The 68,732-nt window shown below is 44.4% G+C and overlaps 1 protein-coding gene and 1 long non-coding RNA gene across 14 annotated transcripts; both read left to right on the plus strand.

Annotated features, from left to right (window-relative positions):
- The first annotated feature begins 1,450 nt into the window (after nucleotides 1–1,450).
- On the plus strand, nucleotides 1,451–14,614 carry LOC115176070 (uncharacterized). The gene is made up of 3 exons (XR_003872150.1): nucleotides 1,451–1,879; nucleotides 11,026–11,190; nucleotides 13,903–14,614. It is a non-coding gene; the product is annotated as an uncharacterized LOC115176070 (long non-coding RNA).
- Nucleotides 14,615–14,768: 154 nt separating this feature from the next.
- On the plus strand, nucleotides 14,769–37,331 carry LOC115176071 (tripartite motif-containing protein 46). Of its 13 annotated transcripts, none has more exons than XM_029735850.1 (14): nucleotides 14,771–14,937; nucleotides 15,215–15,274; nucleotides 16,584–16,655; nucleotides 21,203–21,467; nucleotides 21,666–21,819; nucleotides 23,020–23,218; nucleotides 23,309–23,455; nucleotides 23,847–23,942; nucleotides 24,468–24,721; nucleotides 30,462–30,583; nucleotides 32,004–32,342; nucleotides 33,444–33,673; nucleotides 35,120–35,187; nucleotides 35,501–37,331. In XM_029735850.1, exons 4-14 carry the CDS (start codon nucleotides 21,209–21,211, stop codon nucleotides 35,964–35,966), a joined length of 2,334 nt encoding a protein of 777 aa, XP_029591710.1. In that variant the 5' UTR covers nucleotides 14,771–14,937; nucleotides 15,215–15,274; nucleotides 16,584–16,655; nucleotides 21,203–21,208; the 3' UTR covers nucleotides 35,967–37,331. The 13 variants fall into 13 exon arrangements, 11 of the variants coding, with proteins under 11 accessions (XP_029591713.1, XP_029591704.1, XP_029591703.1 ...); XM_029735851.1 differs by having other exon boundaries at nucleotides 15,215–15,262; XM_029735844.1 differs by lacking the exon at nucleotides 16,584–16,655 and having other exon boundaries at nucleotides 14,770–14,937.
- The last annotated feature ends 31,401 nt before the right edge of the window (nucleotides 37,332–68,732 follow it).

Here is a 68,732-nt window from a genome sequence, read left to right on the forward strand (position 1 = left end):
ACATCAACGAGGCTGTAGTGGAGCGGGTCGAGAGTTTCAAGTTCCTTGGAGTCCACATCACCAACGAACTATCATGGTCCAAACACACCAAGACAGTTGTGCCCTCTTTTCACAAAAGATTTGGCATGGGTCCCCAGATCCTCAAAAAATTCTACAGCTGCACCATCGAGAGCATCCTGACCGGTTGCATCACCACCTGGTATGGCAACTGCTCGGCATCTGACCGTAAGGCGCTACAGAGGGTAGTGCGTACGGCCCAGTACATCACTGGGCCAAGCTTGCTGCAATCCAGGACCTATATAATAGGTGGTGTCAGAGGAAAGCCCATAAAATTGTCAGAGACTCTGTCCCCCAAGTCATAGACTGTTTTCTCTGCTACCGCATGGCAAGTGGTACCGGAGCGCCAAGTCTAGGACCAAAAGGCTCCTTAACAGCTTCTACCCCCAAGCCGTAAGACTGCTGTACAATTAATCAAATGGCCACCGGACTATTACATTGACCCCCCCTCCATTTTTTTTTTGTACACTGCTGCTACTCGCAGTTTATTATCTATGCATAATCAGTTCACCCATACCTACATGTACAAATTACCTCAACTAACCTGTACTCCCGCACACTGACTCGGTACCGGTACCCCCTGTATATAGCCTCGCTATTGTTATGTTATTGTGTTACTTTTTATTATTTTGAATTTTTTACTTTAGTTTATTTGGTAAATATTTTCTTAACTCTTCTTTAACTGCACTGTTGGTTAAGGGCTTGTAAGTAGGCATTTCATGGTAAGGTCTACACTTGTATTTGCACGTGTGACAAATACAATTTGATTTGATGCCAAAACGGATTTTTGGGCACTAGAGTCCTCTATACATCTCTATGGGTTAACCCACTTGATGGGAATTGTGAAGTCGCTCATATAGCAAGAATCGCTACACTGCCCCCTCTGAACGCACCTTCCAGTTTTGGGACTTCTCCGCCTCTTCACACGTCCCGGCCGTGCGTTTCTGTGGTCTAAAGGCCTCCCACTTCTGACATTAATGTACCGAACGGTGGGGCAGGGAAGAGAACCTGGATTGAAAGGCAAACACCATCGCGCTAATAGGGTTAACTCACTTGGTGGGAATTGTAAAAATGACTCATATAGTGATGATCACTACAAAATATGTTATAAATGGTCAAAAAAGACCCAAGTACGTTTTGTAAAGCATTTACAAACATTTGCAATCCCACTTGATAGTGGTAAACAGGCATGTCCGCCACTGTTATTTTTTTTTTACAGCAGTCATTTCCTATGTAAAATATAAATTTAACTGAGGCCACTTTAACATGGTTTATTAGGCTACACATGCTCTGACTATTGTAGTCCTTTTTACCCCCGCCCCATTATATTGCAGTGTACCAGCAGAGACCGAAATCCCTGAATCGTGGCACGGTGTCCAAGGTTGATGCGATTCGGTAAAGGAGGGTGGGAGAAATCTGGGCGGGGAGTAGCCTATCAAGCGCATAATCTGGCAAACACTCTGAACGGTGTGTGCATTTTCATGATCGGATTATCGTTTAGACCTAAATTTAATTTCGTTACAAATTTAATTTCTCTCTTCCATTTGGATTATTACGTTGTACATTACGTTGTATAATGTAGGCTATAGCCTTACGTGCGTGCGTCCACTTCCAATTTTATTGCTCAAAACATATGCCATATTAGAGCAAGGCCTTCTCCATCTAAATAAGGTGATCATCCAGGAGTTATGAATATCTATTTTGCAATATTTGCCTTCATGGCACCTGTAGTTATTGTTATGATAACGGTAGGGGTATCATGTGTAATTCATCGAAGGAGGCACAGTCGGATTGAACGCTCACTTCAATGATGGACGCTCTGGTTCGTGAGTAGCCTGTGTCTGTGATCGTGTCAGTGTGTGATTTGTCTGTGTTTAAACGTGTTGTTGTTTTCCCGTTGTAGTTATAGCCTATGACATTTTATAGGCTAATGATGATGCATGCAGACAAATGTTCCCTTCACCCCTCCTTGTGGCGGGCAGAAATACCCCCCCGCAGAAATACCCCCCTTCAGTGTCTATCCTCTCCGGGAGCATCGCTCCGATTACCATGGAAGAAACCTTCCTATCATGGCGGCTAGATTCCAGGTGAAGGTAAGAAATGCGCTGTTCTGGAAAACCAAGCCGGTAACTGACAGACATCGCATTGCACAGCAATTTGCGCTGTAATAGGCTATTTGGACAAATTGCTTGTGAGTACCAGTGGATTGTGGAGTATCCTGCCTGCACTCTAAAAAAAAAATACATGTTTTTATGGTGATTAACTGTCTGCCAGTAAATTAGGGGAGACCAGGGTTGTTTGTAACAGGATAGTTGTAACGCTCTCAATATCTCCAATCAGGATCAAGCTAGAATTATGTGACTGGCTGTGCACATGCTCAGTTTAGTCCTCAACCCTCATGTGAAGAAGCAAGGACCTGTGATAGACAGCAGATTTCATTGACAAGAATATGATTTTGAGGTAAGAAATACTTTTTTTAACCAAAATTGTTTTTGTGATGGCATTACCTGCTTTGTAGTTAGATTCACCAAACTTGTATCAGGTTTATAACCAGTGTGTGTAGATTTATTTCATGTAAGATAACAATGCAAGGGTCAGGGTTAGTTGTAACAAGCCTTCGGAGGTATGGGTTCAGTGCTGGGAATGCAAATTATGGGCCTGTCAGGCCAAATAGTGTCCGCCCCCCGCGTCGCAATAGGATTTGTTGTGATTGTCTAACAAGTTGGAAGACAAGGGTTGCTGAAATACTAGTCTAAGTAAATTTGCTCTGTTTTCTTTCTCTCTGTTTCTCCCTCCCTCTCTCTCTCTCTCTCTCTCTCTCTCTGTCTCACTCTCTTCCCACCTCTCTCTCCCTCTCTCTCTCTCTCTCTCTCTGTCTCACTCTCTTCCCACCTCTCTCTCTCCCTCTCTCACTTTCATCCTTTCTCACTTTCTTCTTCTCTCTCTTTGTATGTGTCTGTCTGTCTGTCTCTCTCTCTGTCTAGCGAAGAAACCTAGTTAAGGGCAGTTGAAGCTACTATAATTGCTCACACCTATCCATTTGATTGATCAAGGTTAACTTATAGCTAGATACCTCAATATGACAGACATACAACTAAATGTATACAGTGAGGGGCAAAAAAGTATTTGATCCCCTGCTGATTTTGTCCGTTTGCCCACTGACAAAGAAATGATCAGTCTATAATTTTAATGGTATGTTTATCTGAACAGTGAGAGACAGAATAACAAAAAACAATCCAGAAAAACGCATGTCAAAAATGTTATAAATTGATTTGCATTTTAATGAGGGAAATAAGTATTTGACCCCTCTGCAAAACATGACTTAGTACTTGGTGGCAAAACCCTTGTTGGCAATCACAGAGGTCAGACGTTTCTTGTAGTTGGCCACCAGGTTTGCACACATCTCAGGAGGGATTTTGTCCCACTCCTCTTTGCAGATCTTCTCCAAGTCATTAAGGTTTCGAGGCTGACGTTTGGCAACTCGAACCTTCAGCTCCCTCCACAGATTTTCTATGGGATTAAGATCTGGAGACTGGCTAGGCCACTCCAGGACCGGGACAGACGTTCCGCTAGCGGAACGCCTCACCAATATCCAATGGTAGAGCGTGGCGCAAAATACAAATACCTCAAAAATGCTATAACTTCAATTTCTCAAACATATGACTATTTTACACCATTTTAAAGACAAGACTCTCGTTAATCGAACCACATTGTCCGATTTCAAAAAGGCTTTACAGCGAAAGCAAAACATTCGATTATGTCAGGAGAGTACCCTGCCAAAAATAATCACACAGCCATTTTCAAAGCAAGCATATATGTCACAAAAACCAAAACCACAGCTAAATGCAGCACTAACCTTTGATGATCTTCATCAGATGACACTCCTAGGACATTATGTTATACAATACATGCATGTTTTGTTCAATCAAGTTCATATTTATATCAAAAACCAGCTTATTACATTAGCATGTGATGTTCAGAACTAGCATACCCACTGCAATCTTCCGGTGAATTTACTAAATTACTCACAATAAACGTTGACAAAAAACAACAATTATTTTAAGAATTATAGATACAGAACTCCTTTATGCAATCGCAGTGTCAGATTTTAAAATAGCTTTTCGGCGAAAGCACATTTTGCAATATTCTGAGTACATAGCCCGGCCATCATGGCTAGCTAATTTGACACCCTCCAAGTTTGGCCCTCACCAAACTCAGATTTACTATAAGAAAAATTGGATTACCTTTGCTGTTCTTCGTCAGAATGCACTCCCAGGACTTCTACTTCAACAACAAATGTTGTTTTGGTTCCAAATAATCCATAGTTATATTCAAATACCTCCGTTTTGTTCGTGCGTTCAAGTCACTATCCGAAGGGTGACGCGCGAGCGCATTTCGTGACAAAAAAATTCAAAATATTCCATTACCGTACTTAGAAGCATGTCAAACGCTGTTTAAAACCTCTTACATCTACACGTTCCGCTAGCGGAACGTCTGCTCCAATATCCAATGATGGGCGGGGCGCGAAATTCAAACTCCTCTAAATCCGAAAACTTACACTTTTCAAACATATGACTATGTTACAGCTATTTAAAGACAAGACTCTCCTTTATCTAACCAAACTGTCCGATTTCAAAAAGGCTTTACAGCGAAAGCAAAACATTAGATTATGTCAGCAGAGTACCCAGCCAGGAATAATCACACAGCCATTTTTCAAGCTAGCATATCATGTCACATAAACCCAAACCATATCTAAATGCAGCACTAACCTTTGATGATCTTCATCAGATGACACACCTAGGACATTGTGTTATACAATACATGCATGTCTGTTCAATCAAGTTCATATTTATATCAAAAACCAGCTTTTTACATTAGCATGTGACGTTCAGAACTAGCATTCCCACCGAACACTTCCGGTGATTTTACTAAATTACTCACGATAAACGTTCACAAAAAGCATAACAATTATTTTAAGAATTATAGATACAGAACTCCTCTATGCACTCGATATGTCCGATTTTAAAATAGCTTTTCGGATGAAGCACATTTTGCAATAATGTAAGTACATAGCCCGGCGTTACAGGGCTAGCTATTTAGACACCCTGCAAGTTTAGCCTTCACCAAAATCACATTTCCTATAAGAAAAATGTTCTTACCTTGCTTGTTCTTCATCAGAATACACTGCCAGGACTTCTACTTCAATAACAAATGTAGGTTTGGTCCCAAATAATCCATCGTTATATCCAAACAGCGACGTTTTGTTCGTGCGTTCTAGACACTATCCCAACGCTAAATCTCGGCCACGAGCATGACGCACAATATGACAAAAAATTTCTAAATATTCCATTACCGTACTTCGAAGCATGTCAACCGCTGTTTAAAACCAATATTTATGCAATTTATCTCGTAGAGAAGCGATAATATTCCGACCGGGAATCTGCCTGTCTGTAAACTGAGGAAAAAACCGAAAGCCGGGGGCGGGGCGTGTCACGCGCCTAAGGCTTAGTCCATTGACTGACCACTCAGCTTTTGCTCTCGTGTGCTTCAGCCAGGGCTTTGAATTACATCATTCCTGTTTTTCCCGGGCTGTGAGACTCCATTGTTGACGTGAGAAGTGTCACGTAAGAGCAGAGATCCTTTGTAAACGATAGAGAGAATCAAGAAGGGCAAGAAATGTTCAGACAGGGTACTTCCTGAACAGAAGCATCTCAGGTTTTTGCCTGCCATAGGAGTTCTGTTATACTCACAGACACCATTCAAACAGTTTCAGAAACTTTGGAGTGTTTTCTCTCCAAAGCTAATAATTATATGCATATTCCAGTTTCTGGGCAGGACTAATAATCAGATTAAATCGGGTACGTTTTTTATCCAGCCGTGAAATTACTGCCCCCTAGATGTAAGAGGTTAAAATCAATTTTTATGCTATTTTTCTCGTAAAATAGCGATAATATTCCAACTGGGCGACGTTGTATTCATTCAAAGGCTGAAAGAAAAAATTGAGTCGTCTCGTGGACGCGCATCTCCAGTGTCACTGTTCCCTGCCTGACCACTCACAAAAACTCCTGCTGTTTTTCGCCCAGAGACTGCAGACACCCCATTACACTTTCTGGCGCCTTCTGAGAGCCAATGGAAGCCTTAGAAAATGTCACGTTACAGCACAGATGCTGTATTTTCGATAGAGATGCCACAGAAGGAGAACAAATTGTCAGACAGGGCACTTCCTGTATGGAATCTTCTCAGGTTTTGGCATGCCATATGAGTTCTGTTATACTCACAGACACCATTCAAACAGTTTTAGAAACGTTAGTGTTTTCTATCCAAATCTACTAATTATATGCATATTCTAGTTTCTGGGCAGGAGTAGTAACCAGATTAAATCGGGTACGTTTTTTATCCGGCCGTGAAAATACAGCCCCCTATCCCAAACAGGTGAATGTGCTTCTTCTTGAGCCACTCCCTTGTTGCCTTGGCCATGTGTTTTGGGTCATTGTCATGCTGGAATACCCATCCACAACCCATTTTCAATGCCCTGGCTGAGGGAAGGAGGTTCTCACCCAAGATTTGACGGTACATGGCCCCGTCCATCGTCCCTTTGATGCGGTGAAGTTGTCCTGTCCTCTTAGCAGAAAAACACCCCCAAAGCATGTTTCCACCTCCATGTTTGACGGTGGGGATGGTGTTATTGGAGTCATAGGCAGCATTCCTCCTCCTCCAAACACGGCGAGTTGAGTTGATGCCAAAGAGCTCCATTTTGGTCTCATCTGACCACAACACTTTCACCCAGTTGTCCTCTGAATCATTCAGATGTTCATTGGCAAACTTCAGACAGGCATGTATATGTGCTTTCTTGAGCAGGGGGATCTTGTGGGCGCTGCAGGATTTCAGTCCTTCACGGCGTAGTGTGTTACCAATTGTTTTCTTGGTGACTATGGTCCCAGCTGCCTTGAGATCATTGACAAGATCCTCCCGTGTAGTTCTGGGCTGATTCCTCACCGTTCTCATGATCATTGCAACTCCACGAGGTGAGATCTTGCATGGAGCCCCAGGCCGAGGGAGATTGACAGTTCTTTTGTGTTTCTTCCATTTGCCAATAATCGCACCAACTGTTGTCACCTTCTCACCAAGCTGCTTGGTGATGGTCTTGTAGCCCATTCCAGCCTTGTGTAGGTCTACAATCTTGTCCCTGACATCCTTGGAGAGCTCTTTGGTCTTGGCCATGGTGGAGAGTTTGGAATCTGATTGATTGCTTCTGTGGACAGGTGTCTTTTATACAGGTAACAAGCTGAGATTAGGAGCACTCCCTTTAACAGTGTGCTCCTAATCTCATCTCGTTACCTGTATAAAAGACACCTGGGAGCCAGAAATCTTTCTGATTGAGAGGGGGTCAAATACTTATTTCCCTCATTAAAATGCAAATCAATTTATAAAATTTTTGACATGTGTTTTTCTGGATTTTTTTGTTGTTATTCTGTCTCTCACTGTTCAAATAAACCTACCATTAAAATTATAGACTGATCATTTCTTTGTCAGTGGGCAGATGTACAAAATCAGCAGGGGATTAAATACTTTTTCCCCTCACTGTAGCTAGCAACATGTAGATGACCAACTAGATGGCTAAGTGTTGAAAAACGGTTGTCCAGTAAATCCTTCCAGTGATCTAATTGAAGTTAACTATTAAACTTTACCCTGTGAATTTCTCTGCCCTACGAATGTTGCGACTCTTGTCAAGATCAGCGATGCCTTCATAGTATTTCACCTGATTGGAAAGATGAAACAAAATCTCCTCAAGGGATGCCATTAAAGTGCAAGCTACATACAAACAGAAAGCTACAATAACAGTTAGCTAGCTATCGTTAGCTAAATAAAACTGTCTGGCTAGCTAGCTGACTAGGCAGGCTGAAGTACAGTGCATTCGTAAAGTATTCAGACCCCTTCCCTTTTTCCACATTTTGTTACGTTACAGCCTTATTCTAAAATGGATTAAATAAAAAATGTCCCACATCACTTTACACACAATACCCCACGATGACAAAGTGGAAACAGGTTTTTAGACATTTTTGCAAATTTATTGCAAATAAAAAACAGAAATACCTTATTTACATAAGTATTCAGACCCTTTTCTATGAGACTCTAATTGAACTCAATGCATCCTGTTTCCATTGATCATCCTTGAGATGTTTCTACAACTTGATTGGAGTCCACCTGTGGTAAATTCAATTGATTGGACATGATTTGGAAAGGCACACATGTCTATATAAGGTCCCCAGTTGAAAGTGCATGTCAGAGCAAAAACCAAGCCATGAGGTCGAAGGAATTGTCCGTAGAGCTCAGAGACAGGATTGTGTCGAAGGCACAGATCTGGGGAAGGGTCATTTCTGCATCATTCAAGGTCCCCAAGAACACAGTGGCCTCCATCATTCTTAAATGGAAAAAGTTTGGAACCATCAAGATTCTTCCTAGAGCTGGTTTCCCAGCCAATCTGGGTAATCGGGGGAGAAGGGCCTTGGTCAGGGAGGTGACCAAAAATCTGATGGTCACTCGCAGAGCTCCAGAGTTCCTCTGTGGAGATGAGAGAACCTTCCAGAAGGACAACCATCTCTGCAGTACTCCACCAATCAGGCCTTTATGGTAGAGTGGCCAGACGGAAGCCACTTCTCAGTAAAAGGCACATGGCAGCCTGCTTGGTGTTTGCCAAAAGGCACCTAATGGACTCTTAGACCATGAGAAAGAATATTCCAAGATTGAACTCTTTGGCCTGAATTCCAAGAGTCACTTCTGGAGGAATCCTTGCACCATCCCTATGGTGAAGCATGGGGGTTGCAGCATCATCTTGTGGGGATGTTTTCAGCGGCAGGGACTGGGAGACTAGTCATGATTGAGGGAAAGATGAACAGAGCAAAGTACAGAGAAGTCCTTGATGAAAACCTGCTCCAGAGTGCACAGAACCTAAGACTGGGGCGAAGGTTCATCTTCCAACTGGACAATGCAGGAGTGGCTTCGGGACAAGTCTCTGAATGTCCTTAAGTGGCCCAGCCAGAGCTCGGACTTGAACCCGATCAAACATCTCTGGAGAGACCTGAAAATAGCTGTGCAGTGACGCTCCCCATCCAACTTGACAGAGCTTGAGAGGATCTGAAGAGAAGAATGGGAGAAACTCCCCAAATACAGGTGTGCCAAGCTTGTAGCATCATCATACCCAAATACTCAGTAAAGGGTCTGGATACTTAAATGTAATATTTCATTTTAAAAAAAAAAGAATTTTGCAAAAATTTCTAAAAACAAATTTCGGATTTGTGATTAAGGGGTATTGTGTGTAGATTGATGATTTCAAAAAATGTTTAAAACCATTTCAGAATAAGGCTGTAACGTAACAAAATGTGGAAAAAGCCAAGCGGTCTGAATACTTTCCGAATGCACTGTAAATACGTAGCTAGCAAAGTCAATCTTAGAACAGCTTCAATTATTTCTTCCTATTTGACAATATTATCTTATATAAAGACAAATATCAAAGAAAGAGTTTTAACCCTTTTCAGTATTTTCGGTCTTCTGAAGCAGTAGGTAGTCAGCAGGTATTCACCGTAAAAACAACGTCCTTGTAGAGCGATTCTGAGGTGATATATTTGTGCTGACCGAGCGAGCACTTATGAGGTGAAATAGATCTAGAACGTCGTCCCTCTTCCGCGACGCTACAAGGTAAAATAGAGCCAAGCAACCAGCATAGCAAAGGACATTTTGTTTCATTACGTAGGCCAGTCAGAATTTTGCAAGTTCAAGCAACAGCCCTATCAATGGAACCTAGAGGTCATTGAATCCCATAGTGACGCAGGGGGTAGGGACACTTTTTGGCATGACAGGTCCCACCAAGCCTGTACCCCAGGAATACCATACCACTGTCACAACTGTGACTCTGATTCAGTGAACATGTCCAAGATTCAGATATACACACACCACTCTCTCTCACACACACTCACACACCACCCCTCTGTCTCTCTCAAACTCACTCACTCACACACACAAACACACGCGCGCACTCACACCACAAACATTCAGCTGTTTTGTTCAGTTGTTGTTTAGTTGTCAGATGTTTTTGTTTAGTTGAGAAGGGACAGTTAATGGAGTGTACATTTTTGTATTATTTTATTATTTCTGCCACACAAAAATATATGTTAAACATGGCAATGTTGTTCTCATGTTCTGAATAAAGGCTTTCAATATTTTGTTTCATGTCATGATTTATGCAATTTTTCAAACTGTTACTTTTCACCCCCAAGCCCTAATTTCACTCCTTGTATTTGAGGAAAAAGTCACACCTTGTCAGTTTGATTTAGAGAAATAACACCTATACCAATTTGTAGCAGACAGATGTAAGTTCTTTGTATCAAATTTTGAATTTAGTACCTCAAACAATCTCTGAGAAATTGACAAAAATGCAAAAAGTGTTACAGCCATCCCTGGTCTTCCCTACATACCATTTTTGTTAATTTTATTTTTTACAATGTGGCTATTCCTTTTTTAATCTGCTGATTAGACTGAAGAACAAAATAGTACATTGATCAATAGGGTAGAATGCAGAAAATAAATACTTTTAAAACACTTTTGAGAAATGCACATTATTCTTCTGTTAATGTTTTTTTCTTAACGTGTACTATTCATATCTGTTTAGTTCTATACCTACACACGCTACTTTGTCATAAAAATACTTAGAATGTCTCAAACATGAACATTCATTTACTGTTCATGCATTCACAAGAGTTCAAATGTCAGTTACTTGTGTGATATCATCGGTCTGAGTAAACGTATCAATTTAACATGCATATTCTGCATGTGGTAAACGCCTACTTACATTACTGTATGTAGTTTCACTTACTTACTGACTTAGTCCTCTTTATTTCGATGCAAAACATAAGGCATTCCACATGTAAGCTGCTCGCCTAGTAGCCTACTTATAATAGTTTCCACCCCCAGGATCACCATCAGTCTCAGACACCATGGCACAGCCCACACCCCTGGAAGCCTCCCTGGGAGCCCTCATTATGGCCTTCCACAAGCATGCTGGCAGTGGAGATGCCAAGACCCTCAGCAAGAAAGCTAACCAACCTTATCTAGGCAGAGCTGTCCAACATCGCTGTGGTGAGTCATTGCAACACCTCGGACCAGTTTCCCGGACAAAGATTAAGCCTATAGTCCTGGACTAAAAATTACTTTCAATGAAGATTATCAATTGAGCATGCTTTTTTTTAAAGATGGAATCCGCAGTGAGGACACGGTCGGCCCAACCGCTGTTATTTTTTTTGCTTTGTTGACAAAGCATTGGTGAGGAGCGTCGTGCAATGTGGTAAAAAGGAAATGCAGTACGTATTGTGCTGTTCTATAGCGCGTGCAAGGATATCCGATTGAAAAGTATAAATTGTTTGCAGTAACGTTTTTGTTCTAATATCGCAAACGGTCGTGCCAGTTTTAAAGTCCAGTACTAGGCGTAATCTGTGTCTGGGAAACTAGTCCTTCATAAACCAGCAAATGCTATTCTAATGCTATTTTTTATTTAACCAGGTAGGCTAGTTGAGAACAAGTTCTAATTTGCAACTGCGACCTGGCCAAGATAAATCATAGCAATTCGAAACATACAACAACACAGAGTTACACATGGAATAAACAAAACATACAGTCAATAATACAGTAGAACAAAAGAACCAAATGTCTATATACAGTGAGTGCAAATGAGGTAAATTAAGGCAATAAATAGGCCACGGTGGCGAAGTAATTACAATATAGCAAGTAACTGGAATGGTAGATGTGCAGAAGATGAATGTGCAAGTAGAGATACTGTGGTGCAAAGGAGCAAGATAAATAAATACAGTATGGGGATAAGGTAGGTAGATAGATGGGCTGTTTACAGATGGGCTATGTACAGATGCAGTGATCTGTGAGCTAGTGAGGGAGATATGAGTCTCCAGCTTCAGAGATTTTTGTAGTTCGTTCCAGTCATTGGCAGCAGAGAACTGGAAGGAAAGACGACCAAAGGAGGAATTGGCTTTGGGGGTGACCAGTGAGATATACCTGCTGGAGCGCGTGCTACGAGTGGGTGCTGCTATGGTGACCAGTGAGCTGAGATAAGGCGGGGATTTACCTAGCAGGGTCTTGTAGATGACCTGGAGCCAGTGGGTTTGGCGACGAGTATGAAGCGAGGGCCAACGAACGAGTGCGTACAGGTTGCAATGGTGGGTAGTGTATGTGGCTTTGGTGCCAAAACGGATGACACTGTGATAGACTGCATCCAGTTTGTTGAGTAGAGTGTTGGAGGCTATTTTATAGATGACATCACCGAAGTCGAGGATCGGTAGGATGGTCAGTTTTACGAGGGTATGTTTGGCAGCATGAGTGAAGGATGCTTTGTTGCGATATAGGAAGCCGATTGTAGATTTAATTTTGGATAGGAGATGCTTAATGTGAGTCTGGAAGGAGAGTTTACAGTCTAACCAGACACCCAGGTATTTGTAGTTGTCCACGTATTCTAAGTCAGAGCCGTCCAGAGTAGTGAGGCTGGACGGGCGAGCAGGTGCGGGCAGTGATCGATTGAATAGCATGCATTTAGTTCTACTTGCGTTTAAGAGCCGTTGGAGGCCACAGAAGGAGAGTTGTATGGCATTGAAGCTCGTTTGGAGGTTAGTTAACACAGTGTCCAAAGAGGGGCCAGAAGTATACAGAATGGTGTCGTCTGCGTAAAGGTGGATCAGAGAATCACCAGCAGCAAGAGCAACATCATTGATGTATACAGAGAAGAGAGTCGGCCTGAGAATTGAACCTTGTGGCACACCCATAGAGACTGCCAGAGGTCCGGACAACAGGCCCTCCGATTTGATACACTGAACTCTATCAGAGAAGTAGTTGGTAAACCAGGCGAGGCAATCATTTGAGAAACCAAGGCTGTCGAGTCTGCCAATAAGAATGTGGTGATTGACAGAGTCGAAAGCCTTGGCCAGGTCGATGAATACGGCTGCACAGTAATGTCTCTTATCGATGGCGGTTATGATGTCGTTTAGGACCTTGAGCGTGGCTGAGGTGCACCCATGACCAGCTCTGAAACCAGATTGCACAGCGGAGAAGGTACGGTGGGATTCGATATGGTCGGTAATCTGTTTGTTAACTTGGCTTTCGAAGACCTTAGAAAGACAGGGTAGGATAGATATCGGTCTGTAGCAGTTTGGGTCTAGAGTGTCACCCCCTTTGAAGAGGAGGATGACCGTGGCAGCTTTTACAATCTAGTAATAGGCTAGTAATAGGGGTTGCAACAATTTCGGCAGATCATTTCGGCAGATCATTTAGAAAGAGAGGGTCCAGATTGTCTAGCCCAGCTGATTTGTATGGGTTCAGATTTTGCAGCTCTTTCAGAACATCAGTTATCTGGATTTGGGTGAAGGAGAAATGGTGGGGGCTTTGGCGGGTTGCTGTGGAGGGTGCCGGTCAGTTGACCGGGGTAGGGGTAGCCAGGTGGAAAGCATGGCCAGCCGTAGAGAAATGTTTATTGAAATTCTCAATTATAGTGGATTTATCGGTGATTTATCGGTTATTGTTTGGTGTTGGGATTTTAATAAAACATTAACATGAAATATAGTTTAATTGAGATTGACTGATTAAAATGCCTGGAGTCTCATTCATTTAGTAGCCTACTTAATGACAGCAAAGTATAGATATCCTAATGTATTGTCTTCCTTGTGATCCCTTCCCTTCACGTTCTCTTGACATGTGTGAAGTGTCAGCCATTCAGTGCGATTGACAACAAAATAATGATTTCCTAATGTGTTGTGTCTTCCTTGTGATCTTATATTACGTTGTCATGAGCAGAAGGGTGGTCCTGAAGGGGATGACCTGATGACGATGCTGGACCAGGACGGCGCTCTGAACTTCATGGAGTACCTTACCCTGATTGTATCCCTCGCCTGCATGTGCAACTGCGTCCTGGAAGGGAAAATGTGTTTGCATTTCATGAAAAGACCTGCCTGCTTCCATCTGCTTTCTACAGTGTATTGCATTAGGCCTACATGTCACACTAATGTCTCATATCTCATTGAGTAAATTGGGTAAATGCCTTCCTCCCTGTGTCCACACGCATGCACGCACGCCCGCACGCACACATAGACATGGATAAGAGCGTCTGCTAAATGACTTAAATGTAAATGTAGACACAAAGGTTTGCATAGCTCTGCAATAATTATGAGACTGATCCTCAAATACATGCACCCACATGGATTCTTTGTCAGAAAGTTGCTCAGTTGGTAGTGCATGGCGCTTGCAACGACAGGGTAGTGGGTTTGATTCCTGGGAACACCCGTAGTAAAATTTAGGCGCTCATGACTAAATCGCTTTGGATAAAAGCCTCTGCTAAATGGCATATATTGTTAGATTATATTATTATATTAAGATCTCAAGAAGGCTGCTAAACAGAGCATAGCATGTGAGATAGTAAACAGGGTGTGTAGGCTATGTGTAGGCCTAAGTATTTACCGTGATATGTTTTATCTTTGCTGCTAATAAATGGGCAAAATACCCAACCAAAGATCCACGTTTGGAAAGCGGTTTGTTTTGCACACGTTTATGAACATTTGCAATCCCGCCTGTGCTATAGACTCTAGTGTACTTTTTATAAAGCTGTAGCAATTTTTTAAGTAAAATAAAAATACGAAAATGAGGTCACTCCTTTTAGTAACAGGCCGGGTTTATTACGCATGCTCCGACTACTGTAGTCCTCACCCCGACAGAGACAAAAAAACTGAATCGTGACAGAATTTCCGAGGCTGATGTGATTCGGTAAAGGAAGGTTGAGAGACGACTAGGTGGGGAGTAGCCTGCCAAGCGCATAATCTGGCAGCATTTGGAATGGTGTGTGTATTTTCATGATCGCTTTCATTTCATTTCGTTACAAATTCCATTTCTCTCTTCCATTTGGCTTCATTTTTTATTTTAAGGTTTTTTTGAGGGTTGTAGGCTCATGCGCATGCGTCCATTTCCAATACTGCGCAAAACCGATGTCTATTATGGCTAAATACGCTATATTGATCCAGGAGTTATGAATATCTATTTTTGCAGTTTTTGCCTTCATGGCACCTGTAGTTATTGTTATGATAACGGTAGGGGTATCATGTCTAATTCATCGAAGGAGGCACAATCGGATTGAACGCTCACTTCTTCAATGATGGACGCTCTGGTTCGTATTAGTGTGAGTAACATGTATCTGGTCATGTCAGTGTTTTTTATATGTTTACATGGTCTGTTGTTTCCCCGTTGTTGTCTACTAATAGCCTATTACATTGTACAGGCTAATGATGCAGGCAGTAGCCTAAAGCCTAGGCTACCAGAAACAGATCACCATTTATTTTCAGGTGTCTGATTCGCCCCCATATGCATCTGTCGGACCCCTCTAATTAGTCGACGTAATAATTTCCAACATTTAACACGGCTCAATGTAACACATTGATATCTTTTAAAAAAATGTGATATAGGCCTGTCTATACACTGTTTTCTAGAAAAGCTATTCCCCTTCCACCCCATTCCTCTATCTTGAATGTGGTCATGAATTCGTTATGATGGCCTAAATAGTCTTCAACCCAAAAGGAAACATATATTTATGTTTTAAATAACACTATCCTTTACCATACTATTCCCATTAGGTAATATTCCAATTTCCATTGAATTCACCTGCAAATATGTGGATGCCTACCAAATGTATTGAACCATTTATAGTCCTTTTACAGGCGTTACCCTTTTTGGGGAACATTTCTGAGAACTAGGCTTTAAGGTGCTCTATCATGTATATATATATTTTTTGGGTGGACAACAAAAATGCTAAAGAAATGTAGACCATATGCCTATTCAAATGCAACATTAGACACACTGGAAACAAATAAAGAAGCCGTGCAAGTAAAATGCTACGCGTTTTGTGCTTGCTCCGGGGATGCGCAGGGACCAGGGATGCTCGTTACCATGGAGACGGGATGCAGGAAAGCGGCCCGGTTTTGCGCTGCAGACGGGGAGATAAACAAAAAAAAACTAGGGTACCGAATATTGCACAGCGCAATAAGCTAACCTAGTTTAAAAAAAATAGAACAATGAGAGACTGAAAATAACTCCTTTTACGCACTATATTAAGGAATGAAAAGGGAGTCCTTAAATATTTGCATCTCACAAATCTCCCATGCCACACCTTGTGGCGGGGCAGAAATAGGCCTAGGCCTCGCTTTCAGTTTCTACTATCCCATCTGGGTGCGTCGCTCAGATTACCATGGAATAAAACCTTCATATCATGGTGCCTAGATTCCAGTTGAAGGTAAGAAATACGCTGTAGCACAACGCGTGTTCTGGAAACCAAACCGGTGACAGACAGACATCGCATTGCAAATTACATTTCGCTGTAATATGGAATATAGGTCCTATTTGGAAAAATATTTTGTGGGCGTCAATAGATTGTAGCCAGTGTAGCATAGCCTGTCTAGCCTATTGCTAATTTAGCCGCCGGCTGTTTTGAACAGAACAAGAAAGGACAGGACGGAGTTGACATTGGTGAATGACAGCGAGACAGGATCTCTAACCATGTCCTGCTGGTAAATTATACATGATCTTTTTCTTTAACCTCCAGGTCTGCATGTTTTTTTAATGATGTGATGTGTGTGTGGATTGTTTAGTATTGCTTCATATAATACAAAAAAATAAATATTTCACTTTGGTGCAATTTTAACAAGTAGGCTATGTGGTACATTTTCACAACTCTAAGCACAAAAATCCAAACGAAAATGGCTCATGTTTCAAAACTCTAAGCACATTTTAAATGAACTGAGTACAACAAATTAATTCACAGTCACTTGTTAACTGCATCAAATCACTCTTTCAAGTTGGATACATATTCAATCGAAGTATCTGCTTTTGTCATTTGTTAACAATACAATTAACTATCACTTAATCAAACTGCTCAAAACTGTTAACTGCTGAACCAAAATGATGTAGTGTCTAGTTAACGTATATACTGTACACTGAACAAAAAAATAAACACAACATGCAACAATTTAAAATATTTTACTTACATACAAGGAAATCAGTCAATTGAAATAAATTCATTAGGCGCTAATCTATGGATTTCACATGACTGAGAATACAGATATGCATATGTTGGTCACACCTTAAAAGAAAGGTAAGGGTGTAGATCAGAAAACCAGACAGTATCTGGTGTGACCACCATTTGCCTCATGCAGCGCGACACTTCTCCTTCGCATAGAGTTGATCAGGCTGTTTATTGTGACCTGTGGAATTTTGTCCCACTACTCTTCAATGGCTGTGTGAAGTTGCTGGGTATTGGCAGGAACTGAAACACGCTGTCGTACACATCGATCCAGAGCATCCCAAACATGCTCATTGGGTGACATGTCTGGTGAATATGAAGGCCATGAAAGAACTGGGACATTTTCAGTTTCCAGAAATTGTGTACAGATCCTTGAGACACTGGGCCGTGCATTATCATGCTGAAACATGAGGTGATGAATGACAAGACAATGGGCCTCAGGATTTCTTCAAGGTATCCCTGTGCATTAAAATTGCTAGTCGATAAAATGCAACTGTGTTCGTTGTCCGTAGCTTATGCCTGCCCATAACATAACCCCACTACCACCATGGGGCACTCTGTTCACAACGTTGAAACCACTCGCCCACACAGCGCCATACTGCCCGGCAATCTGCCCGGCATAGTTTAAACCGGGATTCATCTGTGAAGTGCACACTTCTCCAGCTTGCCAGTGGTCATTGAAGGTGAGCATCTGTCCTCAAGTCGGTTATGACACCGAACTGCAGTCAGGTCAAGACTCTGGTGAGGACGATGAGCACGCAGATGAGCTTCCCTGGGACGGTTTCTGACAGTTTGTGCAGAAATTCTTCGGTTGTGCAAACCGAAGAACCAAAAGGGGTTCTTCAAAGGGTTATCCTATGGGGACAGCCGAAGAACCCTTTAAGGTTCTAGATGGCAACTTTTTTCTCTAAGAGTGTAGTGTACAATGTACTGCTGAAAGATCTGGGTTGTATATAGCAATATATTCCACTCACTATCTGAATTACATTTTGTCAAGCAGATAGATAGGTGGTACTGCGTCAGTTGACAAGTCACATAGAAAATGTGATCTTGTACAATGTTGCATGGGGCAGAAAACACTATGCAACGTTTTTAGAAAACTTCACAATACCCTTATTTCTGATGATTTGTCCTACGTATGTACTGTATAAGGATAATAAAACTGTAAGACTGACATATTTCTCAACATCCTCACAACCTGCCATTGGATACCAAAAAAAAAATGGTGCATGTCAATTTATAGTCAAATACTGTATGGAAAATGCGATTGGATTAAATGGTAGTTAAAATTAGTAAATGGTAAGCCTATCATTATCTGATGTATTGGTGACTTGAACCAAATGTGCACACGGTATTTCACGGAAACCTTCGATTTTTCATGAATGGCTCAGGGGTGAAAGATGTGTGAAACCCCAGTGAATGCACAGTCGAAGGTTCTGAACATAAGATAGGGGGCATTACAAGTGTTATCAGTTAAGAGTTTTTTACTTCAAATTTTGAAAATGTACCACTTACATCTGAACATTTTACCAAAGTGATTGAAAAAAGCTGTAATGTGGGAAATGTATCAGTTGATTTAGTCTGTGCTATATTTAAGCAATAAGGCACAAGGAGGTGTCGTATATGACCAATATACCACAGCTAAGTGCCGTTCTTAAGCACGACACAACGCAGAGTGCCTGGATACAGCCCTTAGCCGTGGTATATTGCCCATATACCACAAAACCCTGAGGTGCCTTATTACTATTATAAACTGGTTATCAATGTAATTAGAGCAGTAAAAATAAATGTTTTGTCATACCAGTGGTATATGGTCTGATATACCACGGCTGTCAGCCAATCAGCATTCAGGGCTTGAACCACTCAGTTTATATTGTTTGCTTAAATCATATAATGAAATATAAATAATGTAATTTAAGTGGATGTGATCAGTTTAGAAAATTCTAAGGGAGGTTGTTATCCTCTTCCTCTCCCCTCTGCATGAGAGCAATCAATATAATGGATATCTGTTAGGTTAAGTGGTTTTCAATGTAATCCGTCTGATTAAATTGTGTCAGTGTGTGTGTGTGTGTGTGTGTGTGTGTGTGTGTGAGTGTGTGTGTGTGTGTGTGTGTGTGTGTGTGTGTGCGTGTGTGTGTGTGTGTGAGGGAGTGAGTGAGTGTCAGTGTGAGTGTACCACTGTGAGTGTCTGTGTGTGTGTGTGCGCTATCAGCATCGATGCATTCCTGCAGCAGTTGCACTCTCATAAAAAAAGGGTTCCAAAAGGGTTCTTTGGCTGTCCTCATAGGAGAACCCTTTTTGGGTTTTATGTTGAACCCCTCTGTAGAAAAGGTTCTACCTGCAACCAAAATGGGTTCTTCAAAGGGTTCTCCTATGGGGACAGCCAAAGTACCCTTTAAGGCTCTAGATAGCACCTTTTTTTCTAAGAGTAAAGGCTCCTGATGCTGCTACAGTTTACTGGGGGTGTTCCTTCCTTCATTCATTCACTCACTCACTCATTCACTCATTAATTCATTAATGTCCTTCACTCAGAGTAGGAATGCTGATCTAGGATCAGGTCCCCTCTGTCCATGTAATCTTACTCATTATGATCTAAAAAGTTAAACAGCTAGAATCTAGCCGCTAGTTGTTTTAGCCAGAGCTTTATGTCCTAGACCTCTGTCAAGGGAAACCACAGAAGCAACACACCTAGTCTTGGACCTATCAGTGTCCACTGTCTAGCTCTAAGGGACACGCTATCTTCAGCATTACAAATGCATTTCCTCCATTCATCCTTCCGATCTAGGTCTGTATTCATAAAACGTCTCAGAGTAGGAGTGCTGGTCTTGGATCAGGTCCCACTGTCCATATAGATCTTATTCACTGTGCTCTAAAAGGCAAAACTGATCCTAGATCAGCACTTCTGCAGGAAACTTTATGAATACACCCAGGTATGGTGTGTGTGTGACAGCAGGGAGCACCAGTCTATACAGCAGAGGTGTGTGGAATGAACTCATCGGGACCAGGGGTCTCACACACACACACACACACACACACACTCTGGATCAGGCGTGTGCAGGAATTACAAAACGTCTGGTCCTCCTTCCTTATTGATATTTAACGAGTCTCACACTGTTTTGACAGCCCATTGAGGACAGCTATTTATAAAGCCCACTGTCATAAAGTCACATGTTAACACTTAGCTAGAGAAATCTCTGCCCCTCTCTCACGCTACGGCTGCATCCCAAATGGCACTCTATTATCTATATCAGGGGTATTCAACTCTTACCCTACGAAGTCCGGAACCTGCTGGTTTTCTGTTCTACCTGATAATTAACTACACTCACCTAGTGTCCCAGGTCTAAATCAGTCCCTGATTATAGGGGAACAATGAAAAAACGCAGTGGAATTGGCTTCGAGGCCCAAAGTTCAGTTTGATGGCCCTATATAGTGCATTCTTTTTTACCAAGGCCCATAGGGCTCTGGTAAAGTTAGTGCACTATATAGGCAATAGGGTGCCATTTGGGATGCCAGCCTACCTCTCCTCCTTCAACCTCTCAGCCTCTCTGTATCTCACTCAGTTACCGAGACCATTCATCTCCTGTGCTCTGTGTTCTCGTGACTTGCATGTTTATGGATCTTGAGTGCTGCAGTTTATTGTAGTTGGTGGTACAGCTATTTGTTTTATTTCTATACCTCTCTTACATTTTCTTCATGTCATTCCTCTGTTTCTGTCCCGTACATACTTCAGTCTCTTTTCAAGACATTTATTATAAATTCATGCCTGGACCCCTTTTTTTTGTCTTGGTGGGTTCATTTTAGTTCAATTAATTACAGTAATTCCCTTGAATATCAAGGTAGTAGAGACTCCGCATTTACATTACATTTAGGTAATTTAGCAAACACTCTTATCCAGAGCGACTTACAGTAGTGGCCCACAACCCTGACCTTGCAAGCACCATGCTCTACCAACTGAGCGACATGGGACAACCTTAGGTTTGTCTATCTGCTGTACCTGTGTGATTCATTGCCTCTCCACCTCTCCCTCCTCCCCAGTCTAACATGAAGAGCATGGAGCGCGAGCTGCATTGCCCGGTGTGTAAGGAGATCGTCAAGCAGCCCGTGGTCCTGCCATGTCAGCACAGCGTCTGTCTGATGTGTGCCTCCGAGGTCCTGGTTCAAAATGGCTACCCTCCTCCGGAGTTGCCGCCCGAGCCCAACTCTCCTGCCTCCACCCCCAACACCCGCTCTCCCCACCAGGCACGCAGGCCCATGCCCAGCAAGGCCGACCATCGACCCATTGACCGGGTGCTACGTTCAGGTAATGTTTGTGTGTGTGTGTGTGTGTGAGTGTGTGCACATGAGAGAGAGTGTGTGTGTCTTTAGATTCAATGTTGAATGTGATGATTAATAGGACTAGTCTGGGGATTCGATGGGAATACACACATCCTCCTTTGATTCTTTTTTTACTCTATTCTCATCCACCCTCTACCCATCCCCTCTCCCACCCTCTATCCAGGATTTGGGACCTATCTGTCGCCGGGGCGACGGCGTAAGGAACCACCCCATGCAATGTTATTTCCATGCCCGCCCTGTGGGAGGGAGGTAGAGCTGGGAGAGAAGGGCCTGACTGACTGCCTGCGTAACCTCACCTTGGAGCGCATTGTAGAGAGGTAACACACTTATACACACTTACACTTGTACATGCACGCACGCACACACGCACAATCATATGGAGTGGAGGTGTCGGTGTCTTGTGAGCCCTTATGTGAAAAATCGAGAATTTCACGTGATCTTATGTGAAGTTAATGTGATAACATGTAAAGCAACATGCAAAAACATGACCACATTTGGTGTTCCGAAATGACGTTTTCACATGATTTTCTGAATTTTCCGTGAAATCGTGGTTTTTCTGTAAGGGAGGATGTAGCCCTCCCTGCCTGCAAAATCAGTGTCACCATCGGGATGGAATTTCTGTTTAAGATTTTTGTTTCCCAAGAGGTTCAGATCTCACATTTACATTTGAGTCATTTAGCAGACACTCTTATCCAGAGCAACTTACAGGAGCAGTTAGGGTTACGTGCCTTGCTCAAGGGCACCTCGGCAGTTTTTTCACCTAGTCGGGGATTTGAACCAGCGACCTTTCGGTTATTGGCATAACATCTTAACCGCTAGGCTACCTGCTGCCCCTGACACACACGCACACACACATACACGTGCACAAACACACTCACACAAAGATACATATAAAAACAGCATTCACACTGTGTTGTGGTCGGTTGTTACATGCCTATATGCTGCAGGGTAGGCTATAGTGTAACATTTCAATTAGTAGCAGCTTTAGCCCCTTAAATAGTGAGTGAGAGAACGTGTCCAAGTTCTGCGTCCCAAATGGCACCCTGGTAAAAAGTAGCGCGGACCCTGGTCAAAAGTAGCTCACTATATAGTGGGAATAGGGTGCCAAGTGCTGACTCTTGTTAATCAGCGTGAAGCTCAGCTAGAGAGGAAACTAGCAGATCTCCCAAGCTAGCAGAGCTCCTGCAACCTACTGCAGCAGACATACACTGCACTTCCACTGGACTACTGCAGTGTAACTGCAAACAACTTATTTTCCCCTTGTACAGTAATCTCTTTATGATATTTATCACCATGTCTACCCATCCACTCTCTCTCTGTCTTGGCACCGTTTTCTCCTTCCACCGTATTCTTTTTTTGTCTCTCTTTTTTCCACCTCTTTTCGCCCTCACTCACCCCCTTTCTACTACTATCCAGCCCTAATTCGCCCGATGCTCTCTCTTTCTCTCTCCTACCCTTCCTCCCTTTAATCATTCCCCTCTCCTCCCCCCACTCCCTCTCTCCCCTCCTCCTCTCAGGTACAGACACACAGTGAGCCTGGGCAGTGTGGCTGTAATGTGTCAGTTCTGCAAGCCTCCCCAGTCCCTGGAGGCCACTAAGGGCTGCGCCGACTGCCGAGCCAGCTTCTGTAACGAGTGTTTCAAGCTCTACCACCCCTGGGGGACGCCGCGCGCCCAGCACGAACACGTCCAGCCCACCCTCAACTTTAGGCCCAAGGTGAGGCCTGCCTCTCTCTCATCCCTCTCTATCCTCTCTCATCCCTCTCTTCTCTCCTCTCTCTCATCCCTCTTGCCTCTCCTCCTCCAGGTTCTGTCGTGTCCTGAGCACGACCAGGAGCGTCTGCACTTCTACTGTAGGACGTGCCAGCGGTTGCTGTGCCCGCTCTGCAAGCTGCGCCGTGTACACGCCGGGCACAAAGTGGCGCCAGTCGCCCAGGCCTACCAGACTCTGAAGGTGGGCACCTGGGTGCAATAGCTTAATTGGTTATAGCATGGTTCCTGCATTGGCCTTATACTGTACAATATACTGAATAATGTGTGTAATACCCTTTAGCTGCTTTGAATAAAAGTACCCGCTAAATGGCAATGTTTGTTATACTCAGTGGCATTAGTGGATATCACATGCAATGGAGATTGGCCCTCAATGGTTGGTGGTTAGTCTAGTAGTACAGTGCGTGACAGAAAAGGGGTAAGAGTAGCCATTGAACTGTGGGTTTAGATCATCCAGTGTGTAAAAGATGAGTACAGTTAAAATGTAGGGTAATACAGAGCTACTGTTGTGCATTAGGATTAAGTCTGGTCTGGGGTGTTAAACTCTTTGTTTGTCGTCACTGTTTATTTGTCAGGACAAGATTACCAAGGAGATGAACTACGTTCTGGCCAACCAAGAGACGGTGCTGGGCCAGATCTCACAGCTGGAGAGTGCCATCACTCAGACAGAGGTGACTAAATAATACTGCAGTCTGCAGAGCTGCAGAAATACCCCACCAGAGGAGTATACCACAAAGCAGGATCAATGAATTGGCCAGCTAACTTTGATAAAGAACCAGCAATAACTATAGATTTTCTGGTTTGTGAAGAAAGGTCAACTTAGATATGTGTTTTTGGTTGTTGAGTCAATTAGACCATGGCCATTTCAAGTTATTTCAGAATATTTAGGCAAATTAGGATCATTGATCCTACTGACCACACCACGATGGACAACATTGTTTACCGCAGTAAACATCATATGCTACTGTATACTGTATATACAATATCTTGCTCTATGGTCCTATCCTGTGTGTTGCTGTGTAATACATCATCTCTGTGGTCCACTTAACCTCCCTGTGTGTTGCTGTCTGACTGTTGAACAGCGTAGCCAGTGTTAATCACAGAATGAAATAGAACACAACTCTAGAATAATATAGATTCGTATACAGTATATCTCTATAGTCCGAACCTCCCTGTGTGTTGCTGTCTGTCCCCAGGCGAACAGCGTAGCGGCACGGGAGCAGCTGTCTCAGAGCGTGAGGGACCTGACTGCCCTCCTCGCCGAGCGCCACGCCTCATTGACCGAGGCCCTGGAGAGGGCGAGGCAGAAGCGGGGCGAGGCGTTGGCGGGCCAGGTGGCGGAGAGGCGGAGCCTGCTGGAGCATGCAGGCCTCATGGCGTTCTCCCAGGAGCTGCTGAAGGAGACGGACCCGCCCTGCTTCGTCCAGGCAGCGCGCCAGACACACAGCAGGTACACACAATAGGTCTGACTGGCTGGACAGCAGACAGCGTGGCAACTTATACAAATAGCACCCTATTGTTATACAAATAACACCCTATTCCACATAGGGCTCTGGTCAAATGCACTGTAGGGAATAGGGTGCTATTTGGGACGCATACCCAGGGCTCTTTAACTCCCTAGTTTTGTTGTTTGTTCATTTTTCTGTTCCTTTGTTTTTGTTTCTCTGTTCTTATTGTTCCGTTTCTCCTCCCACTCCTTCTATCAATGTCTATTGTCTATGCTTCTTTCCTTTTTTTGTGTTTTCGCTGCTCATCCCACATCACCAGCAAAATAACAAATGGACACAAGAAGGAACCATTATACCTGTTAGATAAAAATAACATGGCGTTGTTTTAGTGATGTTGTTCTACGTAAACTCAGCTAAAAAAGAAACGTCCTCTCACTGTCAACTGCGTGTATTTTCAGCAAACTTAACATGTGTAAATATTTGTATGAACATAACAAGGTTCAACACCTGAGACATGCACTTAACAAGTTCCACAGACATGTGACTAACAGAAATGGAATAATGTGTCCGTGAACAAAAGGGGGGTCAAAATCAAAAGTAACAGTCAGTATCTGGTGTGGCCACCAGCTGCATTAAGTACTGCAGTGCATCTCTTCCTCATGGACTGCACCAGATTTGCCAGTTCTTGCTGTGAGATGTTACCCCACTCTTCCACCAAGGCACCTGCAAGTTCCCGGACATTTCTGGGGGGAATGGCCCTAGCCCTCACCCTCCAATCCAACAGGTCCCAGACGTGCTGAATGGGATTGAGATCAGGGCTCTTCACTGGCCATGGCAGAATACTGACATTCCTGTCTTGCAGGAAATCACGCATAAAACAAGCAGTATGGCTGGTGGAATTGTCATGCTGAAGGGTCATGTCAGGATGAGCCTGCAAGAAGGGTACCACATGAGGGAGGAGGATGTCTGCCCTTTAACGCACAGCGTTGAGATTGCCTGCAATGACAACAAGCTCAGTCCGATGATGCTGTGACACACCGCCCCAGACTATAACGGTCCCTCCACCTCCAAATCAATCCCGCTCCATAGTACAGGCCTCAGTGTAACACTCATTCCTTCGACGATAAACGCGAATCCGATCATCACCCCTGGTGAAACAAAACCGCGACTCGTCAGTGAAGAGCACTTTTTGCCAGTCCGGTCTGGCCCAGCGATGGTGGGTTTGTGCCCATAGGTGACGTTGTTGCCGGTGATGTCTGGTGAGGACCTGCCTTATAACAGGCCTACAAGCCCTCAGTCCAGCCTCTCTCAGCCTATTGCGGACAGTCTGAGCACTGATGGAGGGATTGTGCGTTCCTGGTGTAACTCGTGCAGTTGTTGTTGCCATCCTGTACCTGTCCCGCGGGTGTGATGTTCGGATGTACCGATCAAGGGGCAGGTGTTGTTACACGTGGTCTGCCACTGCGAGGGAGGTCAGCTGTCCGTCTTGTCTCCCTGTAGCGCTGTCTTAGGCGTCTCACAGTACGGACATTGCAATTCATTGCCCTGGCCACATCTGCAGTCCTCATGCCTCCTTGCAGCATGCCTAAGGCACGTTCACGCAGATGAGCAGGGACCCTGGGCATCTTTCTTTGGGTGTTTTTCAGAGTCAATAGAAAGGCCTCTTTAGTGTCCTAAATTTTCATAACTGTGACCTTAATTGCCTACCGTCTGTAAGCTGTTAGTGTCTTAACGACCGTTCCACAGGTGTATGTTCATTAATTGTTTATGGTTCATTGAACAAGCATGGGAATCAGTGTTTAAACCCTTTACAATGAAGATCTGTGAAGTTATTTGGATTTTTATGAATTATCTTTGAAAGACAGGGTCCTGAAAAAGGGACATTTCTTTTTTTGCTGAGTTTAGTTGTGCTCCAACCGGTGTTCACTGTTTCCAATGATAGTTTGTTTGACTGACACTGGATCAGTGGCATGAAACATGTACAGTACCTTCAGATCTACACCATGATTTCACAGTGGAATTATGTTTTTAGAAATTAATAAAAAATGAAAAGCTGTAATGTCTTCAGTCAATAAGTATTCAACCCCTATGTTATGGAAACCCTAAATAAGTTCAGAAGTAAAAATGTGCTTAACAATTCGCATAATAAGTTGCATGGACTCATTCCATGTTCAATAATAGTGGTTAACCTGATTTTTTAATAACTACCCCATCTCTGTACCCCAAACATACATATGTAAGGACCCTCAATTGAGTAGTGAATTTCAAGCACAGATTCAACTACACAGACGAGGGAGGTTTTTCAAAGCTTCGCAAAGAAGGGGACTGATTGCTAGATGTGTAAAAATAAAAAAAGCAGATGCTGAATATCCCTTTGAGCATGGTGAGGTTGTTAATTAGACTTTGGATGGTGTATCGATACACCCAGTCACTACAAAGATATAGGCGTCCTTCCTATCTCAGTTGTCAAAGAGGAAGGAAACTGCTCAGGGATTTTACCATGAGGCTAAAGGTGATATTAAAATAGTTATGGAGTTTAATGGTTGTAATATGAGAAAACTTAGGATGGATCAACAACATTGTATTTACTCCAGAGTGAAAAGAAGGAAGCCTGTACAGAATATAAATACAAAAACATGCATCCTGTTTGCAACAAGGCACTTAAATAATACTGCAAAAAATGTGGCAATGAAATTAACTTTTTGTCCTTAATACAAAGCGTTGGGGCAAATCCAACAACACATAACTGAGTACCACTCTTCATATTTTCAAGAATGGTGGTGGCTGCATCATGTTATGGTATGCTTGTAATCTGCAAGGACTAGGGAGGTTTTTAGGATAAAAATAAATGGAATAGAGGTACCACAGGCAAAATCCTAGAAGAAAACCTGGTTCAGTCTGCTTTCCTACAGACACTGGAAGACAAATTCACCTTTATTCAGGACAATAACCTGAAACACAAGGCCAAATCTACACTGAGTTGCTTACCAAGATGACACGGAATGTTTCTGAGTGGCCGAGTTACAGTTTTGACTAAAATTGGATTGAAAATCTATCGCAAGACTTGGAAATGGCTGTCTAACAATGATCAACAATCAACTTGACAGAGTTTGAAGAATTTAAAAAAGAATAATGGTCAAATATTGTACAGTCCAGGTGTGCAAAGCTCATAGAGACTTACCCAGAAAGATTCACAGATGTAATCACTGCCAAAAGCGATTGTAACATGTATTGATTCAGGGGTGTGAATACTGATGTACATTTAATATTTCTGTATTTAATTTTCAATAAATGTACATGTTTTGATTTTGTCGTTATGGGGTATTGTGTTTAGGTGGGTGAGAAAATGTTGTATTTAATCTATTTTGAATTCAGGCTGTAACACAACAGAATGTGAAATAAGTCAAGGAGTATGAATACTTTGTGAAGGCACTGTATGTGGAAATGAATATTCCAAAATGAACTGCAAAGCACACTGGGTATTATTATTGGCCTTTTTTTGGGATCATGTCTTGATGGGATACAATGGGGAACTTACTAAAGAAAATAGCCCTATTTGGTAAAAGACCAAGTCCACATTTTGGCAAGAACAGCTCAAATAAGCAAAGAGAAACGACAGTCCATCATTACTTTAAGACATGAAGATCAGTCAGTCCGGAAAATTTCAAGAACTTTGAAAGTTTCTTCAAGTGAAGTCGCAAAAACCATCAAGCAATATAATAAAACTGGCTTTCACGAGGACCGCCACAGGAATGGAAGACCCAGAGTTACCTCTGCTTCAGAGGATAAGTTCATTAGAGTTACCAGCCTCAGAAATTGCAGCGCAAATAAACACTTCACAGAGTTCAAGTAACAGACACATCTCAACATCAACTGTTCAGAGGAGACCTTGGTCGTATTGCTGTAAAGAAACCAATACTAAAGGACACCAATAAGAAGAGACTTACTTGGGTCAAAAAACACGAGCAATGGTGGAAATCTGTTCTTTGGTCTGGAGTCCAAATCTGAGATTTTTGGTTCCAACCGCCATGTCTTTGTGAGACGCGGTGTGGGTGAACGGACAATCTCCGCATGTGTATTTCCCACCGTAATGGATGGAATAGGAGGTGTTATGGTGTGGGGGTGCTTTGCTGGTGACACTGTCTGTGAATTATTTAGAATTCAAGGCACACTTAACCAGAATGTTTACCACATCATTCTGCAGCGATACGCCATCCCATCATTTGTTTTTCAACAGGACAATGACCCAACACACCTCCAGGCTGTGTAAGGGCTATTTTACCAAGAAGGAGAGTGATGGAATGCTACATCAGATGACCTGGCCTCTACAATCCCCCGACCTCAACCAAATGGAGATGTTTGTCACGGTTGTTGTAAGAACGGGACCAAGGCGCAGTGTGTGTAGAGTTCCACATCTTTATTCCAAAGTGAAACTTAGCAAAACAAAATATATCAATAAACGAACAACGAAACGTGACTACGTGGTGCACATGCACAAACACAAAACATATCTCACAAAACACAGGTGGGAAAATGGATACCTAAATATGATCCCCAATCAGAGGCAACGATAAACAGCTACCTCTAATTGGGAACCATATTAGCACCAACATAGAAATAGACATACCAGAACACCCCCTAGTTACGCCCTGACCTACTACACCATAGAGAACCAAGGGCTCTCTATGGTCAGGGCGTGACAATGGTTTAGGATGAGTTGGAGCGCAGAATGAAGGAAAATCAGCCAACAAGTACTCAGCATATGTGGGAACTCCTTCAAGACTGTTGGAAAGGAATTCCAGGTGAAGCTGGTTGAGAGAATGCCAAGAGTGTGCAAAGCTGTCATCACGGCAAAGGGTGGCTACTTTGAAGAATCTCAAATATAAAATATATTTGGATTTGTTTAACACTTTTTGGTTACTACATGATTCCACATGTGTTATTTCATAGTTTTGATGTCTTCACTGTTATTTTACAGTCTAGAAAATATTACAAATAAAGAAAAACCATGGAATGAGTAGGTGTTTCCAAACCTTTGACTGGTACTGTACATCATTGGTCAAAACACTTGCAGTAGTCACCCCTATGCAGTTGTTAGGTCCCCCTCACAAAATAGGTTAAATAAAATGTTAAATGTTAAATAAAAAGTGAATGGCAAGAGTCTGTTTTGACATGAAAGTACTCAGAAAATGTGACACATGCGGATGCAAAGGACAATGAACTGAAGCTGGTTTGATTACTACTACTACTACCACCCATAACAATAAGGAGGACAGGTTTTTCTTATTTTCAGAATTTGTGTTTATTTAGCGTTAATTGTTGGTCTATGTTTTTTTATTTTTTTTTACAAACATTCTGCCATCAGGAGAAATCTACATTTCGTCTACGTCCCACTTTTGACCAAGAATCGCGTTGATCGAAAGTAGTGCACGATATAGGGAATAGGGTGCTGTTATTCTACAATGTACAAAATAGTAGAAATAAAGAAAAACCCTTGAATGAGTAGGTGTTCTAAAACTTTAGACCGGTAGTGTAAATGTTACAGAAATACTGCCTATCTCTGTGTGTATTACCCTAATGATAAAATTGTTATGTCTCCCTCCCCCGACTTGTTGTATGTCTCGTCTACTCCCAAACAATTAATCTAAATGTTTCTCCCTTTCTCTCTCACGCTTCCTCCTCGCTCTCCCTCTCTCTCCCTCCCCTCTCTCCATTTCACCCCCCCTCCTCGCTCTCTCCAAGGTTATCCACGTCCATCGAGGGGCTGCAGTGTTTCTCTCTGGCCGCTGATCCCTCCTTCAGACACTTCCAGCTGGACGTCTCCAAAGAGCTCAAACTCCTCACAGACCTGCAGTTCATCCAGGGTGAGACAGAGGAGGAGAGGAAGATAAAGGAGGGGATAGGGGGCTAGGGAGGGGTAGCGGGATAGAGTCAGTCAGAGAGAGAGGAGGAGAGGAGGATAAAGGAGGGGTCTAGGGGGACATGGAGGGCATGGAGGGATAGAGTCAGTCAGAGAGAGAGGAGGAGAGGAGGATAAAGGAGGGGTCTAGGGGGACATGGAGGGCATGGAGGGATAGAGTCAGTCAGAGAGAGAGGAGGAGAGGAGGATAAAGGAGGGGTCTAGGGGGACATGGAGGGCATGGAGGGATAGAGTCAGTCAGAGAGAGAGGAGGAGAGGAGGATAAAGGAGGGGTCTAGGGGGACATGGAGGGCATGGAGGGATAGAGTCAGTCAGAGAGAGAGGAGGAGAGGAGGATAAAGGAGGGGTCTAGGGGGACATGGAGGGCATGGAGGGATAGAGTCAGTCAGAGAGAGAGGAGGAGAGGAGGATAAAGGAGGGGTCTAGGGGGACATGGAGGGCATGGAGGGATAGAGTCAGTCAGAGAGAGAGGAGGAGAGGAGGATAAAGGAGGGGTCTAGGGGGACATGGAGGGCATGGAGGGATAGAGTCAGTCAGAGAGAGAGGAGGAGAGGAGGATAAAGGAGGGGTCTAGGGGGACATGGAGGGCATGGAGGGATAGAGTCAGTCAGAGAGAGAGGAGGAGAGGAGGATAAAGGAGGGGTCTAGGGGGACATGGAGGGCATGGAGGGATAGAGTCAGTCAGAGAGAGAGGAGGAGAGGAGGATAAAGGAGGGGTCTAGGGGGACATGGAGGGCATGGATGGATAGAGTCAGTCAGAGAGAGAGGAGGAGAGGAGGATAAAGGAGGGGTCTAGGGGGACATGGAGGGCATGGAGGGATAGAGTCAGTCAGAGAGAGAGGAGGAGAGGAGGATAAAGGAGGGGTCTAGGGGGACAGGGAGGGCATGGAGGGATAGAGTCAGTCAGAGAGAGAGGAGGAGAGGAGGATAACGGAGGGGTCTAGGGGGACATGGAGGGCATGGAGGGATAGAGTCAGTCAGAGAGAGAGGAGGAGAGGAGGATAAAGGAGGGGTCTAGGGGGACATGGAGGGCATGGAGGGATAGAGTCAGTCAGAGAGAGAGGAGGAGAGGAGGATAACGGAGGGGGATATGAAGGGGAAGGAGGATAGAGTCAGCCAGAGAGGGTTAAGGCAACGTCATCTCGCTGAGTCTACCTTTAATTATGTCATATTACTGCATCTTCAACTATGTATTTCACGGTAAGGTCTACGTATTCGGTGCATGTGACAAATAAAGTTTGATTCGATTTGTTTACAAACTGTAATGAACATCTGGTAGTATTGCATATGTAATCAAGCCAGACAGAATTGTATGTTTGTGACTCTAACATCTGAATGACAGCTGTAATGTTTTCTCCCATCAGCCCCTCTGGCCCCTGTCATTGACACCCAAAAGACCCTGGCCTATGACCAGCTTTTTCTGTGTTGGCGGCTGCCTCAGGAATCCGCTCCCGCCTGGCACTTCTCTGTGGAGTTCCGTCGCCGTGGGGTGGTGCCAGGAGGCGGAGCTAGAGGTGGTATCCAAGGACGATTGGCTGCGGCCCGCTGGGGCTGGCAGCGGCTGGAGGAAGTGGGCGGGACCAGTGCTGTGATTGACAGGCTGGAGATGGACAGTGTGTATGTGTTGAGGGTGAGAGGCTGCAACAAGGCCGGCTTCGGGGAGTACAGTGAGGAGGTGTACCTACACACCCCGCCAGCACCAGGTGAGGTCTATACACTGATCTAAAGGCGCACACACACTATACACACACACGCACACACACAAACACACACACTTGGCCTCATTATAAGTCTTGGTATAGCTGATATGCATCAGAACAGTATCCATGGAGATCATCTTAATGACAAATGTCTCTCTTTTTCTGCCCATTCCCATCCTTCTCTCTGCCCATACCATCCATCTCTCCTCGCATCCCTCTCTTTACCCATCCCATCTCTCTATCCAACCCAGCCTCTTTCCTCTTTACACTTTGTCTCCACATATCTCTCCCCATCTCACTCATTCCGCTCCTAGGTCCAATCTCCCAATCCACATTTCTCCCTCTGCCTGTTAGTGTGAGCATCTACACCCTTTCTCCTTTTTCGTCTTGTTGCTTCGCACATATCTCTACCTCTTTTACATTTATACCATGCATCTCTTGTTCTCCCAGCCACCCTCTTTCTCCCTCTCTCCCATAATGAAATCTCAGAGTGTGTTGATGAGGTTTGCTGTTTGTTAAGACCTGAGGCTTAACAAATCGATTTGGTTGGTTGAGATCCGTGCTAATGGGTCTGAGAAGTCCTGAGTGGTCAATGTATCCCTCGTCTCCCCTGGTAAATTATTCTATCCTGTTATATTTCCCTCAGGAATATTAATCCCCAAAATGATCCCAGTTTAGGAAAGATGCATCCCTTTCTCCTACTGCTCTTTTGATTGACCTTTTGCTTTGAATGTTTTCTGTCAATTTCCAGTTTGTTGATGAAGGACAGTTTGACTCCCTCTCTATTAGTCCTTGTCTCCTCTCCTCATTCAGGAGGAGTTGCATGTTGTCTATACCACTCCTCTCTTAACCCTCTCAGTTCTTTCCTTGCCCTGATTCTAAGTCTTACTACTCCTCTATCCCTGTATTTACCTCCTCTGTACCCTTATCTTCTACCTCTCTCCTATTTCACTTCTTTACTCCATCCCATCAAAACCCTCCCCTTCCCGCTTCTCTCTTTCCTAAAAATGCACTCCTCCTTCCACCCTCCCTCCCTCTCTCCCCCATCTCCCTCTCCTCCTGCCTCCCTCCATCTCACTCTCCTCCCCTGCCTTCCTCTCTCAGTGTTAAATTTTTACCTGGACTCTCGCTGGGGCCTCCATGCCGACCGGCTGGTGGTGAGTAAGGAGCAGCGCTGCGCCCGGAGCGTCCCCGGTCTGTCCCTGCTGCAGGCCGCCGACCTAGCGCTCACTTCCTGTCACTTGACTGCAGACCTGCTGGTGGGCGACGTGGCCATCACCCAGGGCAGGCACTACTGGGCATGCTCAGTGGAGCCCGGCTCCTATCTGGTCAAGGCAAGTGGAACGGCTGGGAAGAGAGTTTTGCCCAATCCCATATCGTCCCCAAAGCCCCGTACCGTACTCACCTGTGGAGATCTGAGAGGATTTGACAGGTGAAATCCATTTGGTAATAACTCTACCTTGCCCTCTGATAGGCTAGGTGGACGTTTACCCATTTTACCTATGCCAATCAAATCAAGAACAATTTGGGATTGGCCCTTACTGTAGATGGAGTGGTGCATTTTGTATGGTTTTTGTAGGCTATATACAAAAATGTGTATGAAACGAAATGTGTGTTTTTGCATGTTGACCTCTTGGGTAATGATGTACTCTAGGGTCTGAAATTATTGGCACCCTTGATAAAGATGAGCAAAAAATAAATAATACAAAATACTGAGCTATTTTGTATGCAAAACAAATATGAAAAGAATCATATTGTATGATAATATTATTGCTCAGAGAAAGAGTTATAGTTAACAACTCATATTTTTCTCAAAAAAGATAGGGGTCAAAATTATTGGCACCCCATTTTCAATACCTTTCAATAACTCACCTTGCAAGTTATTTTTCAAAAATATTTGATGAGATTGGAGAACACACTGGGAGGGATTCTAAACCGTTCCTCCATACAGAATTCTTGATATCCTTCGTCTGTGCTTATGGACTGCCCTATTCAATTCAAACCACAGGTTTTCGATGGGGTTCAAGTCCGGAGACATGGCCATTGAAAAATGTTGATTTTGTGTAAATTTACCAGTTGTGGATATCGATGTGTGCTTGAGGTTATTGTCTTTCAGGAAGATCCACTTGCAGCCAAGTTTCAGCCTCATGGCAGAAGCAACCAGTTTTTTTCCTAAAATGTCCTGGTACTGTGTAAAGTTCATGATGCCGTTGACCTTAACAAGGGCCCCAGGACCAGTGGAAGCAAAATAACCCCATAACATCAAAGATCCACCACCATATTTTACAGTAGATATGGGGTTCTTTTCTGATTATGCGTTACTTATTTTTTCGACGACAAACCCACCACTGGTATGCATGGCCAAAGATCTCTATTTTTATGTCATCCAACAAATGTAAATGCCTGGAGTTTGCTAAACGGCATTGGCACTTCGATTGGAACCGGTGCTATGGTCAAGATTAAATGAAAATAGAGCTAAAATAGAGTTTTACCACACACACCAGTGGGGGGTTTGCCGTCAAAATAACGATGACAAAAACAAACAAATTTAAAAAAATATATATATATTACTTGTTAAACAAAATCTATTTCTCTGAGCAATTGTATTAGTATAAAATAATGTAATTTAAAAATATTCTGGAGCATACAATATAGCTCAGTATTTGTATTATTTATTTTATACTGTCTTTTTTGCTAATCTTTATCAAGGGTGTCAATCATTTTCGACCCCATTGTATGTTGCTGCCTGTTTTCAGTGCCTCTCTCTATCTGTTCCACAGGTGGGGGTGGGCCTAGAGGCAAAACTACAGGAGTGGTTTCATCTTCCACAAGACATGGCCAGTCCCCGGTGAGTGGTGCTGGAGGTTAAGGTTGTAAAGTGCATGGAGTACAGGAAGTAGTCAATGGAAAATATGTTGAGGAGAGACTGACCTACATCAGGGCTTTTAAAAAAAACGTCTCAAAGTAGGAGTGCTGGTCTAGGATCAGTTTAGCCTTTTACAGCGTAATTAATAAGATTACATGGACACATGAAGATCAGCCTTTCTACTCTGAGATGCTTTATGAATACGGGCCCTAGTTTTGTGTGTGTGTGTGTGTATGTATGACTCAATCTCATTTTCTCTCTCTCTCTCTCTCTCTCTCTCTCTCTCTCTCTCTAGCTATGACCCAGACAGTGGTCATGACAGTGGGGCGGAGGATTCCCTGGACTCCCCACCCCCCTTCTCCTTCCTCACCATGGGGATGGGCAAGATCTTCCTGCCCCACGGTCCCAACCATCATAACAACCATGGTTGCCCCGCCAACGGCACAAGCCCTCGCCGCAGCCCCACCATCTCCAACGGAAACATCCACGCCTCCTCGCCTACGGGCCTCACCTACCCCCTGCCTCCCAGGCTCGGGGTGTGCCTTGACTTCGAGAAGGGTCGCGTCACTTTCTACGATGCCCACTCGCTCCGTCCATTGTGGGAAGGGCCTGTCGATTGCTCCGGCCCCGTTTGCCCGGCTTTCTGTTTTATTGGCGGAGGGGCGCTGCAGTTACAGGAGCTGGTGGCCAATCGGATGGCAGACCAGACTCCAGTCAGGAGGGTCACCATCCAATCACGTGTCACTAATCTGAATAACTAGGCCAGATTCAATCCAAAACCACGGTGTAGCGCGCTTGACATTTAAAGGTAATTTCCAATTGTGACAACATCTGCAACATTTACCTTGAATGCGATCTCCGCAAATGCGGTAACATTGCCTTTAAAACGCGCATCAATCATCTGAGGTGATTGATTGGACATAGAATGTAAAGTTAATTGTAAGCTATTTACTTGGCCGGAGCAAGAAGTTAGTAACCTCAGAGATTGTGTTGTTTTGTATTTCATTTGTATGAGAAAACTAGTTTTTATTGCAACCAATATGCAAATGTGTTTAACTTTACTACATTATTTTTTGGTTTGTCAGAAATACTAAATCGCTTAAGTAGGGGCTGTCAAATTACACACACAGCAATTATGTAATGTCTCATTATATCTTTGACACTTGCGCTATTAACCACACTATACTGTATATATTTACAGTATATATGTTTATATATATGCAAGAACATATATATTTTAGAAACACTCTTTCTCAGTCATGTTATGTCTGGGTGTTCATCGATGTCAGGGGTATTCAAATCTTACCCTACAAGGTCCGGACTACTGCTGGTTTCCGTTCTACCTGATAATTAATTGGACCTACCTGGTGTACCTGGTGGAACTGGCTTTGAGGTCCAGATTTGAATTTGAGGGATCTATGTTTTTTGATACTTCATGTAACAGGTTCCCCTTCACTGTGTACTGACACTATTTACACATCTACGTCTGTGCATCTCCAATGGAAAAAAGTCCTGACTGTTAGTGAAATCTTCCCACTCACTCCATCACAACCCTAACCAAAGTGATTTTTCTGGACTAAATACTGTTGTAATTGAGTAGACAGTAGATTTAGTTAGGAGGATAACATGAACATGAGGCAATACTGTAATTAGGAACTGAATGATACTGCTTCGGCTTCAGCCACCTTTATCACTTGCTTCTTGATTAATACGTTTGTGCATTGATTGTTTTTCCAAAGTTTAACTTCTGCAGTGTGTGTGTGTGTGTGCGTGTGTGCGTGCGTGCGTGTGTGTGTGTAGGAGAAGGAGCGAGAATGCAGTAATGAACTTGTCTGATAATCATGGCAAATGATAATTTAGGCTTAAGGAATATTTGGGATTATTTCAAAGTGGGCTTGATTGTAAATGAGCAGTGCTTCTTCTGAATGATAAGCTTTCTAGAAATGTAGGTTGTATCCGAAATGGCACCCTATTCCCTATATCGTGCACTACTTTCGATCAACTCGATTCTTGGTCAAAAGTGGGACGTAGACGAAATGTAGATTTCTCCTGCTGACAGAATGTTTATAAAAATAAAAAACATAGACCAACAATTAACGCTAAATAAACACAAATTCTGAAAATAAGAAAAACCTGTCCTCCTTATTAGTATGGGTGGTAGTAGTAGTAGTAGTCAAACCAGCTTCAGTTCATTGTCCTTTGCATCCGCATGTGTCACATTTTCTGAGTACTTTCATGTCAAAACAGACTCTTGCCATTCACTTTTTATTTAACATTTAACATTTTATTTAACCTATTTTGTGAGGGGGACCTAACAACTGCATAGGGGTGACTACTGCAAGTGTTTTGACCAATGATGTACAGTACCAGTCAAAGGTTTGGAAACACCTACTCATTCCATGGTTTTTCTTTATTTGTAATATTTTCTAGACTGTAAAATAACAGTGAAGACATCAAAACTATGAAATAACACATATGGAATCATGTAGTAACCAAAAAGTGTTAAACAAATCCAAATATATTTTATATTTGAAATTCTTCAAAGTAGCCACCCAAAGCCGTGATGACAGCTTTGCACACTCTTGGCATTCTCTCAACCAGCTTCACCTGGAATTCCTTTCCAACAGTCTTGAAGGAGTTCCCACATATGTTGAGCACTTGTTGGCTGATTTTCCTTCACTCTGCGCTTCAACTCATCCCAAAAGATCTCAATTTGGTTAAGGTCAGGGGATTGTAGAGGTCAGGGGATTGTAGAGGCCAGGTCATCTGATGCAGCACTCCATCACTCTCCTTCTTGGTTAAATAGCCCTTACACAGCCTGGAAGTGTGTTGGGTCATTGTCTTGTTCAAAAACAAATGATAGTCCCACTAAGCCCAAACCAGATGGGATGGCGTATCGTTGCAGAATGCTGTGGTAAACATTCTGGTTAAGTGTGCCTTGAATTCTAAATAAATCACAGACAGCGTCACCAGCAAAGCACCCCCACACCATAACACCTCCTCCTCCATGCTTTACGGTGGGAAATTTAGTAACCAAAAAAGCGTTAAACAAATCTAAATATATTTTATATTTCAGATTCTTCAAAGTAGCCACCCTTTGCCTTGATGACAGCTTTGCACACTCTTGGCATTCTCTCAACCAGCTTCACCTGGAATGCATTTCAATTAACAGGTGTGCCTTGTTAAAAGTTAATTTGTGGAATTTCTTTCCTTCTAAATGTGTTTCAACCAATCAGTTGTGTTGTGACAAGGTAGGGGTGGTATACAGAAGATAGCCGTATTTGGTAAAATACCAAGTCCATATTATGTCAAGAACAGTTCAAATAAGCAAAGAGAAACAACAGTCCATCATTACTTTAAGACATGAAGGTCAGTCAATCCGGAAAATGTCAAGAACTTTTAAAGTTTCCTCAAGTGCAGTCGCAAAAACCATCAAGCGCTATGATAAATATGGCTCTCATGAGGACCGCCACATGAAAGAAAGACCCAGAGTTACCTCTGCTGCAGAGGAAAAGTTCATTAGAGTTACTAGCCTCAGAAATTGCAGGCCAAATAAATGCTTCACAGAGTTCAAGTAACAGACACATGTTTGGCTAAAATGTCCTGGTACTGTTCAGAGGCGACTGTGTGAATCAGGCTTTCATGGTCGAATTGCTGCAAAGAAACCACTACTAAAGAACACCAATAAGAAGAAGAGACTTGCTTGGGACAAGAAACACGAGCAATGGTGGAAATCTGTCATTTGGTCTGATGAGTCTTTCTGAGACGCAGTGTAGGTGAACGGATGATCTCCACATGTGTGGTTCCCACTGTGAAGCATGGAGGAGGAGGTGTGATGGTGTGGGGGTGCTATGCTGGTGACACTGTGATTTATTTTGAATTCAAGTCACACTTGGAGCATGGATACCTCAGCTTTCTGCAGCAATATGCCATCCCATTTGGTTTACGCTTAGTGGGACTATCATTTATTTTTCAACAGGACAATGACCCAAAACACACTTCCAGGCTGTGTAAGGGCTATTTGACCAAGGAGAGGGATGGAGTGCTGCGTCAGATGACCTGGCCTCCACAATCACCCGACCTCAACCCAATTGAGATGGCTTGGGATGAGTTGGACCGCAGAGTGAAGGAAAAGCAGCCAACAAGTGCTCAGCATATGTGGGAACTCCTTCAAGACAGTTGGCAAAGCATTCCAGGTGAAGCTGGTTGAGAGAATGCCAAGAGTGTGCAAAGCTGTCATCAAGGCAAAGGCTGGCTACTTTGAAGAATATAAAATATATTTAGATTTGTTTAACACTTTTTGGTTACTACGAGATTCCATATGTGTTATTTCATAGTTTTGATGTCTTCACTATTATGCTACAATGTAAAAAAATAAAGTAAAAACCCTTGAATGAGTAGGTGTGTCCAAACTTTTGACTGGTGCTGAATATAAACACTAGATTGCTGATGCTATGAGTTGTCCATTAAGAGGCTTTGAAGCCACCAGTGGCCAGAAGGAGCAGTCCTCCATAGGAATGACTGGAATTCTATTGTATTTCAGTTAAATGTTTCAAGGACCAAATTACATGTATTTAAGTATTTTCTTGTTGAAGTGGGGACAGTAACATTAGTACTCTCAAAAAAATTGACTTTAAGGAAGTATATTTTATGTTTAGCTCACAATATAATTTAAATGTATGCATTAAGACGTCTGTAATAGAATAAATGTGGCAAATACATTCATTTCTTTAGCTTCCAAAATCTTTTTTACAATGGAGGAGCACCAACATTGAGGTGCGGTGGCTACAAAACAGCATCCAATTCAGTCATCTAGTGTAAGATGAATTCAGAAAAAGTGAGACATCATGTAAACTGGGACATCTTAATCCTGATGCATCAACCTCATGATCAATATCACATCACTTCATTGGTGTGACATCATAGAGGAAGGCAGAGCAAGCTTCCAACAGGGATTCTACCCCATGAGGCACACGGTAAGAAGTGACAGTTATTTTTTTGGTTTTGATGTTAAGGTTATAAACCTGTCCTAAATAACGCACTGTGCAAAATTGTGATATACAGTTGAAGTCGCAAAACTCGTTTTTCAACCATTCCACAAATTTCTTGTTAACAAACTATCATTTTGGCGAGTCGGTTAGGACATCTACTTTGTGCATGACACAAGTAATTTTTCAAACAATTGTTTACAGACAGATTATTTCACTTGTAATTCACTGTATCACAATTCCAGTGGGTCAGAAGTTTACATACACTAAATTGACTGTGCCTTTAAACAGCTTGGAAAAATCCAGAAAATTATGTCATGGCTTCTGATAGGCTACTTGACATAATTTGAGTCAATCGGAAGTGTACCTGTGGATGTGTTTCAAGGCCTACCTTCAAACTCAGTGCCTCTTTGCTTGACATCATGGGAAAATCAAAAGAAATCAGCCAAGACCCCAGAAAAGAATTGTAGACCTCCACAAGTCTGGTTCATCCTTGGGAGCAATTTCCAAACGCCTGAAGGTACCACGTTCATCTGTACAAACAATAGTACGCAAGTATAAACACCATGGGACCATGCAGCCGTCATACCGCTCTGGAAGGAGACGCATTCTGTCTCCTAGAGATGAACGTACATTGGTGCGAAAAGTGCAAATCAATCCCAGAACGATGGCAAAGGACCTTGTGAAGATGCTGGAGGGAACAGGTACAAAAGTATCTATATCCACAGTAAAACGAGTCCTATATTGACATAACCTGAAAGGCAGCTCAGCAAGGAAGAAGCACTCTCCAAACCGCCATAAAAAAGCCAGACTACGGTTTGCAACTGCATATGGGGACGAAGATCGTACATTTTGGAGAAATGTCCTCTGGTCTGATGAAACAAAAATAGAACTGTTTGGCCATAATGACCATCGTTATGTTTGGAGGAAAAAGGGGGAGGCTTGCAAGCCGAAGAACACCATCCCAACTATGAAGCACGGGGGTGGCAGCATCATGTTGTGGGGGTACTTTGCTGCAGGAGGGACTGGTGCACTTCACAAAATAGATGGCATCATGAGGAAGGAAAACTATGTGGATATATTGAAGCAACATCTCAAGACATCAGTCAGGAAGTTAAAGCTTGGTCGCAAATGGGTCTTCCAAATGGACAATGACCCCAAGCATACTTCCAAAGTTGTGGGAAAATGGCTTAAACTATCCCCAATTCAATGGAATTGCAACCCTCTGCATGCACAGTGCATTCTTCCATCCCATGTGCAGTGTACTCTTCCATCACATGTACAGTTGATTCTCAAGATCTTGCGCACTAATGGGATGCTATTGAGCCCACATTACTACACTGTCTGAGCCAAGGACTACATGCTTTCTGGTAAGTTTTATGACAATACTGGGTGGGTGAATATATTTTATGTGACATACATGATTTTTTGTTAACTATTAAATAGTAGCCTACAGCAAAGTGTGTTTAAATCATTTCAAACTTGTTAACAATTTCTGCTAGTTAGTTTTTGCTACCATGTGGGTTTTAGCTTGCTTGTACATTTGCAAATACTGTGCCAAATCATATGTGAAGAATGCAACAACATGCAGAATCATTTGGTCAAGTGCATAAAGTTCCCTCAGTGCTCACAACAAGCAACCTCTGACAAAAGTCCCTCTACGTCTATTCGAGGTGAAAATGATGAATCGGACACCTTATAGCAACAGCTCATGGTCCTCCTGGAATCAGATTTTTTTTGGACTCAATGGAGGAATGTAGTCAGAGAAATGCTGATGAATGTCTTGCTCGAGCCGTGTATGCAACTGGTTCACCTCTGATGCTCACAGGCAATGTGTATTGGAAGAGATTTCTGAATGTTCTTTGCCCAGCATATACCCCTCCGACCAGAACAGAGCGGCACGTTTTGCTCTTAATTGTAATCAGAGGGCTGATATAAATACTATGCATGCCAGCGTCTCTTGGCTAAGAGTTGAGGAGAGACTGACTGCATCACTTCTTCTTTTTATAAGAAACATTAATGTGTTGAAAATCCCAAATTGTTTGCATAGTTAACTTACACACAGCTCTGACACACACACTTATCCCACCAGACATGTCACCAGGGGTCTTTTCATAGTCCCCAAATCCAGAACAAATTCAAGAAAACGTACGGTATTATATAGAGCCCTTATTGCATGGAACTTCCTTCCATCTCATATTGCTCAAATAAACAGCAAACCTGGTTTCAAAAAACAGATAAAGCAACACCTCGCGGCGCAACACCTCTCCTCAAAAGAAAATGATTTGTTTGGTCAATTTTACATATGTAATACCCGTATGAACATACATTTGTCTTATTTTATTGAGTTTGTCCATAAGGCCTATGTTTTGTCCATTTGCAATATATGATCATAGGAAGTCAAAAGTCAGTGAACCATGGCCAAATGGCATAAGAAATGTCCAAATGCCATAGATAAGTATTGAACTTACCAAATCAGGTGTTATGTCCATTTGCCATATATGATCATAGGAAGTCGGCTTCCAAAACCAAAAGTCAGTAAACCATGTCCAAATGCATAAGAAATGTCCAAATGTAATTTCAACTGACCAAACTATATATATATATATCACTATGTTAAGCCCTGAATCAAACTAGAAGGTATATTTGTCATGTTTGATCATAGGAAGTCATAGGAAGTAAGAATTTGCTGCAATGAGAGAGAAGTGGGACTCTGTCATTTTTCTGAATATTTTGTGAAAAATGTCCAAAATGACCAGGGGCGCCCTCTATTGGTTGGGCACAGGTGAGGGGTGCTCCCGACCTGGCCATGGACCCCTTGCACCCCCCTAAAGGCATTAACAACAATTTTTAAAATGTGCTACTGGTAACATGTTCAGGTAACCAGGTTGACATGCTGATGGTAAACCAGGTTGACATTCGTGATGGTAAATGTCCATTGTAAGACATTGCAAATGGACAGCAGTGCACGGCTCTAATATACTGCAGAAATGCCCAATTGACTGGCCCGTTGAACTCGGGATGGCCGGGCAGTGATAGTGGTTCCTCTCCATCGCTCGTTGGTGTTGATTTCAGCATGTCAATTTGGTGATGGTTCATCAATGTTTAAACTTATTGCAAAAGGACAAAAGTCAGCCATCAAGACAGCGTCCATCAGTCAATAAGATATCATTCTGACACCGAACTGATACATACTGACACCAAACCCACTTTGTCCAACACATTTAGAAGCCAACTATCATATATTTCAGAGCAGGCCCAAAATTCACAGCACCTTCTCTAGCGTAGGGGGCACTATTTTCACCTCCGGATGAAAAGTGTGCCCAAAGTAAACTGCCTGCTACTCAGGCCCAAAAGCAGGGATATGCATATAATTGGTAGATATGGATAGAAAACACTCTAAAGTTTCCAAAACTGTTAAAATAATGTCTGTGAGTATAACAGAACTGATTTGGCAGGCGAAAACCTGAGACAAATCCGTCCAGGAAGTAGGATTTTCTTTATTTTTGTAGTTTTGTATTCAATGCCATTACAGTATCCATTGACTTAGGACTCAAATTGCAGTTCCTATGCCTTCCACTAGATGTCAACAGTCTTTAGAAATTGATTCAGGCTTGTATTCTGAAAAATGAGGGAGTAAGAGCAGTCTGAATGACTGGACCCTAAAGTGTCACAGAGCTTTTTTATGCGCAATCCTGAGAGAGCGGCTTTCTTGTTTACCTTTTATATTGACAACGTTATTGTCCGATTGAAATATTATCGATTATTTAGGCTAAAATCAACCTGAGGATTGAATATAAACATATTTTGACATGTTTCTATGAACTTTACAGATACAATTTGGATTTTTTGTCTGCCTGTTGTGACTGCGTTTGAGCCTGTGGATTACTGAAGAAAATGTCCAAACAAAATGGAGGTTTTTGGATATAAAGAGAGACTTTATCAAACAAAACGAACATTTATTGAGTAAAGAATGTCTTCTGAGTGCACCGATATGAAGATCATCAAAGGTAAGTGATTCATTTTATCTCTATTTCTGACTTGTGTAACTCTTCTACTTGGCTGGTTACTGTTTGTAATGATTTGTCTGCTGGGCGATGTTCTCAAATAATTGCATGGTATGCTTTTGCCGTAAAGCCTTTTTGCAATCTGACACCGTGGTTGGATTCATAAGAAGTTAATCTTTAAACCTATGTACAACACTTCTATGTATTCTGAATTTTTATAATGAGTATTTCTGCTTTTGAATTTGGCGCTCTGCAATTTCACTGTTGGCCAGGTGGGACGCTAGCATCTCCAGCCTACTGAGAACCCAAGGAATAGCTTGATCACTTAGCTTGACAAACCAGCTTAACTCCACAGTGCTGAGCACCTCGTCTCTACAGCGTTTGCGACATTTTGCCCTGTGCGTTGCCTGGGTCTGCCGCGTATCCCGATTCATCTTTGCCAAGCAGAGTAACACCTTTCTAATTCCACTGGCTTTAGCCTGCAGACTATTTGGCCGTAACTGAAGAAGATATGTCAGGAAACTTAAAACATCGGCCCGTATATTTTTTAATGTGGATGGTGCCAAACCACGATCTTCACATTGGCCATACCACTCAAACACACGTCTGTAATTATCCAGGGAACACAGTCCTTCATCAGCCTGACATAATGCGGAGGAATTCCTGTACTTCCTGTAGACTGGTGCGACTCTTGTCAATTCGTTTCACTGAAGGGTTTTTACCCAGAATAAAGTGTTCATATTCAGTCAAAATTGCATTCCCCAACCTTTAATTCTGGACGACACACCGCCGACTTCATCACTCTCGCTCTCCATTGAAGTCGCCCCGACGCAGCCTTGCTCCTTTGGTTCCGAGCGTGGTTCACCACCGCTCTGACTGGTTGGCTGCACCGCTGCTGCCGCCTGCTCACTCTTGTCCCCCAGCTGCTGATCCACCACCGCCGACTGCTCACCCTCGTCCACCAGCTGCTGCTCCACGGACCACTCATTTTCAACCCACTGCAAAGTCCCAGGGTTCTCCCTGGGCTTCAGCCGCGGTCCACCACCGTTGTTACGCTGCATATACTGCCCTGATTCGGGCTGCTGTCTCTCAGTCGAAAGCCGGCTAGATCGCATAGCATACTTCCATTCGATAGTACCAGACTAAATGAATGGGCGACTTTGAAATGTAGGTCTATCCGCCCGATATTCAGCTTGGAACAAAGCCCACAGTCACGTTTTTGTCTGCTGTTCAAAGCTTCTCACTCCTGCCTTCCTACATGCGTGTCTTTGTTTGCTCCACCGACCAACAAACTAACCCTAACCCTAACCCCCAACCCTAACCCTAAACCCTAACCCTAACCCCTCACCCTAACCCTTAACCCCTATCCTTACCATTCTAACCCTAAACCTAACCCTAACCATTCTAACTCTGACCTTAACCCTAACCATAACCATTATAACCCTAACCTTAACCATTCTAACCTTAACCATTCTAACCCTAACCTTAACCCTAACCTTAACCATTCTATTCTTAACCATAACCCTAACTCCCCCTAACACCAACCCTTAACCATAACCCTAACCTTAACCCTAACCCCTGACCCTAACCCTAACCCTAAACCCTAACCCCTGATCCCTAACCCTAACCACTAACCACTCACCCTAACCAAAACCCTAACCCTAGCCTGAACCATTCTAACCCTAACCTTAACCCTAACCTTAACCATTCTAACCCTAACCATAACCTTAACCATTCCTAACACTAACTCTAACCTTAACCCTAACCCCAACTGCAATCCTAACCCTAACCCCTCTCTGTGTGTGTATATGTGTATGTATCTGTGTCTGACCTTATGTTGTTAACCTTGTCTGTCTCTTATAATGTATTGTGATCCCTATTTTGTCACACTCCATATTTCATCCATACCAAATAACATTTTTACAAACCTTGTGTTACTACAAGGTTGGACTTTTGTCATACTGGGTCTCTATTGTATTGTTGTCAGGTGTGCTTGACCTCTACTCTAACTCCCTATCTACTTTAACCGCATCCCTATCCAATTCTCACCTTAATCTGAACCCCTCACCCCAAAACCTGTTTTCTGCTGCCCGGTTTAGTAACAGTACGGACCAATCAAAATAATCCATACCACCTAGGCCACACCCACCAAACACCAGAGAGGCAGCACACCTCACAACTTTACAGGGAGACAACCGGACAGCACATCGCTCCACACACTTAACCAAGACTACATCAAGGGCAAGTAAATCACACAGAACACCGCACTGCACATATAGATATATACACATTTTATTACAACTTTTTGCATTTTTTATTCATATTTTTCTCCCTGCTACCTGATAAAGTTGAGTAAGGCAGAAACGCGTCGTGGCTGGGACTCCTCTAGATCTGTAGTGTTGCTGTAAGGAAGGCAGGTCCCACACAGACGTCGGAGGGTCTCCTTTTGGCTACTTTTTCATTTGTACTTTTCTCTTTCCTTAATTTGAGTTTTACACAGCTCTTATATACATACACACACAAGGATGAAGGGGAGTGTTATGTTGTATGTTATCCCTCACCCCCTTGTGGGGATGTATGTGTATGCTTTTGTATGTGTAAAAAATATGTGTATAGGCATGTCCCTTCTTATGTTTATGTGTGTATGCATGTGCACCCCCACCCTTAACCCCAACCCTACTGACGGACTGACTCTAACGCCCAGCCATCGCACCCCAGGGCTTTTTTACCAGTGGGCAACCATGGGTCTACAACTTTGGCCGGGTGTGCCCAGACCCCCCTGGCCCTCGCGTCAATGCTGTGGAGTGCACCCATTCCTTCCTCTCCCCCCCCTTCGGCTTCCACGTGTCAGAGATGGAAGTGGATCAACCAACTCAAAACTAGAACCTAACCCTAACCCTAACCCCTAACCCTAACTTAACCCTAACCCTAACCCTTAACCTCAACCCCAACCCCAACTCTAACCCCTAACCTAACCCTAACCTCACCCTAACCCCAACCCTAGCCCTAACCTTAACCAACCCTAACCCTAACCTACCCCCACCCTAACCCTAACCTAACCTAACCCCACCCACATCCTAACCCTATTCTCACCCGTACCTCAACCCTACCCCCCACCCTACCCCCCACCCCCTACCTGGACTTAAAACGGACAAAAGACCAAGGATGAAGACACCTAAAACCAACGCACCCCAAAACCAACTCTACTAAAGTGGGCAACTGTAGGGTTCTACAACCTGGGCGGATCTGTGCCCGGACCCCTCAACTCCCCCTTTTGGGCAAGCGGAGTGCAACCCTCCCCCCCGGTCTCTGCATTAGCTTGAAGGCATCAGATCGACCTTGTGGATTCCTTAAAACCTCTTACATCTAGACGTTCCGCTAGCGGAACACCTGCTCCAATATCCAATGATGGGCGTGGCGCGAAATACAAAGTCCTCGACAATCCGAAAACTTCCATTTTTCAAACATATGACTATTTTACACCATTTTAAAGACAAGACTCTCCTGTATCTAACCACACTGTCCGATTTCAAAAAGGCTTTACAGCGAAAGCAAAACATTAGATTATGTCAGCAGAGTACCCAGCCAGAAATAATCAGACACCCATTTTTCAAGCTAGCATATAATGTCACAAAAGACAAAACCACAGCTAAATGCAGCACTAACCTTTGATGATCTTCATCAGATGACACTCCTAGGACATTATGTTATACAATACATGCATGTTTTGTTCAATCAAGTTCATATTTATATCAAAAAACAGCTTTTTACATTAGCATGTGACGTTCAGAACTAGCATTCCCACCGAACACTTCCGGTGAATTTACTAAATTACTCACGATAAACGTTCACAAAAAACATAACAATTATTTTAAGAATTATAGATACAGAACTCCTTTATGCAATCGCGGTGTCCGATTTTAAAATAGCTTTTCGGTGAAAGCACATTTTGCCATATTCTGAGTAGATAGCCCGGCCATCATGGCTAGCTATTTTGACACCCACCAAGTTTGGTACTCACCAAACTCAGATTTACTATAAGAAAAATTGGATTACCTTTGCTGTTCTTCGTCAGAATGCACTCCCAGGACTTCTACTTCAATAACAAATGTTGGTTTGGTTCCAAATAATCCATAGTTATATCCAAATAGCGGTGTTTTGTTGTGCGTTCAAGACACTATCCGAAGGGTAACGAAGGGTGACGCGCCCGGCGCGTTTCGTGACAAAAAAATTCAAAATATTCCATTACCGTACTTCGAAGCATGTCAAACGCTGTTTAAAATCAATTTTTATGCGATTTTTCTCGTAAAAAAGCGATAATATTCTGACCGGGAGTCGTTGTTTTCGTTCAAAGACAGAGAAAGTAAATGGACTCTTCTCGTGCAAGCGCGCGCCAGTCTCATTGTTCTCAGATCGACCACTATCCAAATGCGCTACTGTTTTTCAGCCATGGCCTGCAAAGTCATCATTCAACATTCTGGCGCCTTCTGAGAGCCTATGGGAGCGTTAGAAAATGTCACGTTACAGCAGAGATCCCCTGTTTTGGATAGAGATGATCAAGAAGGCCAAGAAATGGTCAGAGAGGGCGCTTCCTGTTTGGAATCTTCTCAGGTTTTGGCCTGCCAAATGAGTTCTGTTATACTCACAGACACCATTCAAACAGTTTTAGAAACTTTGGAGTGTTTTCTATCCAAAGCTAATAATTATATGCATATTCTAGTTTCTGGGCAGGAGTAATAATCAGATTAAATCAGGTACGTTTTTTATCCGGCCGTGAAAATACTGCCCCCTATACATAACAAGTTAACAAACAAACAACCTAACCATGGCCAGACACCTGGGTGTTGGGCATCAGGGGGGCCTGGGTCACAGCCATCCCAGGCACCTTATCTATATCTACAAAAGACCCGATACAGCACTTCTAGAACTCCAACCAAGACACAAGACATCTACATGACTGGACAGAAAACAAGGGCTTCCGCAACTAAAGGCAAGATCACACTTCACACCAACGGACGCAACAAACAAGACCACCGACCCTCTACACCAATGGAGACCACAACAAAAAAAGACCATCACCAACGGATACCACCAACAAGACACCCACCTCACCTACACTCCACCAACACATAGGAAACACAACCACCTATTAATAAATACCCCCACATTTGACCACCACGCTATTTGGAATGCGATGGCTTTGTCACCTGGATGGATGACTGATGATGGACACATTAAGAGGAGGGGATAGAAAAGAGCGGCTCAACAACAAAGACCTCCCTGAAACAGGACATCTCATCTACAAAACTTCATGAACATCACCGGACCCATGTAGGTATGTGTTATCCTCACCTTCTATGTGCCCACCTCAGGTAAGTATTCCCTTTAGCATGGGTAGCACCACCAACGGATGGACAACTCAGGATAAAGGAGACCACTATCCCCAACACCAGAGCAGAGCTACTACCACACAACCAGAGGAGCTGTAACACAACACAACAGGTTTCTAAAAATCCGCACCTACGAGGATCCAACTCCTACTTGAACTCAGCATGGCACTTCACTTCTACCCCTGCAATGGAAACCTATGGAATTCACAATACTACCCAACTTCAGCAACAGTGGAAAAATAGAAAAACACCTCGGAGGAACAAAACACCAGACTGGTGACAACCCCAAGGGAGTAATCTTCATCCTCCTATAGCCCCAGGATTTGGACCCCCACCCCTGAGAAGCTTAGGCCTTCAACACACTGATATAGCCCACTGCTCTCTACCAGTACAATGAATACTTTTGGGAAACCGATAACACAGCACAATTACCTGAACTTCAACCACAGTGGAAAAATAGAAAAACACCTCCCAGGAAGGAAACAATGGGTGGACTACAACCCCACAAGGGTAAAATTCATCCTATTATAGCCTCAGAATTTTGGCCCACACAGACAAGGAGCAAAAGACCAACAGAACAACACTATAGCCCACCGCTCTCTTTCACTACAATGGAAGCCTATGGACAATCGATAACACAGACACCAAACTTCAAAGGTAAGTATGAACCACTTTAACACCTCCAAACAGGACCCCCTTACAGGAGCAGCCCTAAACACCCTTTGGACCCTGGGAAGGCCCACACTCAATATCGAAATGAACCTACTACAACCAGAGCTAACCACTCCCAATACCCCATACAAGTCAATGGGAGAGAGAGAAAAGACAGCTAACTACTCATCTTCATTTGCTTGCTATGACCACAAAACACCTCAGAAAGTCTCTACAGGGGCTGGCTCCAACAGTCTCATCCTCTCTGGCTCCAAAGTCTCTACAGGGGCTGGCTCCCCTGCTTCTGACACCTCCTGGACCTGCCACCCTCAGAAAATGTATATGGCACTTAAAACCAGAGAGGATGAGACTACCGCCTCTTAACGCTAACACACAGGTCTATGGCAGAGCAAAGGTCAAGACTACCATCTTTGGAGGACCAGTTGAGGGACTTCTACACCACCTAGGAACGTCATCAATTACTCTTTCTAATCCCACAGACTTCGACTCTTACCTCCAACACCGTTCACCCACCCACAGCAGAAACAGCACTCCGAAAGAGAAAGGTCACCAGGCCTAATGCAATTCTCCATTGTAATGGCCTTCACCATTGTAATCAATGGAGCTAACTCTCTATCCCAGACCACTTGACCTCTAGATGACATGGACATCCCATGCAGGCCACTACAGGTACTGCGATCTGATTGAATGAAACAGCCATACCCCTCACATGCACAATGCATGCTCTCATCATGCTCCAATGAGCATCCTCGACACCTGGTGGACCACACCCCCTTTCTCTATAACAGAAGGGCATCATCTCAGACTCAGCACCATTTGGTCGAAGCACGTCAAGGAGACAACTTCATCCAGATACCAGCAAAGAGCAGGAGACCCACTGTAGAGGATTTACTACACTACGGCTAGATCTACCAGACCTCCACTCTCAACGATCTGAGCTACTAGATCCCTGCCTTCACTGACTAGATCTTCCAGATCTCCACAGACACTACACCTGCAGAAGACCCACCCCGCTACGGCTAGATCTACCAGACCTCCACTCCCAACGATCTGAGCTACTAGACCCTCGCCTTCACCAACTAGATCTTCCAGACCTCCACCCCCACTTACACTACACCTGCAACACACACACCCTTTTCTAGTCCGACTAGGAGCACCTTTCTGCACACTTTTTACTTCCTTTTTCTCCCTGCACCTGAAGAAGCACAGCAGGCAGAAACGCGTCGTTGCTGGGACCCTCCTAGATTCGTTGTGCAGCTGTAAGGAAGGCAGGATCCGCAACGGACTTTGGGAGGGCCTCTTTTTGGCTACTTTTTTCTTGATTTGTACTTTATTCTCTCCTTAATTAGAGTTTTACACACCCCATTAAAAAATAAAGAAGAAAGTCTAATACAATTTTAAGTGAGGGGTACACTGCCTGGCACACACACAACACAAGACGGCGATGGACATGACCCAAAGGAGGAAGACTTCCAGCACTCCAGCGACCTCCACACTAGAGGTCGACCGATTAATCGGAATGGCCGATTAATTAGGGCAGATTTCAAGTTTTCATAACAATCGGAAATCGCTATTTTTTGGACGCCGATTTGGCCAATTTAAAAAATATATATGTTTTAATTTTTTTAAATTATTATTATTTTATTTTTTTACACCCTTATTTAACTAGGCAAGTCAGTTAAGAACACATTCTTATTTTCAATGACGGCCTAGGAACGGTGGGTTAACTGCCTTGTTCAGGGGCAGAATGACAGATTTTTATCTTGTCAGCTCGGGGATTCAATCTTGCAACCTTACGGTTAACTAGTCCAATGCTCTAACCACCTGCTTTACATTGCACTCCACGAGGAGCCTGCCTGTTACGCGAATGCAGTAAGAAGTCAAGGTAAGTTGCTAGCTAGCATTAAATTTATCTTAAAAAAAACAATCAATCAATCATAATCACTAGTTAACTACACATGGTTGATGATATTACTAGTTTATCTAGCCTGTCCTGCGTTGCATATAATCGCTTAGGTACACGTTGCTCCAAAGTGTACCTAACCATAAACATCAATGCCTTTCTTAAAATCAATACACAAGTATATATTTTTAAACCTGCATATTTAGTTAATATTGCCTGCTAACATGAATTTCTTTTAACTAGGGAAAATGTTTCACTTCTCTTGCAACAGCGTCAGGGTATATGCAGCAGTTTGGGCCGCCTGGCTCGTTGCAAACTAATTTGCCAAAATGTTACGTAATGATGACATAAAATTGAAGGTTGTGCAATGTAACAGGAGTATTTAGACTTAGGGATGCCACCCGTTAGATAAATTACGGAAAGGTTCCGTATTTCACTGAAAGGAAAAACGTTTTGTTTTCGAGATGATAGTTTCCGGATTCAACCATATTAATGACCTAAGGCTCGTATTTCTGTGTGTTTATTATATTATAATTAAGTCTATGATTTGATAGAGCAGTCTGACTGAGCGGTGGTAGGCAGCAGCAGGCTCGTAAGCATTCATTCAAACAGCACTTTAGTGCATTTTGCCAGCAGCTCTTCGCTGTGCTTCAAGCATTGCGCTGTTTATGACTTCAAGCCTATCAACTCCCAAGATTACGCTGGTGTAACCGATGTGAAATGGCTAGCTAGTTAGCGGGTGCGCGCTAATAGCGTTTCAAACGTCACTCGCTCTGAGACTTGGAGTAGTTGTTCCCCTTGCTTTGCATGGGTAACGCTGCTTCGAGGGTGGTTGTTGTCGATGTGTTCCTGGTTCGAGCCCAGGTAGGAGTGAGGAGAGGGATGGAAGCAATACTGTTACACTGGCAATACTAAAGTGCCTACAAGAACATCCAATAGTCAAAGGTATATGAAATACAAATTGTATAGAGAGAAATAGTCCTATAATTCCTATAATAACTACAACCTAAAACTTCTTACCTGGGAATATTGAAGACTCATGTTAAAAGGAACCAACAGCTTTCATATGTTCTCATGTTCTGAGCAAGGAACTTAAACGTTAGCTTTCTTACATGGCACATATTGCACTTTTACTTTCTTCTCCAACACTTTGTTTTTGCATTATTTAAACCAAATTGAACATGTTTCATTATTTATTTGAGGCTAAATTGATTTTATTGATGTATTATGTTAAGTTAAAATAAGTGTTCATTCAGTATTGTTGTAATTGTCATTATTACAAATAAATAAATAAAAACTGCCGATTAATCGGTATCGGCCTGTTTTGGTCCGCCAATAAACGGTATCGGTATCGGCGTTGAAAAATCATAATCGGTCGACCTCTACTCCACACCCAACATGAAGAACACACACACCTCTCCAGACCGATCTACTCATCACAGGAAGATGTAACCAGCTCTACAACGTCACCACCGCACTCATGGACCACCTGAGACCACTTCACTCCAACAGCCCGACATCACTACCAGATCTTTGGACGGCACGGGCAGAACAAAAGGACCACAGGACAAACTCTCCAGCGACCATATGAGACCAACTCTACCAGACCCAGCACCCACAGAGGGATCAGGCCTACACCAATCTCCCCCTCCGTTCAACACACCATCCAGCAGAGGACACACACCCGTCCAGCAGAACACCACCGCTCTCCACGAGACCGACCCAGCCCAGACACCTCCCGTCGGAGACACCACGACTACTACACGGGCCATCGGTCCCCCCCTTAGTACAGGAAGATACCACCACAAGACATCCTACAGCAGGCACTCCCACTATACAGGGAGGCAGAGCAGACCAACAGAACAGGACCGAACAGCTCCTGCATCATTACGTAGCACCTCCAACCCAGAGGACCACCACCACACAGAGAAGATTGAACACCACCACGCCCTGGGACCTCCTCCACGCTACACAACGGCTTCCAGACACTCCAGAGAATCAAGAACCCCACCTACTTCCAGAGAAACACCTCCCCACATCGAACTGATCCACCTCTGACTCAACACCACCACAGCGACACCTCCGGAACAGAGACTACGCCCCACACCGGCAGCAGCTTCAACCAAGCCGCAGAAGCCACCACTACTACTACGGGTACCATGGACTACTCACCAGTCCCCAGCTCTTCTCCTCCCCTAAGACAAGACACCAGGAGCACCTACACAGAGGACTCCACACCAGCCGCACCGAGACCAGAGGACATCTCCTCCTCCTCTTCCCTACCATCATTCCAGCGGCCCATCTCTCCTCTCCACACCCGTAGAACTACGAAACAGCAACCAAGAGAGACCTTCACCCTGTTCCACCCTAGGGTCAAGACAACAGCTAAGCTGATCTCCAGACTCATCAGAGCAAGACACCACCTGGAAGCAACCAGCGAACACCTCTCCGGAGGCCCTCTACCACCTGGCTACCAGACCAAGACAAGGGAACTGATAGCCCTCTTCACCCCATGTAGAGCATCAAACGACACCCTCAATGAACTAACCATCACCACCATGCAATGGCTCAGAAGGAACCATGAGATCCTGGAGAGACACTACAGGAACGAGACAGAATACACCCACCACATCCTCGCCGATAACACCAACTGAACCAACTGGACAGAGGCCAGGTACCTCGGCAGCAGATGGGCAGAAGAACTCCTTCAAAGACCCCCACTACTACCTCTTCTGGAGAGCCTGCGGAACGCCCTCCCTCACCTTCAAGGAGACTAACCAACCAGAGACAATAGCCAATTCATCCCCCCACTCACCCACACCCCCCCAGGCAGTGAAGCAGAGGACGACTCACCTCTCCAGACCTCTCTACACATCACCCCAACTGAGGAGAGACCTCCTTCGCCACACCAAGGTCTGAAACTGCCCCTCTCTACAGAAGAAGAACCGTCAGGACCGAACTTCGACCCTCCAGACAAAGCCATTACCTCCCACATCACGGAAGAAACCTACAAGACAAGACACCCACAGACCGCTACTAGAGGATGCAAGAGAACCTACGAGACCTACAGGGCCTCTACACCCTCTCCAGATCCTGACAGAACCAGCCACCTACAGATTAAGAATGCCCCCGACCCACCGCTGACCACCAGTATGGCCCAACCCAACCCCAGCACGGACCCCACCCAGACCAGGGAGACCGCACCTGAGGAAACCAAGGCTCAACCTACTACCTCTGAGCCCACAACACTACACCCCACCCTGGACAGAGACCACCACCTACCAGAACCTACAGACCCGCCAGCACCAACTACCTACAAAAAGACCAAGAAACGACTTGACCATTACTCCAAGATACACCTGGTACTTCTCCAAAAGACCAAGCCCCCTCCACCCTCCAACCTATCCACCCAGCATTGCAGAGACCATCAACCAATTCGCCGCACTAGAAGAGGGGCTCCCCACCTTTCTGGACCTCACCAGCAGCCCTCCAGTCCTCTCCAGACCCCCACTATCACCTCTTCACTCCACCGGACTACCATCTCCACTGGCTCCAGAGGATCAAAATACCCTAGACGATGCCCTCCTCATGCGTGCTGTGACAGAACTCTCCCAGCAGGCTAGAAGAGAGAAAACAACAGCCACCAGACACCACTCAACCCAGACACAAGAGGCACCACTACCCTCCACAAGGAAGAAGACCACCACTACAACACTACCGTGGCACCTCCTCTTCTACCTTCTCCACGATCCTCCACCACCATGATGAACACCAGACAACATCGAAAGGGACACAACACCCCCAGGATCAACCAATCACCGCACAACAGCAAGACCATCACACCAGCACAGACCAAGAGCAGCTCCTCTACACCTCAACCCTCCACCAGCAATGACTCCTCTACACACTCGTCTAGAAACACCATCACCACCACCACCTCCTCCTCACCTCCACCACCGCCGCCTCCTCATCATCATCATCCCTCTCCTCCTCCACCTTCTCATCCTCGATGTGCTCCCATCACCACCATCACCATCCAAAACCTCTGCCATTGCGGACCAACCCAACACCTACACCTACCAGATTCCATCATAAAAAATGACGCTGCTCCGAGGGGCTCAGAGTTGGAGTGCACGTTGGATTCATGCCCTGCATAAGACGCTCTAACAAAGCGATGCTGTCCTACGCATATCCGTTCCATATATGCCAGACACTCTCACCGAAGAGGATTCGGGGCTTGACTAACGGCCAACGACATGCCTTCGCTCCCGGCAGAGCTACCCTGTAAGTCACTTGCCTGCTGATTCAGTACCTTGACAGAATGAGTCGGGAAGTTCAGCCTCTGACCGGCTGGTGGCCCTCGATGTCTCCAATGGAGTGTTGGTGAAATGGGCTTGGGATGCTACAGAAGGACAACAAATTGTCAGACCGGGAACTTCCTGTATGGAATCTTCTCAGGTTTTGGCCTGCCATATGAGTTCTGTTATATTCACAGACACCATTCAAACAGTTTTAGAAACTTTAGAGTGTTTTCTATCCAAATCTACTAATTATATGCATATTCTAGTTTCTGGGCAGGAGTAGTAACCAGATTAAATTGGGTACGTTTTTTATCCGGACGTGAAAATACTGCCCCCTATCCCAAGGTTAACCAAGTATGTATCTATGAGGATGATGGACGGAGCTCAAAGGGTGGATGCATGACAACCGGCGCAGGCGGGGGTTCAATGTCTCCCCTCACCCCGACGCTCTCGTTCCAACCTCAAACCTTTTTGTGAAATATGTCCTCTTGCTCTGGCGAAAGGCAGGTAGGGGAAAGGAGGGCAACCTCCCCAACCCCACCTAGCCACCAACCTCTGTGAAACAAAATTATGTCTACTGACAGAATTAACCAGGTAATGGACTCGATTCCATAAACGTTCCAGGGCGACCAACCCGGGTTATCAAAACTGGCATCACCTTGCGGCAAGGCAGAGCCGTAAGACAGACATTGCTCGTTCAACCCCTACTCTGTGTCACCTATTTGGGGGAGTCGCTCCAACGACTGGGAAAAAATCACTTCTAGCAGGATAGTATGAGGAGGTAAGGGAGGTACCCTCTAGTAGTGCCTCTCTAATCCCTTCTTTTATGACACCTGGTGGGGTTGAGTAGACCTATCTCTGACAGGGTTGTGCGAGGAGGTAGGGAGGGGGGGCCTCTAGTAGGACCCCTCTGGTCCCTTCTTGTATGACACCTGGTAGGGGCAGGTTGAACTGTCTCTGGCATGTTAGTGCAGGGAGGTAAGGGAGGCAGCCTTCCAGTAGGGCTCTTCCAACCCCTCCTTGTAGGACACCTGTTCTCACGTGTCGATAACGATGCAAACAAGAGTAGCCAACCAGAGAATGGTGGCTCGGCTGGGAGGGGGAACTAAGTTCTGGGAGACGGCTGATAGAACTTCGGCAACATCAGTCTGATCACAAAGCCTCTGTGGTGAAACGTTTAAACGCGCGTCCCCAGCATACTTAGGTCGAACGCCAAAGAGTGAGCATTAAAGGGAGACGGCCGGTGCTTAGCGGTTAGGTACTACCAGGTCTCAGGTTTGCCTGAGTACGGGACTCTACACATTAAGGTGGGAGCTCCCTTCCACGCTTCTCGGAGCATGAAGTGGGATGGCATGTGACTAACCTTTAGCAAAAAGATACTGTCTACAGATGGGTCTTAGGTTCCGAGGACCTGGGGGTAATAACTGCCCCCATGGTGAATAGAGCGGATAGAAATGCTGGCCGAAAGGGTGGTACACTATATGCATACGTGCACATGGTAAGGTGCGCAGGGACGGAACGGTAACATGTATCACTCACACCAGCAAAACCCACACATAGTGTTACAGTTCCATACAATGCAGAGGGCACTACCATCCGACGCACGGTCAAATAATCCCACTCTTTTGTCACCCTCAGGTCTCTTGCGGTGATGGACAGAGTCAAGCAATAGGAATAGGATGCCCTCTCCAGCTGGAGGATGCCAGATACAGTAGCGCTAGTCCTTGGTGACCTCGTTTCCAGGTAAGTAGTGCGCAGCACAAGACGGCTCGTAGGCGACTGTCGGCCAGTTGGTAAACCGGAAAAGAGTCCACACCGCCATGCGGATCAACCGAGGGTCAAATGGCTGACGTTCAAAAGAGACGAGCCCCGCTTCGAACTGTCGAAGTGAAGAAATTCAATGAAGTGCAGGTAAAGGGCGGGAGTGATTGTGACTCTGTTAAGGTAGCCAAATGGCTCGTCATCTAATTAGTGACACACATGAATGGATGAACGGGATTCCCACTGTCCGTACCTACTATCTAGCGAAACCACAGCCAAGGGTTCGGGCTTGGCAGGATCAGCGGGGAAAGAAAACCCTGTTGAGTCTGATGTTCAAGAGGTGGACATTGAGGAGGTCCATGGAGAAGACATGGAAGCCTGAGAGGAAGAGAACCAAAGCTTTAGTTTCTAGACTCTCATTTTACAGATGTATGTTGAAAACATTTTTGGGAGATGTGATGTATCATTGGGATCATTCAATATTCCCGTTATTTTGTTGTTCAGTGAAATCATCCCATGTGAAGAGTCAACTCATTTAATTAAAGTTCAATTCGCAACTACATTTTTTTTTGTATTGGAAGAATTGAATCATTTGCAATTATGTCTACTGATGATAAGGTAAAATGTTTATGTCTCTGTCTCCATATGACATGATAAATATATCCAATGCAAAAAACATCAACATTTAAATGGTATTAATATTAATTTGCATATATTTCCATTAATTCCAATATATTCCCGTTAATTCCCACGGAAAGTTTCCACCTCTGAATATTCCCCAAATTGTTCAACCCTAGTAATGATCATGCTGTTTAGTCAACTTCATGATATGCCACACCCGTCAGGTGGATGGATTATCTTGGCAAAGGAGAAATGCTCACTAACGGATGTAAAGTTTGAGAGAAACATTTTTTGTCCATAGACAATTTCTATTTCAGCTCATGAAACACAGGACCAACACATGTTGCATTTCTATTTCTGTTCAGTGTATACAGGGCATTCGGAAAGTATTCAGACCCCTTGGCTTTTTCCACATTTTTGACCAATATCTGAGCAGTGTTTCACCTTGACCACTGGGAGGCAGTAGAACATTAACTATTCTAATAGTAAGCCTAATTCATACCTTGGGAGAATCTCAATTGTATTGCTGTGATACCTCACGTCCTCTCTCCTTGCCTCCACAAAACCCATTGGATGAGAAAGTGAAAAGGGAGGGACCACTGACCTTCTCATCCAAGGGGTTTTAAGAAGAAGGCAAGGAGAGAGGATGCGAGGAATCAAGGAAATGCAATTGAGATTCTCCCTGTACTATATTATATTATATGTATTATATGTACTATGTACTGGGACAGACAGCAGTGATGAGGGAATATAGCTCACTGTATCAACTATGCATAAAAACCATGGTACATGAAACTCAGCCTGGCCTAACAAACAATCTTAGGGATTTTAAAAAACATTTTATATTATACTACAGTGGTATACTTTAGCGTTGTGGAGGCATGGAGCCACCTGTTGGGAGACAATGACAATAGAGTCACTAGCCTGGTCCCTAATCTCTATGTACTATAGCAAATCCTCAGAATGACAATGATAGTAAAACAAATTGGCTAAAGCACACATACAGATCTTTAAACAAGCAATGCTGCTATCCCAGCCTCATAATATAAACAATATGGTTTACATCTATGATGCTTTATTGTAGTTGAATGGAAGGAAAAATGTAGGTTTCCTTCTCAGTAGCCTGAATGCTGAAGATGGATGACATTGTAGACTATACAGTACATTGTTAACAAATTCCACATGTTTAACAAAAAACACAATTCTGACTGTAAAATGCTGTATTTATGAAATGACACTTAACTGAAGTGAGAAATAATGTCGTATTATGAATCATGTGAATAAAATGAACATTTGATATGTCATTAAATATCATTACACAATAATGAATACTGTAAGACTGTACAGAACATGTGAGAATGTTCAGCATATGGTCCCTATGTAGATGAGTGTGATGTAAATCCCTACATTTTTTACGAGAGCTCGATATGAAAATCCACATATGTATTTAATTGGGTCCATGTTCAGGGGAACCAAAGGGTGGATGGGTTTGCTAGCTTCAGCCACCGAGGAGAAATAAAACCGACCAAAAAATTGTAGAAAGCCAACGGCACAATACAGAGGTTCTGAATTTCCTAATACATAGATAAAGTCATCCTACATGGCTTTATCTCTCTATCGCCGCATGATAGAGGGAGTGGAATTGGAATGTATTGTACTGTACCACTCCTCTTTCTCTCCTGCCTTCCCTCTCTCGCTCGTTGGCATCGCACCTCTCTTTTTTATATTTACTCTAAATCTGTAACAGATTGTGTTTAGACTGGCTGGAGGTATGCTGCCACAACACCACATGCAGGGGGACCACGTTATCCTCCCATTGAGCATTAAGCCCAGCATGGGCCTTCTTTTAAATACCTCAGAATAATTACCACCAATACTTCATCTCCATGATCATTATTTAACATGTACTGTAACGAGAGGGGGGAGGTGGATGGGGGACTGGAAAAGACATTTGAAATTATCTGGAAGAGCTGTACTGTAGCCTACCATCTTGAAGACCCACACTGCACATTCTGGTTGTTGAGGCTGGTAATGATCTTCTGTATACAAGATCCGTGTTAGTACACACTCTAAGCCAATATCATTTGTAAGGCCCAGTGTACTAAATAATATCCATATAGCATGAGTTCCAGTCTGTTTGTGCTATCATGTCAACTCCCTGTCAGCAGCAATGGAATAGACAAGAGCACAAACAGATCTGTGACCAGGCTACTGTCTGTATGGCCCATATTTCAAGGTTTGTTAATGACCTGTCCTATACCGCACAGTTAAAGTCATCGTTACCATGCTTTGCTAAAATGGAGGCTCTCAGTGATACATATAGACAATGCCTTTTATTAACCAGCATAAATAGTAGCCTAACATCCCACCTACATGGCACTCACTGATTGCAATATAAATGCTTTGAATGAATTGCAACCCAATCAGCACATGTTCCCACACGTTACATAATAAAAACTATTCTATTTATCTTTCTTTTCACCTTTGGCATGCTGTAACATTCACATTACCCATTGTCCCAAATTATACTTTTTCATCCTGGACTTTAAACTCTAATAAAACCATTTTACACAAAAAATAGGCCTCTGGTTAAAACATTTATACTGTTTCTTTCATCCATCAGCAGCATGAATATATTTCCGTCTGGCTGCCTTCATCAAATTGATAAGCTGAATTGAAGTGAGGGGGGGCGGGGTCAATCAACTAAATGTTTAGTAAGAGGATTTGAGAAGCCATTGTAGGGTCATCTTCACTCACTATAATAAATTAGGGGTGACAGTAATACTAGACACAGCCCATATGGCCCCATACTGTATCCTGGTGCGCTACGGCCATGGGGGGGGCATGGCTAATTCAATTACCATTTACACTCCCAAAGCCACATCCATTTGGATTGTCTTTCAATATTTCCGTTTTCCCTATAGAGGCAAACTCTGCTTTTATTGTTACACAATGAAGATGAAGTGGCAGAGTGAATGTGGACAGGCAAGCATAAAGGCTCAGTCATTGGTTTGCTGCTGCAGCTACAGTATATCCTTAACCCAGTTAGGGTAAACTATAGCTAAAGCTATTCCACCACACACTTTGAAATGTGATATTGACATAAAACTCTAGGGTTTCTCCATGCATCGTCGAAATCGGACAGCGGACAAAACCAAAGGGGGGGGGGTGCCTCTTTGTAAACCCTAACCCTAACCCTAACCCTCAGGAGGTTGAAAATATTTGGCACGGCACCTCAGATCCTCAAAAAGTTCTACAGCTGCATCATTGAGAGCAAATTGACTGGCTGCATCACCGATTGGTATGGCAACTGCCCCGCCTTCAATCGCAAAGCGCTACAGAGGGTGGAGCAGAGGCCCAGGCAATCATTTTGGCCAAGCTCCCTGCCATCCAGGACCTCTATACCAGGCGGTGTCAGAGGAAGGCCCTGGAAAATTGTCAAAGACCACAGCCACAAAAGCCATAGACTGTTCACTCTGCTACCACATGGCAAACAGTACCGCAGCACCAAGTCTGGGACCAAAAGGCACCTGAACAGCTTTTACCCCCAAGCCATAAGACTGCTGAACAGTTAATCAAATTGCTACCAAGACTATTTACATTGACCCTTATTTGCAGTGTCTCTTACACTCTCTGCACACTCACTGGACTCTACCCACACACTCACACATACTTATACTCCAACATACTGTCACGCATGTGTGTAGGAACGGACCAAGGCGCAGCGTGAGTATCGTTCCACAACTTTATTTAGAATGTGAAACTTTGCAAGACAAACAATAAACTATAAACAAAAACACAAACCGTGACGACAGAGGTGCAACATGCACTAACTCAAAAATAATCTCCCACAAACACAGATTGGAAAAACAACTACTTAAATATGATCCCCAATTAGAGACAACGATGACCTCTAATTGGGAATCATACAAAAACCCCAACATAGAAAAAATAAACTAGAACACAACATAGAACAAATAAACTAGAATAAACCCCCCAGTCACGCCCTGACGTACTCTACCATAGAAAATAAGAGCACTCTATGGTCAGGATGTGACAGTACCCCCCCCCCCAAAGGTGCGGACTCCGGCCGCAAAACCTGAAACCAAAAGGGAGGGTTAGGGGGGGTGTCTAGTGTTGGTGACGGCTCTGGTGAGGACGAAGAAACTTCTCATCCTGTGGATCCGCCAACATTGGAGGCGGCTCTGGTGCAGGACGAAGAACCCTCACATCCTGTGGATCCGCCAGCATTGGAGGCAGCTCTGGTGTAGGACGAAGAACCCTCTCATCCTGCGGATATGCCAACATTGGAGGCGGCTCGGTGCAGGACGAAGAACCCTCTCATCCTGCGAATCTGCCAGCATCGGTGGAGGCTCCAGTGTGGGACGCAGACCCCCCTCTGCTTGGGGCTCCCCCCACTTTCGTGGAACCGGACCGTGGATCGTCACCGGAGGCTCTGGACCGCGGATCGTCGCCGGAGGAACTGGACCGCAGATCGTCGCCGAAGGCTCTGGACCGCGGACCGTCACCGGAGACTCCGGACCGCAGATCTTCTCAGGAGGCTCCGGGCCGAGGGCCGTCTTAGGAGGCTCCGGGCCACGGGCCGTGTCAAGAGGCTCCGGGCCATCTCAGGAAGCTCCGGACCGCGGGCCGTCTCAGGAGGTTCCGGACCGCGGCCCGTTTCAGGAGGTTCCGGATCGCGGCCCGTCTCAGGAGGTTCCGGACCGCGGGCCGTCTCAGGAGGTTCCGGACTGTGGGCTGTCTCAGGAGGTTCCGGACCGTGGGCCGTCTCAGGAGGTTCCGGACCGTAGGCCGTCTCAGGAGGTTCCGGTCTGGGAACTGTCGCCGGAAGCTCCGGACTGGGAACTGTCACCGGAAGCTCTGGACTGCGGATCGTTTCAGGAGGCTCCGGGCCGAGGGCCGTCTCAGGAGGCTCCGGGCCGAGGGCCGTCTCAGGAGGCTCCGGGCCGCGGGCCGTCTCAGGAGGCTCCGGGCCACGGGCCGTCTCAAGAGGCTCCGGGCCGTCTCAGGAGGCTCCGGACCGCGGGCCGTCTCAGGAGGTTCCGGACCACTGGCCGTCTCAGGAGGTTCCGGACCGCGGGCCGTCTCAGGAGGTTCCGGACCGCGGGCCATCTCAGGAGGTTGCGGACTGTGGGCCGTCTGAGGAGGTTCCGGACTGTAGGCCGTCTCAGGAGGTTCCGGACTGGGAACTGTCGCCGGAAGCTCCAGACTGTGAACTGTCGCCGGAAGCTCTGGACTGGGAACTGTCGCCGGAAGCTCTGGACTGGGAACTGTCGCCGGAAGCTCTGGACTGGGAAGGCGCACTGGAGGCCTGGTGCATGGAGTTGGAACAGGTAGCGCCAGACTGGTGACACACACTTCAGGGCGAGTGCGAAGAGCAGGCACAGGACGTACCTGACTGAGGACACGCACTTCAGGGAGAGTGTGAGGAGGAGGCACAGGATGTACTTAACTGAGGACACGCACTCCAGGGAGAGTGCGAGGAGGAGGCACAGGACGTACTGGGCTTTGGAGGCGCACTGGAGACCTGGTGCGTAGAATCGGTGCAGGATATCCTGGACCGAGGAGACGCACCGGAGACCAGGAGCGCTGAGCCAGCACAACCCGTCCTGGCTGAATGCTCACTTTAGCCCAGCAAATGCGGGGAGCCGGCAACGAGCGTACCGGGCTGTGAATACGCACTGGAGATACAGTGCGCATAACCGCATAACACGGTGCCTGACTGGTCACACGCTCCCCACGGTAAGCACGGGGAGTTGGCTCAGGTCTAAAACCTGACTCCGCCAATCTCCCCGTGTGCCCCCCCAAAAAAATATTTTTGGAGCTGCCTCTCGGGCTTCCGTCGTTGACGTGCTAATTCCTCGTATCGTCGCCGTTCCTCTCTCGCTGTCTCCACCTGCTTCCATGGCAGGGTCTTGTCCCCTGCCATTACCTCCTCCCAGGTCCAGGATGTCCTCCACTCCCTTTTCTCCTGGGCCCAGGATCCCTGCTCCTCCTGGGCACGCTGCTTGGTCCTTTGATGGTGGGAGATTCTGTTACGCATGTGTGTAGGAACGGACCAAGGCGCAGCGTGAGTATCGTTCCACATCTTTATTTAGAATGTGAAACTTTGCAAGACAAACAATAAACTATAAACAAAAACAAACTGTGACGACAGAGGTGCAACATGCACTAACTCAAAAATAATCTCCCACATACACAGGTGGGAAAAACAACTACTTAAATATGATTCCCAATTAGAGACAACGATGACCAGCTGCCTCTAATTGGGAATCATACAAAAAACCCAACATAGAAAAAATAAACTAGAATAAACCCCCCAGTCACGCCCTGACCTACTCTACCATAGAAAATAAGAGCACTCTATGGTCAGGATGTGACACATAGACACGCTCACACACACAAAACGCACAAACATGCATATTGACGCCACACACACTCTTCACATACACTGCTGCTTCTCTGTTTATTATCTATCCTAATTGCCTAGTCATTTTTTATCCCTACCTACTGTACATGTACATACAGTATTACTCAACTACCTCCTAACAATGCACATTGACTCGGTACGCATACTCCTTGTATATAGCCTCCTTATTTTTATTTATTGTGTTACTATTTTTCTACTTGCCAATTTCCTTACTTTTTAACTTTGCATTGTTGGCAAAGGGCTCGTAAGCATTTCACAGTAAAGTCTACACCTTTCGTATTCTGCGCATGTGACAAATACACTTTTATTTGATTTTGATTTTACAATAATGCTGACTTAAACTGTGGCATCAACCTCAAAGACTTAAATCAAGTGTATTGGAGGAATCCAACACATTTCAAAACCCCTAACAGGTCTATGGTACAAAGATGTCCATCTTTAACTATTCTTCATACTGAATTGCAATCTGGAAAGAAATCTCTTGGTGAACCTCAAGTGCATGTGGTGAAACTGGGTCCCATTCTATAATGTATTTATCAAACTAAACATTAACGTAATGCCTTTGTGGCCCTCTGGTGTAACTTTAAGGCTGGTGCAACTTCGGCTATTTTGGAATAGCATCTGGAAAGAGTAATGATATAGTGTTATTTCGATTTAGCTTTGCATCCTGTCACAGATCTATGCGGCAGGGCTTTCCCTCCATGGTCAAACACACTGTACTGACTGGAACCTCAACCAACAGCCCTAGAGCTGTTAAAATTCCAGGTCCCTGAAAAGCGAAAGTCGAGGCAAATCCGAGTGTCAACAGGGGGTTTGTAAACCACACGTTTCCTGGACCGCTCTGTCAGGAGCAGCTGTGCACATCAAAATCCTGACGGTGTATAACCACCGGGAGACACACAGGACACGCACCCCGAGAGATGGACAGAGTGGGAGAAAGGAGAGAAAGGATCAGGGGAGAGTCAGGCAGTGAGGGAGGGAAAGACAGAAAAGACTGAAGAAAGGTATAGAGAAGGTTTAGACAGCCCAGGGAGGAGGGGGTAGTTAAACAGTTGACCTGTGAGAATAAAAAACAGTCTGAGCTGTCTCTTTAAAGTCTGGAACTGTTGACCCTATCTGTTACAGTGTCAACACTTAACCCTCTCCAAACGCTCCCCAGGTTCACAGGTCAGAGGTTGGCAGGTGCCTGAGGGGCTCTGGGGTTGAGGGTCCAGGGGTCAGATTTCTGTGGAGAGCACAGTATCCCCAGTGTCCAGACTAAAGCCATCGACAGGCAGGTCGTCAGAGTCCAGCAGTCCAGTCCAATCAGCCCCATAATGATTGATATGCATGCACGCACACACACACACACACACACACACACACACACACACACACACACACACACACACACACACACACACACACACACACACACACACACACACACAGACACACACACACACACACACACACACACCTAGAGCAGGTAACTGTACATCACATCAGCCTACAGGATGGCGGGCAGGGAGGCGAATTCTGGGCCTTTCTTCCAGGTGTGTTTTGACTTAGGGCAGCGAGGGCACACAAGTGCAGTGCCATCCTCATATGGTTTTCATAGGACACACTGACTGACTACACACATAACCACACGCTCACCTCACACCCCAGTTGCATATTCTTCCCTTAGCAGGAACACTAATTATATGCAGAATATCCACACGTACACACAAGCTCACGCAAGCACGCACACGCGCACACACACACAACGAAACACTGTTAGTCACCCTGGGAACACAAACACTCGTTACAACCATCTCATGGCTACATAACACACAACAGACTAGGTCTCTGACTCAGGAAACAGAGGGTTCCTGTTAGTTCGCCAAGCTCTATTGTTACCCTGGCTGACTCTCTCCTATACTGTATACACTCTCAGCTCAGTGAGTCTCTCTCTCCCCTTCTCCCTGTTGCTCTTTGTGTTACTCAGAATTATATTCTGAGTTATATACTGTACGTCAATATTTATCAATACAAAATGTTCAATATGTCCTTTGTTCTTTTAGACCACAATCTCTTATCTCGACCGCTCACTCGACTGATATTGGCCTAACCACACACACGTACAACATAAATCTCTAAAACAAATTTTTCAGCTTTATCGCTCTCTCTGGAGTCATGAGTCACTTCTCCTCTATCCTGACTTAATGATACAGTATCTTCTTTTTCAACTTAATCTTTCTTTCTCTCGGTACCTCTGTTCCTCCTATTCCCTCCAAGCTGTAACTTCACACTGTTGGAAGCAGGGTTTCTGTTTGCACGTGGGAGGTGGTTGGAGGTGTTGGGGGATTGAAGAAAAGTCTGGATGAGCATCTGGATTTAATGCACCACTCAGGTCATCAATTGTTCAACCTGCACCTGCAAATTCCCTTCCTTTCAACCGCATCCCTTCTCAACCGCTCCTCTCCCCTCCCCTCCCCTCCCCTCCCCTCCCCTCCTCTCCTCTCCTCTCTACACCCCAGACTCAATCCCCCCTGTTTTCTCTCTCCCTTCCCCCCTCTCTTCCCACTGCCTCTCTCCCTCCCAGTCACTCCCCCATCTCTCCCCACTGTCTCTCCCTGTGCCTCTTCCCTCCCCCAGGCAGGCTGTTGTGCTGTGTCTGCCAGGCCCTCTCTGCTGGAGCACAGGTTTCCTGAGTACAGGAACAGGAGCTGGCAGAGAAACACATTGAGAAACGCCAGCACGGCCGTTCCCACTGAGACTCGCACACGCACACTGACGTAACATTGACAACTACCCTACACATCACAGAAACACAACACAACACACAATCATACACACAAGCAGATACACGTACGTAGGTAGATGCAGGCACATGTACGCACACATTATTGCAAATGTATCAGTAGAGGGATACTACTTGACAATTGCAGTTATATATACTCACGCTCAGTACTCAACATTCAATCACAGTCAAATACGCACCAAATGTTTGTGTAGGGTAGGCCTATATGAGTAGCGTATGTGTGTGTTTAAAGACATACTATATTTTTGTGTATGTTAGTAGAATATGTGTATCTTACACTCGTATGCATGTGTAAACCCTGTATAAACAGAAAGAGCAACATGTGCCTCCCGACACGCACACCGTCACTCACACATTTAACAGTGACACACACAAACACCAACGTCCCAAGAATAACTCTCCATTTTCCTCAGTGAATGATGTTTATGTCTCAGTATCTCTTTGTTGTCTCTTTGCCCTCCCTAAGTGAATTATGTTGATGTCTCGCTGGCTCCTAAGTAGACACTAAAGAGGGCCGTGAATGAACGGATGTGACCCTTGGCACATCCCACCGTACCTTCTCCGCTACGCAATCTGGTTTCCGAGCTGGTCATGGGTGCACCTCAGCCACGCTCAAGGTCCTAAACGATATCATAACCGCCATCGATA

Source organism: Salmo trutta, chromosome 36 (genome assembly GCF_901001165.1).
Source record: "Salmo trutta chromosome 36, fSalTru1.1, whole genome shotgun sequence".
NCBI classification, from domain to species: Eukaryota; Metazoa; Chordata; class Actinopteri; order Salmoniformes; family Salmonidae; genus Salmo; species Salmo trutta.

Coding starts and splice junctions, on each gene's coding strand:
- LOC115176071 (XM_029735843.1), top strand. CDS start 15,248: ATGATGGACGCTCTGGTTCGTATTAGT. Junction 21,468..21,665: donor TGACCGGGTGCTACGTTCAG/GTAATGTTTGTG, acceptor CCCTCTATCCAG/GATTTGGGACCTATCTGTCG. Junction 35,188..35,500: donor CAAGACATGGCCAGTCCCCG/GTGAGTGGTGCT, acceptor CTCTCTCTCTAG/CTATGACCCAGACAGTGGTC.